This window comes from Alosa pseudoharengus, unplaced genomic scaffold (assembly GCF_046254945.1).
Source record: "Alosa pseudoharengus isolate Yale_2024_CS ecotype anadromous, Long Island Sound unplaced genomic scaffold, YU_APseudo_1.1 YU_APseudo_1.1_scf_8, whole genome shotgun sequence".
NCBI lineage: Eukaryota > Metazoa > Chordata > Actinopteri > Clupeiformes > Clupeidae > Alosa > Alosa pseudoharengus.
The window spans coordinates 9,481,176-9,553,264 of record NW_027468870.1 but is presented as its reverse complement, the minus strand read 5'-3'; the positions used below and the strand labels follow the sequence as shown (position 1 = coordinate 9,553,264).

At 40.8% G+C, this 72,089-nt stretch overlaps 3 protein-coding genes across 6 annotated transcripts; 2 read left to right on the top strand and 1 right to left on the bottom strand.

Moving 5' to 3' along the window:
- Positions 1 to 11,689: 11,689 nt before the first annotated feature.
- Positions 11,690 to 18,560, bottom strand: rasgrp2 (RAS guanyl releasing protein 2 (calcium and DAG-regulated)). Of its 4 annotated transcripts, none has more exons than XM_076273979.1 (17): positions 18,337 to 18,560; positions 17,711 to 17,818; positions 17,500 to 17,602; positions 17,104 to 17,160; positions 16,798 to 16,929; positions 16,358 to 16,508; positions 15,871 to 16,044; positions 15,424 to 15,540; positions 14,868 to 15,149; positions 14,486 to 14,566; positions 13,879 to 13,989; positions 13,601 to 13,716; positions 13,272 to 13,413; positions 12,714 to 12,750; positions 12,439 to 12,597; positions 12,184 to 12,282; positions 11,690 to 12,038 (listed from the first exon to the last, which is right to left on the bottom strand). In XM_076273979.1, the coding sequence occupies exons 2-16, from the start codon at positions 17,793 to 17,795 to the stop codon at positions 12,233 to 12,235; spliced, it is 1,797 nt and encodes a 598-aa protein (XP_076130094.1). In that variant the 5' UTR covers positions 17,796 to 17,818; positions 18,337 to 18,560; the 3' UTR covers positions 11,690 to 12,038; positions 12,184 to 12,232. The 4 variants fall into 4 exon arrangements, with proteins under 4 accessions (XP_076130094.1, XP_076130095.1, XP_076130093.1 ...); XM_076273980.1 differs by having other exon boundaries at positions 11,690 to 12,017; XM_076273978.1 differs by having other exon boundaries at positions 11,690 to 12,282.
- A 3,426-nt stretch (positions 18,561 to 21,986) lies between these two features.
- pygma (phosphorylase, glycogen, muscle A) lies at positions 21,987 to 35,504 on the top strand. The gene is made up of 20 exons (XM_076275357.1): positions 21,987 to 22,302; positions 24,820 to 24,921; positions 25,022 to 25,100; positions 25,240 to 25,343; positions 25,429 to 25,560; positions 25,703 to 25,814; positions 27,144 to 27,226; positions 27,357 to 27,500; positions 27,998 to 28,090; positions 28,263 to 28,409; positions 28,604 to 28,767; positions 29,004 to 29,118; positions 29,201 to 29,302; positions 29,416 to 29,563; positions 29,770 to 29,828; positions 31,996 to 32,137; positions 32,537 to 32,744; positions 34,028 to 34,162; positions 34,536 to 34,602; positions 34,726 to 35,504. Exons 1-20 carry the CDS (start codon positions 22,060 to 22,062, stop codon positions 34,873 to 34,875), a joined length of 2,529 nt encoding a protein of 842 aa, XP_076131472.1. The 5' UTR covers positions 21,987 to 22,059; the 3' UTR covers positions 34,876 to 35,504.
- Positions 35,505 to 40,271: 4,767 nt separating this feature from the next.
- On the top strand, positions 40,272 to 62,618 carry slc22a6l (solute carrier family 22 member 6, like). Its single transcript, XM_076273761.1, has 10 exons — positions 40,272 to 40,324; positions 43,111 to 43,578; positions 44,147 to 44,250; positions 44,497 to 44,651; positions 60,859 to 61,027; positions 61,159 to 61,282; positions 61,469 to 61,584; positions 61,799 to 62,013; positions 62,134 to 62,242; positions 62,411 to 62,618. The coding sequence occupies exons 2-10, from the start codon at positions 43,177 to 43,179 to the stop codon at positions 62,616 to 62,618; spliced, it is 1,602 nt and encodes a 533-aa protein (XP_076129876.1). The 5' UTR covers positions 40,272 to 40,324; positions 43,111 to 43,176.
- The last annotated feature ends 9,471 nt before the right edge of the window (positions 62,619 to 72,089 follow it).

The following is a 72,089-nucleotide window of genomic DNA, read 5'->3' as shown; positions in this document are numbered from 1 at the left end:
CACAAGAAAAAGAAACTTCATATGATATGTCTCTTTACATTTATTTGTTACTGTTTTGTTGTGGATTTTGCTGAGAAACAAATAGTTGCTGAACTTGAATCAAACATTCTTTACAACACAACTGATCAACCATGCTTTCACTTTTGAATGAAGCTCCATTGCAAGAAGTGACCAGACTACTTGCGGAGTGATTTGAAAGATGTGACTCAGAAGCAAAAAACCCGTTGCCATTGACAGCGGTTATTATATGTTTTCAATGGTAATTACATTAATTTATTATACGGCTCTTCACAATGCAAGTAGAATGCTCCATTGACTTGAATGGGATTTCCGAAAGTTCTAGCGGTCATTATTTCTTGGGAAAGGACCTCTGAAAACAAGAATGACCGCTGTCAATGGCAACGGAGTTTGCGCTTGGAACTTCATTCAAAAGTGAAAGCAGACGGTTGATCAGCTGTGTTCTAAAAAATGTTTGATTCAAGTTCAGCGTGTGTTGCGAACTATTTGTTTCTCAGCAAAAGCCACGACGAAACGGTAACAAATAAGTGTAAAGAGACATATCATGGAGTTTATTTTTTCGTTTTGGCAAGTAGCCGTATAATAAGCGGGATAATGTATAGAACGCCGGTCATTATGGGAAAATAAGTCCCTTCAGAGCGAAGCAAGACCCCTCCGCAGGCGCGTCGGGGTCCGGTTCGCCCTGTCGGGACTTATTTTCCCCATAATGACCGGCGTTCTATACATTATCCCTTACATAATTGACCGGTAGAACGTTGGGAAATGCCATTCAAGTCAATGGAGGGTTCTACTAACATTGTGAAGAGCTAAATAATAACAGTGGTTAACACTAAACATATGAGCATGGTTTGTGGGGAAGCCGTGGCCTACTGGTTAGCACTTCGGACTTGTAACCGGAGGGTTGCCGGTTGAAACCCCGACCAGTAGAAAGCGGCTGAAGTGCCCTTGAGCAAGGCATCTAACCCCTCACTGCTCCCCGAGCACCGCTGTTGTAGCAGGCAGCTCACTGCGTCGGGATTAGTGTGTGCTTCACTTGTGTTCACTTGTGTTCACTGTGTGCTGAGTGTGTTTCACTAATTTATTGGGATAAATGCAGAGACCAAATTTCCTTCACGGGATCAAAAAAGTACTTACTTCAGCAGGACAACCTGAACATTGACACTGTCCAATGACCTAACAGGGGCATTTGTATCATAGAGGATGACCTCTATCCTAGTTGTTTGAGCAAGCAATTCTCAGTTTTTCTATCTTTTTTCTGACTTAGCCTGTTATACATGTAAACTAGTCCTTTGTTTGTCTACAAGTATATTACTGGGAGATGTAAAAAATGTATTTTTGTGTCGTGTTTCGTGACCAGTTTCTTCATATTACAGTATAACATAAGACAGAAAAATAGTACATTCTAAATTCTATGCAAATGCTTCTACATGAAAATGTAACAACCCTCTAGGGAGGTGTTGTTGTTTGCAATTGCCTGCACCTGGAGTAGGAGTTGGAGCTATGTAGCCCTGGAGATTACTCTCACTCACACACCTTTAGTCACTCTCACACATCCTCTACTACATGCATCACATTTCAATCACTCTAAAATCCCATTTAGTTTACTGTATCTTTTCATTTATGCATCCACAATCAGACAGTTACCCACATTCTCTAGACATTTCTTTTTATAATTAGTCTTGAAAATGAATACATTTCCATTTTGAAGATTCAATAACATTACATTTGGTCTTGTGCCAGCCTTTAGTGTTCTAAAAATTTTTCAACAGACACCCCCCATTTGGTTACTGACAAGTTTCAAGAGGACCCTCTGTTGAAATGATCACTGTCAGAAATATCAGATAAGGCGATGGTGGTATTGACCAGTGTGTTTCCCAAAACCATAGTTGCTAACTAAGTTAGCAACTCTGTTGGTTGCAATGCAATTTCCCATTGCCAACCAACTAAGTTGCTAACAGGTTAGCAACTATGGTTTTGGGAACACACCCTAGTGCGTGAGTACCAGTCTCTGACCCTCCCCCTATGGAGACTAGGCAGTATTAGCACAAGGTGTCAGACTTTCCAGTTTCCTTCCAACTCTGAATTGTCAAAAGAGCTGGACCCTGCTTGAGGATTTTATTAATTCTGTTGTGTAATAAGTCAGAGAGAAAGAGGTATATACTGTCTGAAGTTCAAGGCTTGTAGGATGTAATTTTTCTCTTATTTGTCTGCTTACTTTAAAATTCTGTATCGGTATCACTTATTGCATGCTATGGCAACATGTAAAATGCTACTTCCCAAGGGGCATCGTAGCCACTGGTTTCAACATGCTCCGTATACTGTACACTGAAGAAGCACCGAGCCTGTTTGACGGAGGAATCTCGAGTAAAGAGGGCTGCTGTTGTGGCAGGTTTTTGAGGGTGAAGACAAACAGGAAGTGAGGCATCCCCTCACTGACATGGACATGGTGGAGACCCAAGCCAGACTCATCCATTATTCAAAGGGGAGGCGACGGCAAGCGGCCTGACCCATTTTGGAATCCATATCCCTTGTCACTTCCAATCACGATCGTGGTCCTCTGTCTCTCGCAGCCTCATGCTACTGCCGGACGAGACGCCGCTACTCACTGAGAGCAGGACTGTAGGTAGTGCCACTGGTGTTGTTACAACAGAAGCAACATAAACAAACAAAGAATTTTCAGATTCTACTTTGAGAAGACCCAGAGAAAGAAAGATATAAATTCCTAACAAGATATGAAACTGAAATATTATGGTTATGGTCGGAATAAGATATTGCTTCTCTGGCTTCCTATATATGCAGCATCAGACATCATAATTTGGTTACCATTGGCAAATCCCCTATTTCAAAGTGCGGTATTAATGCAAATGTGTTCCTGTTAAAATCAAAGTCTTTTTTAAAAATTGACGTAAGTGGAGGAACTATCATAGATGTCATTGCAAGGGCAAGGCTCTCGTGGTTATCTTTCAATTAAAAAAAAACCAAAGCATTGAGGAGAATAGTAGGCTCTTGCTCTGGCTTTGAACTTTGGAACTCAGCTCAGAAAAAAACTCGGCTCGAGCGGATAAATGTACAAGCGTCTCAGGGGACATTTCGCAGCTACTCTTTTCAGTGCTCTCTCTGGTTACTAGGGGGGGAGGGGGGTTGTATAGCCTTAATACATTTCTTTGTTTCTTATGTGCAGTTTCTCGAGAGTCTGGTTCTCTGGCTTCCAACAGCTTGCTGTTAACCATTCCGTATGTGTCTCTCCCACCTCCCTTGTGACCCTTGTGTTATCTGTGAATATGTCCTTGCGCTGAGCCGTGAGCCTTGCGCTCCTTCAGAGCCAGGGAGCGGTCAGGGAGCGTCATTAAAGATTCCTCACACCCTGGACACGACCTTTACCAGACCCTGCCCTCCGGCTGGTGCTACAGGACCTTGTGCTCCGAATCAATCAGATAACCAGACAGAAGCATTCATTCCTATTGCCATCGCCCTTATAAATAATTGCCATCATCATCTCCTACATGATGCACATGATTATACTTGTTTGCACTCTGCACTTTATGTGCACTTTATTATTTATCTTCCCATGTAATCTGTATATTTCTTATACAGTGTATTGTGTACTGTGTAAGTAATATATAGATTGTATATTGTGTCTTTTCTGTAAATAATAAGTGCATTATCCATACATTCTCTGTATTGTTACCAATGACTGGCAACAAATTCATTGTATGTGTTACTTACAGTAAACTACAATTCTGTTTCCAAAGGAAGAGAATCAATTTGCATTTCGTACCCCCTGGCCTGAGCTATACATTGTAACCCCGGCTGCTAAGGGTTTTATTATTTCTATGGCATTGCCTATGTTTTTACCTCAGTGACCACAGGAGTGTTAAACACAATGACATCCATGACTGAGAGGAGGGCTCTGATTGCTTTGCAAATAAGCTGCTGACCCGCTGATAAAAATCACAAATCACTGGCCAAGCAAAATCAATGAACCCAACTGTAAACCCAGGTATACTGTTTCAGCTAAGCAAGAAGTGGAAGTTAATGATGAGCATTAAAGTGTCATTCAAGGTCTTAAGCTGTAAATTAGCTGTTAAACAGATCAATATGCCATGCAGATACCATTGAAGGTCAAGACAGCACCTCTTAACTGAGTTGATATTGAGGTAGCAAGCGAGTGAGAGAGAGAGAGCCTTTCTGTGCTTCATTTGGCTAGTTCAGCTTAGATTTCTGTAAAATACCTTAGTAATGTTATCTTGACATGACATATGTAAATATATTTCATATTCATTAGGCCTATTATATGTACCTTTCATATTATGTTACACCTTCACATCTCACTCTCTCTCCCTCTCTCTCTCTGCATTGCTCTCTCTTTCCTCAATATTACATTACTGTCACATCACAAGGTCAAAGAGAGCACTTTTGTGTGGCAGGCTGTTGGGTTCAGTGGTTGCAGTCAGCACACATTAACCTCAGGGGGCTGGACCAGCGGCAGCCGCAGTGTGTGGTGTTCCCCACACTGACAAACATGCTTCCCCCCAACACGGAGAGAGAGAGAGAGAGACAGGACCTGATCTCATCTCACCCCCCATCCAAACCTCTCTCATCCCTCAGTCTCTCTTTCTCTCTCTCTTTCTTTCTCCTCTGATCTCTACTCATCCCTATACTCACCTGCATTTTCCCATGTGTGACTGACTGCATCAGTGGCTTCTGCCTTCCAGCGCCAGTGGCCTATGTCTCTCTACTCTCCACTCCTCTCTGCATCTCGCAGATAAACTGCAAACACACACACACACACACACACACACACACACACTCTCATTTGCTCACTCGCTCACTCACTCACTCGCTCATTCGCTCGCTCACTCGCTCGCTCACTCGCTCACTCACCTCCCTAGACTCCCCAGCTTCCCACCCAGGCCCAGATGTCAGCAGGGCCTGGTCTGATAATGCCTTTTCACGAAGCCAGAGGCTCCCACACCAAGTAATAATTCAGATAAATCTGAAGTGTTTTTTTGAAGTGCGCATAGGCAGCTTTTATGGGTCTTATCGTCTCTACATAATTACCACTATTAATGAGCTGCCCTATAGAGACAGAACTCCAGCTGATCGCTGTGTGACTGAGCGGTGTGCCTAGGACGTGGTGGGCATGGGAAAAAAGATGTAAAACTCACTCAGACGCGGGCACACAGGTTGGTGAGGGCATTCCATCTACTGTCATCTTGATTAGGAACGGTTTAACCTCATGTAAAACTCACTCAGACGCGGGCACACAGGTTGGTGAGGGCATTCCATCTACTGTCATCTTGATTAGGAACGGTTTAACCTCATGCTCGACAAAACAACTCGTTCTTTACGACTAAAACGAGTCAGATTGTTTTTGTTTGTTTTCCCCTCCCTTTCAAACAGGCCGGGTGGTCTACAAATGATCTCAGCTGTTAGGGCTCATGGAGGCCATCTTTCTTTTATTTCAAGGCTTCATCTTAGAATAGATTATAGGTAGCACCCTTGTATGCAAATTTGTTGTGTGTGTGGGTCTGTGTGTGTGTGTATGTTTAAATATAGCATCACCTCTCTTTGTGCTCTCAGCTGTCAGTCAAGGGGCGCGGGCAGCGACTCATCAGAAGGCGGCAGATCCAGATGCTGCAGCTGGGAAGCGGTGGTGGCATTTGCGCGAGCGAGCCGCGCTGCACTGTTCTCCCAGACAGCAATCAGAGCATGGTATTTTGTCCCAGAATTGAAAGAGACAGAATGTTCTCTCAGGGAAACAAAAAGATGGCCTTGCAAAGATTGCATTAAAAAAGTGGTCTGTAATTTTAAAGCCAAGACAATACCCCTGTTTTTATGTGTTTGTGCATACTGTATGTGTGCATGTTTGTGTGTGTGTGTTTGTGTGTGTGTGTGTGTTTGATTTAGTGTGTGTGGATATTTTTTTTATATTTGTGAGTCAGATAAAACTAGAGTCTAAAGTGAGAGTGAGTATTCAATTGGATCTAAACATACCTTAGACCGATGTATAACTTTGAATGACATGCATTGCAGGAAACTACATATTTCACAGTGATGCAGGTCCAATACGCATACCATTGCTAATGGCCCTGTAAAACGACTTTCCTAAGATCCCTTCAGCCTCATGAGACATCTTTAGCTTATACATTTGTTCAATTGTGTAATGCACACAGTAGCATTGTTATGCTCCCTCTTCCAACTCTCTTATCTTATAGATGCCCTGAAAAAAGAAATTCAAAAGACACAGCATTCAAAACAAATGCATTACTGAACCTACAGCCCACCCAACACACACGCACACACACACACACACACGCACACACACGCACGCACACACACACGCACACACACACGCACACACACACACACACAGTCACACACACACACACACACACACGCACACACACACGCACACACACACACACGCACGCACACACACACACACAGTCACACACATGCACAAACACATTGGAATAGTCTAGAGATTACTTGCCAAACCTCTGTGCTGAAGCAATCACAGCCACATCTCTGTTCTGTAAGAAGCTCATTACTTTCGGCAGTGCTACTTATTTAGACCATTTGGCAGCATCCTTGGTGTCTACTGCACCACTTCACCACACAAAAGGAAGTACAATTCCATTTAAATGACTTAGTCGATGGCAAGACAGAAATGAAACACTGAACACTCTCTTAAAGTGGGGTATGGGATCATGCAATCTTTAGTTACGGCAGTGACAGCACAAATTACCTTTTATCAGCATATGATGTTTATACTGTTCAAGTTGTAATTCATCTGAATACATTTGAGACATGTGAAATACATTTGTGTTTTATGGATGGCATGGTGTGGATGAACATTATGAATGTCTTTCAGCTGGGTTATTCAGTTTTGTTCATCTATGTTATTGTGGACCATTTAGATGCATTTTATGTGTGAATTGATTTGATAGGTACACTTTTCATGCAGTGAGCACAAATTGCTTTCTATAGGGAGTAATAGAAAATTGCTGTTATTACATAACAGATGTAGTAAGATGAGAAAATTAAGTCTTTAACAAAATTTTAGTAATAAGTAATAAGCAGTAAAAGAGTAACATCAAAAGCACAAAGTATGAAAATATAAAAATAAGAGAGTATTCAAACAAATATATAAATTATATATAAATATAATAAATATATAATAATAATAATATAAATATATTGATTAAATAAAATGAGTAAATGAACATAAAACAGATGGAACTGCTTACTCATTATGTAAGTTGATTTGGTAAAAATCTGTTTTGGGGCCAGATTTAAACGCTGGCACTGATGGAACAGATCTAGTAATGTGAGGAGGTCTGTTTCAGAGCTTAGGGGCTCTCACTGCAAGAGATCAGTCACCCCGTAGCTGTTAGGATAAATTCTAGAACAAGCAAAGGACCCAAAATGGAGGAGCAACGGGTCCTAGCTGGAGAGTGGAGGATTAACATATCACTGATCTACTCATATATGGGACCGCGGTGTGCAGCAGCAAGATGAAAGCTACCTCTTCTCCATATAGATCATGGCTGATGATTTTACATACAAGAGAGATGATGACTTTTAAGTTCTAAGGTGATTTAAAATGGCTGCTAAGCTCAAATCTCAACAACCTTATTTCAGAACCAAGGGCTCTACCTTTAAGGACAGTTTACCTTGTATTTGCATCAGTGATCTCGACAGCTGACCCCCTCTTCCACTGCTTAAATGGAATCTTGGTGGAAAGATTTAGAGGACTGCGTTGTCTGCTGTTGTTGAGAGCATTTGGCTGTGATGGTTATGGCTGTTGGCTTGTTGAATAGGCTGCGCTGTCCAGTATGCTGAATGTAAATATGACGTTGAATTGATCTGTTATGTACAATGCAGTGGAAAACTAAATGAACTAACTACCTACCTGACTTTTTAACTAACGAATTAACTGGCTAACTCACCTACTAACTAGCTAGCTAACTGTCTATATGCTCATTTATCTCTCCTGTAGTTACTGTAAATAGAAACTTGGAATCACCATCAAAATACTACCAAACCCCCAAACACCAACCCCACCAGTTTAGTCCCTGTCCTGTTGTCCAGAGAATGGCCTCTGCCCCTGTCATCTCAATCCAGCAGGATCTGCGAGGATGATTACACACTTCAGCCTGGACTCGAAGCCTGCTGCTTTACACTGAATTAGTTTCATTCCCTCTGACGACTTGCTATCATCCCTTTGTGGATTAAATCTTACAAATTATTCATGCTTGCTGAGTCTTTCAGCTAGAACACTGTCAGCGAAGGTCATGTAAACATTGGGAGTTATGTTTGTTGGGTCATGGAGAAGTCAACCTCTGTGCAGGATTTTGCTCATCACTGATAGGGCTGGTACCAGATGAAGAGTTGCCATGTCATCATAATGGATCTGGCATATACGTAGACCCTTTCAACAATAAAAACAAAAACAATGCTTGAACGTTCTATTTGGTTCCCAATCTACTTCCTCTGCATTAAGATAACATATGGAATGTTAAAACGGAAGCCTTGTGGGGCCAACTATGATGCTGATAATGGAACTCTCTTGAAAGGGTCAATAAGATGGAGTGAGGCACTCAGAAAATGGGTCTCCTGATAAACAAATGAAGTAAATTTAATGTTTTAGATTGTCTACCTGAATTAATTTAATTTAAGCTAAGTGAAATAAAACTGAATTTGATTAGGCAGAATAGAGAAGCTTCTCATTCTGACTGCTATTTTTGCCACATGATCCAAATTTTCAAGTTGTCAACTCGATGATGGATGTTTGTGGGGTCTCCTGGTGCAACCTTTTGATATGTACCAAATCAACATCCATTGATGGCTCTGTGGAAACATTTGATGGAAGTTCCACCCTACTTAAAAAAGTCTTATCCATGCTACTGTAGCTTCTGATCAACAAATAGTCTTACTCTTGACTATGGTAGGCGGGAGATATTTTGCATATCAACACTGGAACTAAGTGTATGCTCATTTCAGTTTGCAGGATGTTTTTTCTGACCTTCTTTGTAGTTTCAAGCCTGACTGAAATATTGAGGATCTTCAGGAAGTAGAACTATATGGGCCAATCCAAAGGAAATTGAGGTTCGACAAAGCAGCCAATTAGATGATTTCCTCTTCACAACAGCAGGAGCTTTGCTTCACCTTCCCATTTCCATCTTGCAGTGGTCTATAGGGTAAGGGCAGAGAATGTGTGATATCTATAATTATCAAACTATTTTTATTCACCTTTCATTTTCACATAAGAGGCACCTCTGTTTCATTTGTGAGTAATGTGTAATATTACTTACAGTAATCTGGACCTCAAAAGTTCAGGGGTTTCTTTTCATACTGATTGTTATCCATTTTCAGTGTGAACTGACAAATAAAATCAATAGGCAAAGACAGCACCTTTTTTATAGATGCCACATGCTGTATGCATGCTGGTTTACAATTTTCTGTTGGAGTATTGTCAGGGTGACATTAAAAATGGTGTGTGAGAATCCCTCCCTGGGATTGTGACGATTGGATGACTATAATTACTCACTGTAAGAGGAGTAGTCATATGTTCTCAGTTTTGTGGCTGGCCATTGTTACCACAAGCTAATAATATTAAAGAAATAAGCAAGCAGGAAGGAGAGGCATTAACTAGACTGTTCCTGGTGTGTGCTCAAGCGTAATTCAAAATGTAATGCCCTCCTCTTACGTTTCCTTACATTTGTATGCTTTAAAGGTTCCAGGAAGAATCGGATATAAATAGTTCAATCCTACCTCTGCAGAAATGACATTTTCATATCTAATCAAGAGAATAAATTAATAAATAAATACCAGCGGAGAGACAGAATGAGCCGTATTAAGGGGACAAGAGGATCATGATATTTGAAAGTAATTTAAAACCAAACTTGCCCACAGAGTGCAGCGGATGTGCAGTGTGTGGTGTTCAGTGCTGCTTGGCCTCCCCCAGCACAAAGGGGCTTGCTGCCCTGCCGCCGGCCGCTGGTCGCCCCACAGAATGGCATTAGATATGCTGGAGGCACCGCGGCATGGTGGGCATATTGATCATATGCCAACCCTGACCGAGGCTCAGCCAGGCTGATTGAATATCTTGAATTTATTTCTCTAAACCCCCAATGTCGTCGAGCAGCCTACATGCATTACCAGGCTGCTCTCAGTATCATAACATTAGCTGGCCGTCTGAAAACACCCGTGTCAGGATTTCAGTGTTTCTATCGGTTACTCACTACAAAATGTACCCTGTGTGTGTGTGTGTGTGTGTGTGTGTGTGTGCATGCACGTGTGTGTGTGTGTGTGTGTGTGTGTGTGTGTGTGTGTGTGTGTGTTATGGTTCCCCTTGGGGCCCTCCATGCCATTGGTCATCTACTCTACATGCAAAACAATCTCCATTCAGCACATTATCAAAATGGTCCAATATGTTTCTTTTTTTCTCTTTTCTTTTTTTGCACAAATGGCTTAACAGGCTGCAATTAACAGGCTGATTATTCCAGTTCGCGAGTAGTTGGTCCCCTCCAGCATGCTAATGTCCACACACACACAGAATGTTACAGCTGTCAAATATAGGTGTAGCCTACTGCATGCTTAAAAATGAGAGTCAATATCAATAACCTTCATATTCTTAGAGAATTGTTCAATTGATCCTCTTAGAGACATCCGGATTAAAAGGTAGTTTTTCATTCTAATGTTTGCCTGTTAAAAAATATTGTTAGTTGTTCAAAAACGGTTTAATCAGTGTTATTGTAAGTCATATCACTCTTATTGTATAACACAGTGCAGTCATCATTCTCTGTGTTGTTAAATATGGTAAAAACATTGCCCATACTCACACTATGTAAGAGAATGTGCTCTCAGTGGTCCTTGTGCATGACTGCTCTTGTACATGATTGTCTCTTATTGAAATGACAAAATTATCATTTGATATTACAATCTTGACTTTCTTGTGAATTTAGCCCAGTGCATTACATACTTGAGATTAAAGTTAGATGGACCTCATCATACTCAGTATAGTATACATAGAACTCCCTAGACTCTCAGTAAAGAACTATTCGCACGGTTATAGTTGTTTGGTTACCATCTCATAACCTAAAATGACAAGCTAATAGTGTCAGTGCTTATGAAATACCTTCTAAGTACATTAATCAGGTGAAACACTGCCCTCTAGTGTTATGAGGGCCACAATAACATAAGTATAAGTATATAAGTATATATACTCTTTTGATCCCGTGAGGGAAATTTGGTCTCTGCATTTAACCCAATCCGTGAATTAGTGAAACACACACAGCACACAGTGAACACACAGTGAGGTGAAGCACACACTAATCCCGGCGCAGTGAGCTGCCTGCTACAACAGCGGCGCTCGGGGAGCAGTGAGGGGTTAGGTGCCTTGCTCAAAGGCACTTCAGCCGTGGCCCACTGGTCAGGGCTCGAACCGGCAACCCTCCGGTTACAAGTCCGGAGTGCTAACCAGTGGGCCATGGCTGCCCCTAGTGCTAACCAGTGGGCCACGGCTGCCCCTACATGTAGCAGATCTCATTCAACAATGAAGTCTCACCGAATCTGCAATTTCTACATTGTTTATTCTGTTTATGTGGCACATCATCTTGACTTTTCTGTAATACTTTGGGAAACAGGAGGCAAAACGGGACGCTTTTTTCAGGAATGAGGCACATTTTTTATTAACAAATGACCTTTTCAATGCCATGGTGATAAAACAAAACACACACACACACACACACAAACACACACACACACACACACACAAATGCCACATCCATATAAAGTTCTGATGCTGGCAGGAATTCACTCACATTTATCGTTGCAAACAGGTTTAGCAAAACTCAGTGAGCCAGGGTTTGTGATAAGAAAACCAACAGGGGTTCAAAAAATATCGAAAATATTCCAAGCCTCTCCATGTTGTCTGTCATTTCCTTTGCACACCAGCAGAGACATTTTGCTGAGCTTCCCCTTAACTGCTTCTGGAAGCCAGACAACAAGCCCTGAAGAGTTGAATAATACAAACAATATTGCCTAACCTACAATAACAACAACAATAACAACAACAATAAAAAAAAAGATACAAACTGACTTTTCTCTCTTGGCTGCACAATTAATACATTTTTAAAAAGGAGTCTTGATAATTACACTCATTAATAACCTCCAGTGATGTGATCTTCTCTCGTGTGGTGGCTCATCAAAGGTGGGTGTCAAACACGTCTTCCCCCCGAGATTGCTCTAGAATTACTACAAAGGCAGAGAGGCAGTGCACCCATTTAGATTTAATCTATTCTGTAAATATGCTATTGTATTTTGTACGTGTGTGTGTGAGAGAGAGAGAGAGAGAGATAGAGAGGGAGAGAGGGAGGGAGAAAGAGATAGAGAGGGAGAGTGGGTGTTTACCTGAACCACGCCCAGGTTGCTGAGACGCAAGAGGGGGAGGAAAACTTAAGGAACGTGCTCGTGGACAAGCAAACTCCTCAAAGCTTACAGACATCGTCCGCTTACGACATTCAACAGCCAGACTGTTTTGGCAGGCCTTGTGACAGTTCACACCACAAACTAGAACATGAGAGAGAGAGAGAGAGAAGGAAAAGAGAGTACACCCATCTCAGTACAAACACAGACCCACCCAAAGAGATCAGAGAACAGTTTACAAGAACGTTAGGCACACAAACCTTTACATTTGTATCTTTGTTTGTAAGGTCCCCAGATCTGAAAAAGAAAGCAATGGAGCGTTATCACTGTATTTGTAATGCAATGCATGTGGACACATTACATTTTCATGCCATGGTGTTTCATCACCACAAACGTAAACTTGTTTACCGGCAGTCTCTGGAAAGAACATTTCAAAAAGGGAAACTGAGGTTTTCTACCTGGGAGGGGTCTGACACGAATGCGTAAAGAGGAAGTTGTGGGACTCTCACACCCTGTACTCTCCTAGCCAGTACAGCTAGTGCTGCCACATCTAACACAACCCACAGCACTAAACAGAGACAACAACTACTTATGTCAGCCCCTCTTGCCCGTCTCGGCCTGTCTGCAGCTACTTCACGGTTGTTTGTGTATTCAGTGGTTAAAATCTATGGCACTTACTCAACGGTTGAATGGTTGATTAAATGGTTTGGCTGAGCAGTTGTACATTAACGTTAAGGGCCCTCTTTTTGTAAGGGGGTGAATTAAAAAAGGTGATTAAAGGTGTTTAAACTCATGTGTTTAAATGTGTTTAGACTCACCACGCCTGAACAGTGGTCGCAGCGAGTGGGCTTGATGCTGTGAACCTCCACAAATGTGTGGACGAAGCCCATCTTGCCACTCAGCTGGGAAATGGCTTTGTTAAAGTACTCAATCATCTCCTCTGGGCTAATCATCCCATCTCTGGTAAAGGAGATGACAGATGTCAAATACATGCAAGAGAAATATGTAAAACATCCATGGGGAGGGAGGCAAGGCAGAGAGTGTGTAAAGAAAAGGAAGAGTGAGTGTAGAATAGGAAGTCAGGAAGTGACAGAACAATAGAGCGATCAACAGAATGAAATAGGAAACGTGTGTGCTCAGCTCTCACTCGTTTTTGTCCACATCATCAAACTTGTTGAGGAAGGGAAAGTTGTGTTTGATGCTCTCAAATTCCTGCTGAGAAATATGTCCATCTCCATCTGTGTCAAAGTTCTTGAACACTGACTGCAAAACAAAGACACAGTTTCGATTCATCTCCTTTATACAATAAAATGGCTTTTGCAGTGATTACTGTACATTTAACAGGCTTTTTCATTCTAACTAGTCAATAGATGTTACTGTAACTAGACTTTGAGTTTATAGATGTGTATCTGTATCTGAACATACCTCCACCATCTTCTCTATATGTTTGCCTGTTAGGGCAGGATCAGCTTTTGATTTAACAGTGGACCATTCCTCAATGACAGGGGTCTGGGTCGGCGCACTAGAGACGGACATCTATGCAATTGAAATGACAGCAACAAAGACAGTCATCATCCCATCACTTTCAGAGCACACATACACGGTGCAAAAACATCCAACAAGTGCTGTTTTCACTTGACTCTGGCCCAAGATAAACAAAGAGAGAGAGAGAGAGAGATAGAGGAAAGAGGCAAATGATGACCTTGCTAAATGTTAGCTAAAAATATGTCACAATTTTATCCTGTGATTATAGAGACCATTGTTCCCTGGTAACTAACATATCTTACACAGCCAGCACTCATCCACCAAGCTCTAGCCCCCCATCCTGCTATTTGTACTTCTATTGGCATTTTCCATTAAAAAAAGCTCTCCAGTCCAAACACTTGTAAAAATGATTCTGTTTGCACCGAGTCAGTCCATTCAAGCAAATAACCAATACGATGGTCATCTTGTTAGTGCACCACTCCATTTACCCAGTCGGTTATAATTAACGGATAATGCCCTGCTATACAGTCGGAGTGTTGGTACTTACTGATCGTCCAGCTTTACGAGGCTCTCTCTGCAGCGAAAGCTGATAGATGTCCTCCTCTGTGTGATATTGAGTTAGTGACACCTAGAGCCAAACAAAAATAGAAAACCCAAACATAAGCCCAAACAAGCACATTTATTCTCATTATTCACCACAATTGCTCCTGCGTCAGCCACCCATCGATGTCAAATGAACTGAAAGCACGTCTCGACATTTACGGAGCGCTACTGGAGCTAAGGGCTTGGGCCCGCTCATGGAGTCTCCCAGCAGGACGCACATTAACTGATAAACTGCAGTTCATTCCTTGTGCTGCTAAGCAGCTTTTGGATGAGGGTGTCTGATGTCTGGAGCTCTGTGTGAATTGCCCCGTGTGTGTGTGCCGCACCATGAGCAGGTTGAGGAGGTCCTTCCTCTCCGTGATGCTCGGCGGGGTGGTCTGGATCAGAGCCAGCTCCTGGAGGATGCTGTAGAGCTGCTGGGTCTTGACCAGGTTGACCCGGCTCTTTGCGCGGTCGACCCAGTCCGGCAGGGCCACGTGCACGGCGATCAGGTCCTTCAGGTGGACACCTAGGATGGGGAAACGGAAGCCCTCGCACTCGGAGAAGCGTTGGCGGTAATGGCTGTAGTTCCCACTGGATGTCACCACATCCACTAGACTGTTAAAAACCTGCAACAAATACACAAAGTTAGGCTAAAACATGAAAAACACGCAGGCTACATAAATATAAACACAGATACAGATATGAAGTACACTCATAACACCAATCCTCACAGTGATTGATTTCCCCCAATCTACCCTTGGCAAAGTGTGAAAATGGCTCAAATGGACTGTACTAATTGCCTTGTCTTTTTCCTCCAAGTATAAGAAACTTTTTCCTTGTGTGTGTGTGTGTGGAGCGTTGTGTCCTGCAGGGCTTGTGTGGGCTGGTGTGTGACTGTACCTTGCGGTCCTCACTGCTAATGAGAGCCTGGGTGTCTTTGAGACGAGAGATGGAGCTGTGGCTCAGTCCGCCCACCACCGCCATTAATGTGTTAAAGTTCTGCAGATACAGCAGCTCCTGTGCACACACACACACAGAGACACAGACGCACACCCACACACATATGCATGAACGCGCATGCGCACCCACACACACACATGTGCACCCACACATGCGCATAAACACACACACACACACACACACACACACACACACACACACACACACACACACACAACTTAGAAAAGCTTAATAGAAATGCACAAATTGAATGATACAAGGTCATAATAACCGGCCCATGCTTAAACACACGGTTTAACTACAAGTGCAGCTTGTGTGACGTGGCTCTCCGGCCTGGAGAGAAGAAAAGGTCCTGTCTAATGGCCTGCTCAGTTCCACTCGGCTGACCTTGGCCACTTTGATGAAATGAGAAATAACCGCTGCTCTCTGCGGGGCCGTTGGCTTGCTTAACACCATCAGCTGGATCCACTGGGACACGCTGTTAAAGAGGGTGATGAAGCGCTCCAAGATGGGGTTATCCACTGTGCAGCCGTGCATCACAAAGCTGTGGTAGTCCTGGAACTGACACACAATGCACAGAGGTTATGCAGGCCATTTGTTGCCATCAAGAATTGCATTGCATGGTTACATACAATCGTTGTGTGCACAGGTTGGGTATTGTTTAAATGGCCCTCTCTCTCTTTCTCTCTCTCTCTCTCTCTTCACTCTTTCTTCCTCTTTCAACCACCCACACAAACACACACACACACACACACACACACACACCAGGAATAAGATGGATAACAGTTGCTTCACACACACACACACACACACACAAACAAACAGTCCCATATACACATGCTTGTGGCATCAACATTGTGAAAACTCATCTCACCAGGATCTTACAGAAGGATTTGTACTCCAAATAAGTGAAGTGCTCTGCGAGCTCGGAGGCTTCCAAGTGATCGAACAGAAGGGACGTTTTACTTTTCTTGGAGAGGGTCTGGCTTTGGTCACTCAGCTGCCTCCTCCATGAGTACGAGGGTCTGGAAAACAGATGTCTCATCATTCATCCAATGTGCCACGTCATTTGTTTGTCCTGCGCTGAAATAGCAGCGTGAATCACTCACTTCATTAGAAGTCAAGGACAGATAGTGCACCAACTGTCACACGCTGAAAGATGAATCAACAAAGACAAATCTACCCACAAATGAATATATTTAGCGAGTCTTTGATGACGCAAAATCAAACATAAAAATCTCATGAGGAGAATAAAGGTCGGAGCAGCAGACATTTAAATGGGAAGATGCATATCAGATGTCAAACAAGACTCACACGCTCTCAATGTCAATCAGTTGACTGAGGTGGTCATTTTCATTTGCTGTGAGAAGGTCTCTAAATTCTCTGATCTGATTGGCCAACTCTGGGTTCAAATCAAACTCTGCTGGAAATTCAGATATCCAATATCTGAAAGACAAAAAAACCTTAAACTTAATAAAGAATAAGATCCAGCACACATTGTAATGTCTTACATGACTGTATTACATTACGTTTTTGTTTCCCTAATTTGGACTGAGATGACAGATGAGATGAATGCTAATGTAACATAATTTCCTAATGCATTACATTATCCTTGCTTACTTGATGAGATGGCAGATCTGCAACTGCCGACTGGGGGAGCAATCTGCTTCCTGTGACCTGTTAGGCTGTTAAGTCTTCACTTTAGACAGGCTTGGTACCATAGGTATATATATATCTATGCTTGGTACAATCATTAGGTATTGTGCATGAAGTGTACACCCTACATCAGTGATATAAAGAGGCCCATTAAGCAGTGGGAAGCGTACAGGAGGGCCTGCAGCGAAAGGTGTGGGTTTTTGAACATTTTAACATAAGATTCCATTCCGCAACAATTCAAGGTTCTAAAATTCTATGTTGAATTCAATGAATCCAGATATTCTTTAGAACATTAATTTTCCAACATTCCTGTCATACCAGTGTGACAGTACACCTTTAAGGTTTAATTTCAAAGGATACTTGACCAAGAGGGTTTTAGCCAGGTCTGCGGAGGACAGGTACCAGGAATGCATCATGAGGAACATTCTGGTGAGAGAAACGTCACCTGATGGTCCATCAGCTTCTGTGGGAGATGTAAGCGTGGGAGGGGAGGTGGACAGAGACATTAAATAAGAAGCTATTACAACACAGACTGGCCTACCATCTAGTTACAAGAGCTGTCCGAACTGACCGAAAACTTTGATGGAGGCCTCCACCAGCTCGTCCACGGTTGCAGACTGATCCAGCGTCCCACTCTCCAGCGTCCCACTCTCCATCCTCTGTGGCTGAATGTTTCACACTGCAGACAACACGTGGAAGAGTAAAGAGTCTGAGTAGTCAGCCACGCGGAGCAGATCATGCAAAATGCATCATTTTCCAGAGGTGGGAATGGGGGCAAAGACTCTTGCCTATGGTACATTAGGTTTTCGTTACATTTGCTCTGCAGTGCTTGTCTGTATGCGTTTTCACAGGATGGAGTATGAAACATTTAGAACAAGAGTTAGAGCAGGACATGTGTGGGAAAGACACTGATAGGAATACTTCTGCCATAACAGACTATTCTGGAAAGATTTGGGATATGCTAATCTAACATCACAGCCACAGTCAGAACGTGTGGGTACTTTAAAATCAATCTTGTTAAAGGATTTTCTGTTCACCAAACTGTATTTACCAATTAGGATTCAATGAAAAGAGAATTGTAAATGTGTGAAGTGTAAATAATATAATACGAAATTATAATATTACATTATAATGTCATATTTAGTATAATGTCTAATAAGAGTATATGCATGTGTTTCAAAATCCAAAGCATCTTACCTCCTATGAATAAGTCAACATCTGGAACACTTTACAAGCCCACTTTACAAGAGGTTCAGCATCACAAGGTGGTGCGTCCTGATGAAAACTTTTCCGTCCTTAAAGAAGATATTCTAAAGACGATCAGTATGAGCTTTGTATGTATAATCCTGCCAAACCACTTTGTTTCACCAGAATGCCCTGGCAGCGCCTCGTGAGCACATCTGTCTCACATGATTTCCTCTTCTAAGTAATTTCGACTACTCAGACTTCCTGTTTCTAACGTGCCAAACAATGTGGTGGGGTGCAGTGAGATCATCACATCTCTCCCACTCTCTTTCCCTCTCATAAACACCCACCACCTACATATCTTGAATTTCCCCTTGGGGATCATTAAAGTATCTACAGTATCTATCTATCTATCTATCTATCTATCTGTACAGACAATACACAAACACACACACACACACAAACACACACACACACACACACACACACACACACACACACATACCCAAACACACAGACACACACCACACACATGCATAAGGAAGGGTGTGAACAGAGTGCTTGGGGCTTTTTTGTTTTTCCCAGTAGCACTTTCTGTTGATCTGGGGAAGGCTAAAAGTTCAACCTCAGTGCAACCTTAATGATTGCTGAGTACAGGTTGTACAAATCATCAAACACATGTCATGATTTGTGAACCAAGACAAAATATCTAGCTCCCTCACAGAAAGGTCTCTGTCCACCATGACGATTGCTGTAGTATAGCCGATGCTGTATTTCACATGAAGAGCATTTCTTACGTAGTAGTAAAGTATGAAAAAGGAAAAGAGAACTGCAACAGCTCTGCTGCCTCCAACATGTGATGGTATGATAGTCACCTCATGTTGACAGTCATGATTGTAGAGCTATACTGGAAGTCAAATTAAAGTTCTGCATATTGCCTGTAGTGAAACTGCACAAAGTAAATGGCCTTCAGAAATAAGGCAGATTTTTGGACACTTTTAAAGGTTTTTTAAAAACGAATCACACTTACCATGTCTAATACTTGCATGAATAAATGTGCTGTAAAGAGAGTTTGCCTCCATTTAATTCTGAAATAGCAGAAATGGTCTGTAAATAACTGAAATGATTACTACATATATATGAAAGGTGGCATAATTATATAGGGTCATTTACTGCATTACAAATATGTTGTTGCCCCATATGGAAAAAGTCTGTAAAATTCATATGCTCATTTTAACAGTGCACACAATGACAGTGTGCTATTGTAAGGTGGAGCCTTAGTGTAGCTGGAACAGCTGTAGTAATGTGCTTTGCCTCCATCTAGTGGTCAAATCTTTCTGAAAGCATTGCCATACTTTAAAATATCAAACATGATCAGTAATCATTATTAATAAATCACCACATAAAAGGACACTTAATCTATTTTCAAAGTTAGTGATTTATTTATATATACATACATTAATAAAAAGTCCCCACTCTCCCCTCTGGTGGTTCTTCCTCCAAGCTCGGGTCCTCTACCCTGGGAGCCTCCAGCCTGCCAGCACCTTGAGTTCTGTCTGATGTTGCTGTCACTGGGTATTGCGACATCTATCACCATAGCTTTCTCTTGTCTATCTAGCACTACTATGTCCAGCTGGTTAGGCATTACCAATTTTTCAGTCTGTATCTTGGATACAGGATCTTGGCTTGGTCATTCTCAACCACTTTCAGAGATCCCATTTTGACTTTGGGACTTCCAGCCCATACTCGGCACAGATGTTCCTGTACACTATCCCAGACACTGGGTTATGGTGCATGCTCTGCCTGCTAGCATCCTGCACCCCACTTTTCTGTGCTGGACTGTTTCAGGGGCACCTTTACACAGCCTGCCCCTTGGGTCTTGCCTGGTGTGGTAGACCCTGACCTCTACTAAGCTTAAATTTAGGTTCTTGTGCTGCCATGATCAGTGCTTGTGTTTTCTTTCAGTCTAGCTTTGTTGAGCTACTGGTAGCTCCATTTCGCAGTCTGTAGCCATAACCACTCTTGATGATGATCTGGCTAAGGGTTTCAGGCCTATGGTGACAGAGCATGTCCTTGGCATCTCTATCTATCCAGGGGCGCCGGTGGGGGGGTCTAAGGGCCCAGCACTGACAGGGGGGCCCCAGAGACCCTATATACTATAATACTATATATTACCGGGGGGTCCAGAATTATTGTCTGTCATAGGGTCCACATTTTCTAGCAGCGCCCCTGCATCTATCTATCAAACTATCTATCTATATAGATAAGATGCAGTATATAGATGTAAAATACATAACATATAATCTAAATAGTTTTGCTATTGCCATCTACTGGTCTGGCATGGTATTGCACCTCTGAATACAGTATGCAGGCACTAGGCAGTGAATGAGCCATTCAATCATACATTTAGTCATTTATTGATCTTAAAATTCCAGTCCTGCCGTTGTTGACTTGATTACCAACATCACATAAACTGACGAATCAGAAAACATCAGGTTAGTTTTAACCTATACAACAAATTACATTTAGTGTCACCCTTTTCTTAAGATACAATGCTGAAAATAAAACTAATCAACATGTAAAACTGACTGTTCTGAAACCCAATTTGAAGATGTAGGCTACACCCTTTGTTATTTCTGTATTTCTTTCTGTAGGCCTATCTATCTTTCCCCCAAAATAACAATAGCCTACGAGTTATATATTGTTCCTATATCCATGTCAGCTATCCAGGTCTACATATTTGGTTGAAAATATGCTGTTTGAGTGTCCATGTTCAGTTCTTTACTTGTGACTGATGTGCTGTGCGGCTAGGGTTGATTGCCCTTCACTGACATTCACAGAGCATGCCTCTAAAATATCATGGCCTTTCAGATGGGTCAAGTGTAAAAGGTCCAGCTTCCATAGATGTGTTGGACATATGACCCTGGCTGGCCTATCATATGGATTCTGAGAGCTAAAATCTCATTAACTGTACACTTCCTGTAACATGATTTTTCACATATTCATTGAATATACATATATTTTATGATTTTATTTATTTTAACTGTAGGGGTAGGCTAGAGCACTTACTTCCACCTGTGCCATATTCCAACGGAGGAGGGGAACCAAAACTGAATTAGTGGATAAGACCCGTGTTTCGGATCCACTCCAAAAGGGTTCTTTGTTGGCCCATGCTACACCTTTCCACGTTTCCAACTTTCATGAAAATCGGGGCCGCTACTTTTGCGTAATCCTACATAGGCTACAATCAGACAAACCGGACCCATTGACGGAGGTAGGCTATAGGCTTAATTCAAATGAAAAATCTAACATGAATAAAAGTGAGCAAATTCACATTTTTAAAACCACCTGTCAAAAAATCTATCAAACATGTTATCCTGTCTATCATTGATCATTCTTAAAGAGCAGAAATATTGTTAAATCAAACATTTTCTAAAAATGTTTTTTTTATATTTATTGTGTCGGTTTCATTTGTATGTTAGAGAGAGAAAATGTAGGTTATTTAATTATAACACTTTAGTCCACATTTTTATTGTTGCAATTATTACATCTAGGCTACGATTGGCTGCCTTCTTCTTACCCCGCCTTCTTCTCAATATTAACGAAGTCGGTAGACTATTAAAGTCAACTGTCTTGACAGTGTCGGTTGGGTACCAGCTAGCTTCAGTAGACTACAGTTGAGGTGTCCTGATCTCTGTGTTTGCCTGTGGTCCGTGTTTACATTAGCCTTCCAAGATGTCGAAACCGCTGTCAGATCACGACCGGAAAAAGCAGATTTCGGTGCGTGGCCTCGCTGGAGTTGAGAACGTCACAGACCTCAAAACCAACTTCAACCGCCACCTTCACTTCACGCTGGTCAAAGACAGAATTGTTGCCACAAAGCGGGACTATTATTTTGCTCTCGCCAACACCGTGCGCGATCATCTGGTTGGCAGATGGATCAGAACCCAGCAGCACTATTACGAGAAAGACCCCAAAGTAAGTCATCAATTAAGAAAGAATATTTAATTCATGTCAGAAAAGAAAAGTTTGACTAAGAATTGTAGTGGTGGACAATCTATTACCCCCATTATTGTGGACTTCACAGTGCTCCATGTAGTAAAGTGAAATGTTCATAACGTCAATTTGTATACATATATTCTAGCTCTAGAAATCCAGAAATTGATGTCTGGTAGGCTAACTGCAGATGAAAGCTGACCTCTGAAATGCCACAAGCCTGCCTATGACCCATGCCCTTTTCATATATCCCTCCAGACTTGTGAAGCATGACTTATTTATAAATGCATTGCTTAAAGTGAACACTCCCTAGATATACTTCTTGAGAACAAAGCAACTACTTTTAAACAATCTCAAGATGTTGGTCCCATGACCATTTTCCCCATTTCCTATGATCCAATCCAATGCAGTAGGCCTATACAACCACTGTATCTTAGGGTTTAGTCCCCAGGCAAGACATGATATTCTTTTTACGATGAACCAGGATACAGTTGTTTGAATGAACATTGCATATAGTTGCCCTCAACCATTCAGAAGTCATGTGTCGACTTTATTTGTGGGAATAGCATTTTGAGTCAGTGTGCAACTGTAATCGAGGGGCCTGGAACTATGCCAAAGACCCTCTAGGAAGAAAGGTCATAGGTTATGACCCTCAAAAAAAGGTCATGGTTGAAAACTATACTCATATCAAGGTTGAGCAGTCATTTACCATGAAACATGTCAGGTCATCAGACTTAACTGCAATGTCAGCTGTATTCAGCCATTTGGAACAAGGAACCTGCCTGTATGTTTTTAGCATTTCACCCAAAGATCACATACAGCATGAATGATCAAAATCTGTGGTTAAGCCAAGGCTTTTTCTTTAGCATATCAATTTAATATTTACTTCCTCAAATAGCAAATATTTCCTGTAGATCCTGTAGATGTACATCAGAATCCCTCTGAGCTTTTCATCCTCTTCGACATTGAAAATCCAAGCATGGCTTGTACTAAATAGCTTTGTTGATTTCAATGTGATACAGTTACCAACATAGTAAAGTTTACCAGCTGTGTTAGTTTACTCAGCTGGTTCACTAATATGCTACATAGCAAAGTTTCAAACAGCATTTGGTAAGGCCCTGCAGATGACATGCACAAGATGACAGATAAATAGTTATTGAATGCTTGTCACAGTGTGCTGCCATATATGATATTTATATAATATATGTGCTGCACACAGAGATTTTTTATTTCCTTGCATGAGTAAGCTGTTCTACAATGTCATAACTGATAATTAGCACAATCGCCGTAAGTCATAAAACCATGAAATCTCTCATGGAAAATGTACTTTTTGGCAAAAAATTGGTCTTGAACATTTTAGATTTCATATCTCATATATCATAATTTATCATGTGCATCATTTCATAGTCACTGCAGAGTTCTAATCATCGTCTATGTAACCTTTGTGAGTGAACCCCAGTGGGGTTATTTTTACTCCAGTCAAAATGCCACTGTTATGTAATACCTCTGACCTTCCTCTCTCCCTCTCTCTCTCTGTTCCTGCAGTCTCAAACACCGACGTTGAGAAAACTCGAAATGTCAAAGATTCACGTCTCAGGCTCCCTCTGTCTGAAGAGACTTATAATAGACACCATTGCTAAGCCTAGATATTCCCTTGACAGTCATTGCATGTGGCTGTAGACTGGGAGTTCAGGAGCGTAGTCCTCCCTCCTGAGAGCTGGTGCACTCACCCGAGCCCTCGGGATGAATTCCCTTGAGGCTGATAATGTAACAAGTAGACAGACACAGAGATGGCCTTGTGTTTGAGACGGGGAGCGATATCATTGAAAATGATTGTGGCCTTCTGTCTGTCACAGGGGAGTGTTTTTGTCTCTAATAAAGTAATAAATCAGATGTAGGAGCAGGAAGTGTGAGCTGGCAGGATATTACAGGGTTGCTATCCCATGGCATACAAACAAACTCCTCACAGTCAATTTCTTGTGTCCCTGAGGGACTTTCTCTTTTTCCTTCCACAATAAGAAACATGCTCAGATATGTTTGCAGTACACAGATACTGTGCACCATTGCTATATAATATAAATAGTTAAATCCTATATGCAATTTATCATGTTTTTCAGGAAACTAATGTAGAAATATCCTCCTCAATAGGTAATTGTTTTTATTCTAAAGTTAGCTGCTTTGTAGTTATCACTAAAAAGAACTGGACCAAGACAGGCACGTGCAAACCTATTTACGCTAATACAATAAATAATTTTTAATTTATGTCGTAAACAGAGTTAGTTATCACTAAATGTAATTCATATCTGAGGATATGAAATAAGCTAAAATGTCCACATGGTTCAGTTGAATTACCTAATTAGGAAACTCAATGCCTGACAGTTACTTTTGCATGTTGCACACAGGGGGTGGGGTGGGGGGGGTGGACTGCTGATGTTGTGTGGTAGTGATGGTGTGTGAGGCCTCATGAAATTCTTTCTCCTCTTTCCTCATCCCCATTAGCGTGTCTACTACATCTCCCTGGAGTTTTACATGGGCCGCACACTGCAGAACACCATGGTGAACCTTGCACTGGAGAATGCTTGTGATGAGGCCATGTACCAGGTGAGCATCCCCAACATGTCTCCTGTCGTCAAATGATGTAACAGTGGCCACTGGCCAGGGGGTAGAGGGCTTTCATGAGAACTCTGAAATGGTTTTACAGCTTGGTTTGGAGATGGAGGAGTTGCAGGAATTGGAGGAGGATGCTGGTCTTGGAAACGGTGGCTTGGGTAGACTGGCTGGTAAGTTGAGTTCTTTATGCAAAGCGAAGAGGTGAGAAGTGTAAACTGATAATTGCTGTTTAGTTCATTTTGGTTATTTTACACACAAGAGAGTGAGTGCTTCCACTGATGTGGTTTTTACTGCCTCGTCTGTTTTCAGCTTGCTTCCTTGACTCCATGGCGTCCCTGGGTTTGGCTGCTTATGGCTATGGTATCCGTTATGAGTTTGGAATTTTCAACCAGAAAATTCATAATGGCTGGCAGGTAAGTTGTGACCGACTTTCTACAACGTGCCGTTTTGTACTGCTGGTTTGAACCATGATTGGCTCATCCATCCCATAACTGATAGGTTGAGGAGGCCGATGACTGGCTTCGTTATGGCAACCCTTGGGAGAAAGCTCGTCCAGAATACATGAGGCCAGTGCACTTCTTTGGCAGGACAGAGCACACTCCTGATGGTGTGAAATGGGTCGACACCCAGGTGAAGTCACGAAAGCATGAACATTATTAATAATTATTATTATCATTATGAATGCACATTTACAGAATGACTGTTGAAGGGCATACTGTGGGAGTGTAGTAATAAGAGGATTAAGACCCATGCTCTTCTGCCATACTGACAGGTGGTGTTGGCCTTGCCATACGACACCCCTGTACCAGGATACAGGAACAATATTGTGAACACCATGCGTCTGTGGTCTGCCAAGGCTCCCTGTGATTTCAACCTGAAAGACTGTGAGTTAATATCTATGCAGACATGTTATTTAAACAAACACATGTGTGTTAATCCCAGATTTCTGTGACTGGCATGTATTTTCTGTGTCAGATCAAAGTATGTGTGTGTGTGTGCGTGTGTGTTTGTGTGTGTGCGTGTGTTTGTGTGTGTGTGTGTGTGTGCGCACATGTGAATGTCTCTTATTAATTTTGAATTTAAACTAACTTCATTTTCTTAATATTTGTGCTATGCTGTCCCATAGCTGATCCTAAGGATGCTGATCCATATTCATTTCTGAGCCCAGCATAACCCAGCTTTGTGGGGCATGCGGTTGGCTGCATGTGTAGGCCGGCTGAAAGTGTGGAGTGTGCTGTGTTGTTCTGCTTCAGCGCATGTTGAGAGTACAATAAGGTACCTTGCAATATTCATCTCAGTAGTAAGGCCTCTCAAACGGCCAGTCAGAATAGAGCTGCCTGTCTGACTCTCACAGGTTGGAAACTAATCAAATTGCTAAATGGGCGGCTTACAAACTAGAATTGACTTCAGAGTTGTTGATATACCTCTAAACATTCTAAAATATGTGATTTAAGGCGTTTTGGCTGTTTGGTGAAGAATAAAGAGCTCCCCAGAAAGGCAGTTTGTAATGTTTATGAAGGGGATGATGAGAGAGGCAGAGTCATGACAGCTCTATCTGTCTGGATGTGCTAATATTCCCTTTCTGTCGGCACTCTTAGAGCAGCAGTTCAAGTGCTATCCTTAACAAAGTGAAATCACACCTTAGTCCTGATGAGGCTACTAACCTAGGTTAATTAGATTAATAATTCATAATTTAATTAATTAACCACACCAGTCATGTTAAGTGAACATGAATGGTATGCTTATGGATAACAATGTCAGGCATTATTAAAATTTGTGTTTTTATATTACTGTTATTGTATTATTATTATTATCATTATTATTATTATACATTGGATTGGATTGGACTCGGCATATAGTTAATTTCACTGCTTCTTACTGAGATTACTGCATAGCTCTTTCAATTGCATATTTCAGGGTCCATAAAATGAATCACACATTATGCAAACATTTTAAGCTCGGATAGGCCACACATCACCTGACCCGTGTTGTGTAATGTTAAGTAAGCTTGGTTGTTGATCATCCACTGTGGGAAATCCCTTACATATATCTCAATGATTCTGTCCTAACCTGTCCTGTGTATATCTGAAATGTTTAGTGCATGAAAAGGGGGCTTGCAAAGAATCCATACAGTATATATACTATATATATATATATATGGTCCATTGTGCTGTAAACTGACATGTGATATTGTTTGCTTTTTTATTGAATAGTCAATGTTGGTGGTTACATTCAGGCTGTGTTGGACAGAAATGTGGCAGAGAATATCTCCCGTGTCCTGTACCCAAATGACAACGTAAGACTTGTCATGCTTGCACACACACACTCTCTCTATCTCTCTCTCTCCTGTTTTGATATAAATCATACACAGACAAGATGTCGTAGTAGCATTTTAAATAATGTAACACATGTCTGTCCTGTTCCAGTTCTTTGAAGGGAAGGAGCTGCGTCTGAAGCAGGAGTACTTTGTGGTGTCTGCCACCCTGCAGGACATTATTCGCCGTTTCAAGGCCTCCAAGTTTGGCTCTAGGGATATTGTGCGCACTGACTTCGCTGAGCTGCCTAAAAAGGTAAGATTACTCACTCACCATTTGCCTGAAGAAGACCCAGCAGGGTCGAAACGTTGCCTTTGTACATTAAATATGGGAGTCTAAAGCAGTGTTGCGGACATTATATATTTTTTTCACAAGATTACTCATTGACCGTAGTAGTAGCAACTTTCTCTGCCCTGATGTCTTTGAAATAGATGACAATCACAGCTATTGTTATGTTTGTCTGTGTGTCTGTGTGTGTGTGTGTGATATACATGTGCATACATGCATTTATATCCTTTGTTACCATGTAGAACCATTGTTCTGTCATGCGTTCCGTCATTCATGTAAACAAAGTTACATAATAAATTATGTGGATGGATGGCTGACCAATGAGCTTCATTAGTTGGCTCCCACTCATCAGCCTAAGAGACAGTAGCGAGCTGTGCATATTTGTTAAAGTCGACTGAGCACCAAACTCTGCTCTGAGTCTGCGCTGCACTCTCTCATGCTCTCCTGTGCCTCTCCATGTGCAGGTGGCCATCCAGCTGAATGATACTCACCCAGCCCTCGCCATCCCCGAGCTGATAAGGGTGTTGGTGGATGAGGAGAAGTTGCCCTGGGAGAAGGTGAGAACTGCTTAAGACTTGTAGCACAGTGTTAGACCTGTTTTATGATGAGACCTTTTGGAGGTACCTCCAGCTGTAGTATTATTTTGCCATGCAGAAAGCGATTTCGATTCAATCCTTGATGTTAAATTTGGTTCTGTGTGTGTGTGTGTGTGTATGTTTATTTGGTCAGGCCTGGGATATCTGTGTGAAAACATGTGCCTACACTAATCATACAGTCCTGCCCGAGGCCCTGGAGCGCTGGCCCATTGATCTGTTCCAAAACCTGCTGCCTCGCCACCTTGAGATCGTCTATGAGATCAACAGGCGCCATATGGAGGTGAGTCTGTGTTACTGCACACAGCCAAAACAAAGAGGAGAACATGGTGTAGTGTAAGACTTCACATATAATTTACAGTAGTTTCTTATATATGGCCTATAAGTCCAGAATGTGAAATAGGCCCATATTTCTAGAGCTTTAAGAGCAGTCAACAGCAGTTGAAATGATTCCAACATTTCCATTGTACTCTTCAGCGCGTTGCAGCCAAGTTCCCTGGCGACGTTGAGCGCCTGAGGCGTATGTCTCTGATTGAGGAAGGAGGTCAGAAGAGAGTAAATATGGCTCACTTGTGCATCGTCGGGTCCCATGCAGTCAATGGAGTGGCCCGCATTCACTCTGACATCATCAAAGCATCTGTGTATGTGCAAACAGACACACACACACACACACACACACACAAACGCACACACACACACACACACACACACACACACACACACACACACACACACACACACCATTACACCCATTATATCATTACACACACACAAACGATTAAAAGTACCAAGTTCAGCACCCAACCCTAGTCATGAGGACACTGATGACGGTGGAGAAAAGTCTTTAATGTTGGTAATGTTGGTACCATCTGCTCAGGTTTAAGGACTTCTATGAGATGGATCCCCAAAAGTTCCAGAACAAGACCAATGGCATCACTCCCCGCCGCTGGCTGGTCATGTGTAACCCTTCTCTTGCGGAAATCATTGCAGAGGTGAGGGTCTCATTTTTAAAATAATGTTTATTTGTTGGAGGAAATGCTGTATAGTAATATTTGTTTGGTTTGTGAACGTCAGAAAATTGGAGAAGAATACATCCGTGATCTTGGCCAGTTGAGAAAACTTGAGAAATTTATCAATGATGAGGCATTCATCCGTGACATTGCCAAAGTCAAACAGGTAAAGGTCCTCAGGAATTCTCATGTTCTCAGGTGAGTTTGGACGTAATTACCAGTCAGTAAGTTCTAGTAAATAGATTAATAAAGCACCACACCTCTTTGTCACCCTCGTAGGAGAACAAAATGAAGTTTGCCGCACACCTCGAGGAGCACTACAAGGTGAAGATCAACCCTAACTCCATGTTTGACATCCAAGTCAAGAGAATCCACGAGTACAAGAGACAGCTGTTGAACTGCCTGCACATCATTACCTTCTACAACCGTGAGCAATCCACTCATCTTCATCTAGCCAAGCATTGAGCGTTTAGTCTGATGCTAATGATTAATGAACAGCCTTGATTATTGATTGATTATTACTGATCTCTAATGATTAATGAACAGCCTTGATTATTGATTGATTACTACTGATTTCTAATGATTAATGAACAGCCTTGAGTATTGATTGATTATTACTGATATCCTCCAAAGGTATCAAGAAAGAGCCCAATAAGCAATGGACACCCAGAACTATCATGATCGGCGGAAAGGTGCTCTACCTAACTTTTGCTTGTTTCACAGGAGTAGACTGACAAAATAGATAGTCGTGAAATGGAATGAATTGAAACATTCACGTGAAAAATAATTTTGAAAAGACACTTTGCCTTTAGCTCTCAGCATATTGTAATTTTTGTGTGACATTGCAGTTGAATTTTAGTAATTTACCAGCCTTTTGCTAGATTTATTTTCTTGAACTTCAGTTGTATAAAAAAGTATAACAAATAATACTTATTGTGTGATGAAAACAACTGCCACCATAATTAAACAAAAAAATAGATGGAGAAAGTCTCTCAATAGTTTAGGTAGAAAAACTCCTGTTTTGTCTTGTTTTTGTTAAGCACATTTTGACATATTAGTGAGATATAAGTTTTTTATATTAGTTACATTTAACAAAACATACAACACACTCCTCATTTATTGGCACCCCTGGTAAACTTGAGTGAAAAGAATTAGCAAAAGAATGAACTGTTGACAATTTTCCTTGGAAAAATCCAACCTTGAAGGGAAGCAACTTTGTTGTGAGAAACAAAGATATCTAATAAAGAAATACATACATATGTATGACATATGCCATCGCGAGAGTATTCAATTGTCAGTTAACGCAAACCGTTTGTGTTACTTAGTAACGAGATAGAACTTATTATGGTCTGAGCGCTACGATACACTTGCCGCTTGCCTCTGGCCAATGTGATCCCCACCTAAAGCAGGGGGTTTGAGGCCATTCCTCTGTACAAAATCTCTCCAGATCGTTCCTAGGTCCTCACTTGTGCATTTTTCTCTTTGGCACTGTTTTTCTATGGAGTTCAGAGAGACTGAAATGGCCATGGCAGAAACTTCATTTTGTAAACCATGTTTGTGTTGATTTGGACATGTGTTTCACCCACTTATATTTTTCTTTATCTTGGAGTTGAGGTTCCAATGACCTTTGGAATAACAGCCCCACAATATCACAGACCCTCCACCATCTCATTAGGCTGTATATAGTCATTTTCATTTCATCTGACTGTAGAACACAATTCAGGCAATGTCCCTGTAGCATTCAAGATTCAATAACTCCAATAATTTACATGTGTAATTACAGTTTTTCTCAGTCGCTTTGGTACTATTCTCACATCACTATTAACATTTGCACAGCAGTTAGTGCATTTCTCAAAACAATTAGTGCAAACGGCAAAACCTGGTGGATGACCTGCAAAAGCACGTCACTTGCTCAAAATGGATAGTCCATTCCACAAAAGCAGGTATTCATGTCAATGAAACTGTCAGTGTCATCAAAATGAGAAGTCTTGACACCATCGTCTATGAACAAGATAGTCAAATGGCTTTGTCATGTTTTCATTATGACAGTTCTCTCAGTGTTTTCCAATGCAAAAAAAGGTCAGAACTCGGTGACACTACCTGAATATGCTCAAGACAGAACTATACAGTACTTGTACAGCCATTTGAAAACTACAGTAAAGTTACACATTACACACAGTGAGTACAAGACACTGAATACGTACATTTTTACTGTATGCTCTTTGCAATTCTACAGCATTGTGACAGAATTTGATAACTAGTTCACCAATTTTGTATGTAATGACTCAAGCAATGAAATGAAGACTTTTAGTTTTATTGGGAACGACTATTCAGTATCCATAAGTATAGTTCATTTTGACTGACATGACATAAGCAAATGATAATGTTAAAAAACAGCAGAGAATTGTATGAAAGCAACTGATACATGTCCAAAAGCATTTGCAATTTGTTCAGAGGAAGGAGAAATTGCTACTATGATGTGCACAAATGACTAAATGTTGTGGAGGTTGAACTAATAGTTATGAGAATTTTCATTCTGATCTGAAAAAAGCACCAAAGCGACTGAGAAAACCTGTAAATGACAGAAAACGCTTTTTCCTGGCATGCCTTGTAAATAATCTATTAGCACAGAGGTCACATTTGCACTGAGCATGGAGGTCATTTCTTCTCATTGTGGGATTAAGATAAATACCACACGGTTATATTTTATACCAGCTTTTTTAGCCAACTTTATTAGGGGTGGCAATAAATATTTCGTTTTTTATTTATCCTTTATTTTACCTTGTGAGTCCCGTTGAGATCTTACATCTCTTTTTCATCTCTTTGTCTAACAAGTTCTATTTTCTTTGCTTGTGTCAGGCTGCACCTGGCTACCACACCGCTAAGATGATCATCCGTCTCATCACTGCCATTGGTGAGATAGTCAATCATGACCCTGTTGTGGGCGACCGCCTGAAGGTCATCTTCCTGGAGAACTACAGAGTCACTCTTGCTGAGAAAGGTACATGGCTCTGTTATTTTTTTTGTTTGTTTTAAATTGTGCTATATAAATAAACTTGACTATGACTATGACTATGTTATTTATTGTCAAGGTGGTTATGTTTTCACCCTTATGTGTTATGGTCATGTTATGGTTATGGTCATGGTATTTGCCGCTTTTCTCCAAAGCAACTTACAGTATATGAACACTACATAGTTAAAAATAATAGTTTCAAATATTGCCCGTTTGTTTGTTTGTTTGTTTGTTTGTTTGTTTGTTTGTTTGTTTGTTAGCATGGGCCAAGAAAGAACCCATGAAGTTCTATGGAGCGGATCTGACTCACAGAGTACCTGCATGAATAACGTTGTGAGTGAAAGAGCAAACCTTTTAAAAGTGTTCACTGTTCTCCTTTCCATCCAGCCGTTCCTGCCGCCGACCTCTCAGAGCAGATCTCCACTGCGGGCACAGAGGCATCTGGCACCGGCAACATGAAGTTCATGCTGAACGGTGCCCTCACCATTGGCACTATGGATGGCGCCAACGTAGAGATGGCAGAGGAGGCTGGCATGGACAACATCTTCATCTTTGGCATGAGAGTTGACGAAGTGGAAGCGATGGACAAGACGGGGTGAGTTGGAAATACAGACGCCCATATGCTACAGAGAACGCAGTACGCCTGCGTGTTACTCACTAGAACATTCCATCTGTTAAATATACATTATTACACGGCTCTTCATAATGCTGAAGATTGCTCCGTTCACTTGAATGGGCCTTCCCAACGTTCGGTGGTCTGATATTTCTCGATAACAGACCGTTGCTAAGTATAACAGACCACTGTCATGCGCGCCGGGGTCCGGTTCACCCTGTCTGAACCTATTTCCCGATAATGACCGGCGTTCTATACATTATCCCTTATGTATGCAACGACTCGCTACTTCTGAGGTTATTTTTAACAAGCAAATAGCGTTGCTATGTTCTTTAAATCAATTTTCATGACATATGATCTGGGTGAGACAACCCCACAAAAATGTATATAAAAAAAGGTATACAGATTGACATCATCACCAACTATTTCAGCTAAAGTCACGAATTAGCACCCTTTCATCAGTGCCTTCTATGCTGTTGGTGGTCGTGCCTTTTCAGTAGTTAGATTTCTAAAGCCTGTAGATTTCAAAACTAGATGTACCGCAAAGCGGCTCAAAATATGATCACCGCTCAGTCTGTTTCATCCTTGTGGGGCAGAACTCGGTGACACTACCTGAACATGCTCAAGACAGCACTATACAGTACTTGTACAGCCATTTGAAAACTACAGTAAAGTTACACATTGCTGTAGTTAGGGGAGTAATTGAGTACAAGACACTGAATACGTACATTTTTACTGTATGCTCTTTGCAATTCTACAACATTGTGACAGAATTTGATAACTAGTTCAACAATTTTGTTTGTAATGACTCAAGCAATGAAATGAAGACTATTAGTTTTATAGGGAACGACTATTCAGTATCCATAAGTATAGTTCATTTTGACTGACATGACATAAGCAAATGATAATGTTAAAAAACAGCAGAGAATTGTATGAAAGCAACTGATACATGTCCAAAAGCATTTGCAATTTGTTCAGAGGAAGGAGAAATTGCTACTATGATGTGCACAAATGACTAAATGTTGTGGAGGTTGAACTAATAGTTATGAGAATTTTCATTCTGATCTGAAAAAAGCACCAAAGCGATTGAGAAAAACTGTAAGTGAGTGTTCCTCAAGCTCCCACAGCAGTAGTGTTGCACTTTGCTGCCATCTGGTGGTCACATTTCGTATTGCTTTGAATCAGCAATAACACTGAAGGTACAGTAGATGGGCTTTCATGAAGAAATTGACTAGCTGCTAAAGTGTCATTATTGTTCCATACAGTTACAATGCCTATGACTACTACAACCGCCTTCCAGAACTGAAACAAGCCATTGACCAGATCGCCGGTGGTTTCTTCAGCCCCAAGGAGCCTGATCTCTTCAAGGACATTGTCAACCTACTGATGCACAATGACAGGTACTGAGCCAAACAAACTGGACACATTGTAACCTACTCAGAATCTGTGGGTATGATTTAAACACACACACACACACATACAAATGCACACATGTTCAACCCACTGCCCTAGCCCTGTACACACATCTGATTATGCTTATGGATGATTTATTTTGCATCCAGTTAAATTAATTAATCCAATGATCCAGTAGATAGTCAGAAACATTTTTACACATTGTAACCTAACTCACAATCCTGGGGTCTGATTTTAATTTTAATTTTTATTTTTAATTTTTACACACACAAGATTACCGTAATAGATGATTCCCTTTGCTAATTGTATCCAGTTAGATTACCCAGTATCTGATCAGTCCCATGTTTATTTGATGCACAGATTCAAGGTGTTTGCTGACTATGAAGACTACATCAAATGCCAGGAAAAAGTCAGTGCTCTCTACAAGGTTAGTGTGAGATTGTATTTCTCTCTCTCTCTCTCTCTCTCTCTCTCTCTCTCTCTCTCTCTCTCTCTTTATATATTTTAATTTCTCATGTTTTTTTGCTGTCCCTACCATGACTCTCTGCAGAACTCCAAGGAATGGACCAAGAAGGCGATCTATAACATCGCTGGCAGTGGCAAGTTCTCCAGTGACCGCACCATTGCCCAGTATGCCCGTGAGATCTGGGGCATGGAGCCCACGTTGGAAAAGATCGCGGCTCCAGATGACCCTAAGTAAATGCCTTGCTCTCAAGAGTCTCATGTCAAGCACAGCACGTTGGAATTGTGAGGAGATTTAAATTGAACATCTGAGAGAAAAACGGTGTTAATGAAGTTTATGGAGGAAGTGTCTTAAGTTCTAAATGAAAGCCTACACTGCTGTGTCCTCTGCTATTGTCAAGTATACAGCCACGCACTTACGCTTTAGACTCACCCTCAGCCCAGACATGCTAGAAGCTATACTGTATGTCCAATAGTAACAGAGCCACCAAGAAAAATGGATACATTTCACCATCTTTCCAGTTTATGACGAACAATAAATAACATCACAAAAGCAAGACAGTCTGGTGTTACTCATGATATTAGATCCTTAATGAAGTCACATAGTCAGGTGGGTAGACCACTGTCTTGTATGTACCCTTTTGAAGAGTGTGTCTTACTCTGATCAGTTTACCCCATATGAACGAGATGTTTTTGTATGAATGTATTGTAATCTGTTTTTTTGGAAGCTTGGGAACCTTGTTTGAACACAGGCATTACTCTCACCAGGGTCAGAAACACCTAAAAACTTATGCCCAACTGAAGTGTTGTTTATTTTTCAAGAAACTTGTATTAAACTACTGTAAACAAATAAAATAATAAACAAAGGTATTGTGATGTCCATTGCAATGCTATTGAAAGCCATGCAAAATCATATGAACCTAATTTAAATGGTAGGCAAAGTGGAAAGTCTAAAGTATAACTAAAGCTCATTTAATAACTAGGCAAAAAGCAATTGGCTAATAATAATAATACGTTTATTTTATATAGCGCCTTTCTCAAACCCAAGGTCTGTGCATCACTAACGGAGGAAGGGTCAGAAGCGGGCAATGTTGCGGAGGTGAAAGAAGGCAGTCTTAGTGCTAATTTAACCCCCCTATGCACACACTCATGGCTAATTTAACACACTATGCACACACTCATTTCCATACACAAAAGTTGCAAGAGTGGGGATGGAGACAAATTGACAAGCGTGATTTATTTTTGCGGAGAGAATGTACAGGACTGAGCGGCGGTCATGTTTTGTACCGTTTTGCGGTACATCTAGCTTTTGCCAGAGGTTGTATATGGTCTGCACAATAGATAGACTTATAGGTAAACAATGGTGAAAATCTTGTAGTCAAAATCTCTACTTCAACCTCGATTCGAACCTCTTGGACAAAGTGACAAGTAACTGTCATATGCTGCACACCGTATCATCAGCGTCAACATCGCCACAGAGCTGAGAGCATACAAGAGTGAATAGAGGGTTACCAACTATAGAGGATACAACTGTTTCATCTGTACATCTGATTTAGACGTGTTTAAAAGTTCATTCAAAGCAGTCATTGATTTACAAGGTCAGCCTGTGTGAACCAATGGATTAACGTTATAACCCAGGAATAAAAAAACAGATAATTCACAGATAAAACGTATGAAATGTAGTCCATCATAAAGTCTCTGTTATTTGCAGGTGTGCCGGTCCACGAGCTACTATACATCATTAACTACCTTAGTCCTGACTACTGAAGTATGAAAACGATCATGGTTCAGTATAAGTATATATACTCTTTTGATCCCGTGAGGGAAATTTGGTCTCTGCATTTATCCCAATCCGTGAATTAGTGAAACACACTCAGCACACAGTGAACACACAGTGAGGTGAACCACACACTAATCCCGGCGCAGTGAGCTGCCTGCAACAGCAGCGGCGCTCGGGGAGCAGTGAGGGGTTAGGTGCCTTGCTCAAGGGCACTTCAGCCGCGCCTACTGGTCGGGGTTCAAACCGGCAACCCTCCGGTGTACAAGCACTAACCAGTAGGCCACAGCTGCCCCAAAACTTCAAACTTACAAAGTACTGTTAGTATGACGGTTTTGGAGAAACAGTCATAATTTTGATGTTGGTTAGCTGAACAATGCATCGTACCATGTTAGTAAAAAGCTAACCTCCGTAGTTTTCACAGGTAACACACCACAGGTCAGTCTGGCAAGGAGGCCATTGACACCCATTTCCAGTTTTCCAAAAACCTAGAAACCAATCACAATGGCAGATTCAGCATGGACTGATGGTGACAGCATTAAACAGATATGAATGTGTATTTTCCTTGGAATTGAGTAAGCAACTGTATTCAAAACCTTTGTTTACAAGAAATATTTGATTTCTGCACTTTGAAACAATTTGGTAAGAGTTTAATGCAACAATTTAAGTTTAATTTCACTGCTGGTGAATGAAGGCTTTCCAGACCGACCCTCAATCTTAATTGACATTAACCAGGCTAATTTGTTTCCATCCAACGAACAACACGTCTACTCAAATATCCTGACACGTGAACCACAATCATACACACATTAACCTGAACAGACCCTGTGAGATAAGCGTTCAGTCCACTATCTGCATTACAGTACTATGGTTGTAAAACATTGAGGATAGCCTTTTTAAATGGGTCACCTGTCTCTTGTGCTGGTTAGAGAGCACAGTCGGTCTGTTCTGGATCCTTGCCCCTTGTGCGTGACAAATGCAAAATCCCCCCCCGAGTGTCTGCAAGGCTGTGAGGCTGTCTCCAGGGCTGGGCACGGCGCAGACAGCCCGAGTGCCATGCTTTGCCACCTGGCTGCAGGCCATCACCTTTGACTAATTAAACCGGTTTGTGGAGAGCAAGAGAGAAAGAGAGAGTTCTCTGGGTTCTTCTGAGTGAGTCCACTGAGTCTTCTGTACTGGCATCTCATGCTGTTCCCCTGGTCAAACAGAACAAATTCCTCAGAGCCAACTGTGAGGGGAAATAACCCCGCTTGGCTAAATCACTCTTTATTATGCCTGTGCTTTTACTGTGCCTCTTAACATAGATGTGTATTGTGTAACCATTTCTGTATATTAACTAGGGTCCTTTTGCATGTCATGTCCCAGCAAGGCCGCAGCTATAGAGTCAACATTGAGGGGAACCAAATATATCCAACCCATCCATATACCACGCACTGACTGCATGAAAACATTTACTGCATGGGAGGGACATGTATAATGGGGATGACCTGTAAATGTGTTTGTGTGTGTGTGTGTGTGTGTGTGTGTATTAAGACAGAAACTATGAGGGGCTGTTTGGGACATTATTCAGAACTAGCTTGCATATACACATGTAAAACCAAACTCATTCACACACTACAGTGAAAACCTCACTCACATACCAATGAAAAGCTTTCACACAAACAACTGAAAACAACTGAAATGATACGATTACATACACAACTGAAAACCTCTCATAAACACTGGTGAAACCTTTTACATACACTATTGAAATGCTCTCACACACACACTAGTAAAATGCACGTATATACACCATTGAAAAACATCCTCTCACACACACATAATGTATATGCAAGCTAGTTCTGAATAATGTCCCAGACGAGCCTTCATAAGAAACAATGTCTCATTCAATGTCTTATCTCATTTAAGTCACTGCAAAAACCAAAAGCTTACCTCAATAGTTTTAGTTTTAGGACTAACAGTTTTTTCTTAAAAGCTGTTCAAAAATCTGCTGACTAGCTCACAAGATAAGATAGAGGCTCTGTTGCTATGGTTGTCAATTCTTGCACAGGCAGTGATTGATCACAGTGATTGGCTGATGAGTGACTGGTCTGTGCCCATGAGAAGGCATGCACCAAATAAATACCACAAATGATGAGAGATAAACACATAAACAAAGAAGGCAGACTACAAACAGATGCACTGTCTGTTGACAGAGTAGAGACTAGGCTATGTTTGCTCTGTTTTTAGATTGCATCTGTATGATGACACGTTAGCATTGACAGGAAGGAAGTCATTTACAACAAAATGTTGTATATATAGTTAACATTTAATGTGTGTGTGGATGCTTTGTTTAATTTTGACCGAAACATCTTATTCCAGAGAGAAAGAAAGGGACAGCCTAAAGGAGAGCCTATGGTAAATAATCTTTAAATGTGAAGGGTCACCTGCAGTGCATTTATAAAGACTTGGGAAATATACTTGGGAAGACCCCAAAACTCTCTTCTTTTCTTGACCTCTAATGAAGTCCCTTCTCTCTGTTGTCTCCCTCTTGCATTATAAAACGATATGTTTCTTTCTTCGCTGTTGAATATTTAAATGATAAGTATATGCATTATTTGATAACAAGGCTATTTTAGGCCATATTCATGATGAAGGTAATCAATCCAATATTGTATATAGTGGTATTGAGGGGTCCCCCTATGATATGTCCCCCTCAAAGTATATTATGATTACTGCCTTGTGTCCCAGTAGTTTCAATTCACTGTGTAGTTTTCAAGCTTTTCATGGCAGGCTTCTACCATTAAGAAAAGAGACAATGAGAAAAATAAATGCACTTTGGTAACTACTGATCTAAACCATTGCATCTGATTTGATATCATTTTCACAACTCTTCTCAGGAATCCAGAGTGAGCTTGATGCTTACTGAGGCTGGTGTATATACACAGCTGTTGAGAGAGAGAGAAAGGTCATCAGGACTGACATTTGAAACAAATGAAAGAAGGGACCACGTGGGGATGTCTTGTAGAGAAATATGTCTAAAACAGCTAATTTGAACTCCAAAGGTGGTTGTTGGGATTGATTCTGCCTGGTGAAGTCATGTTAACCTGCTAATCAAGATGGAATTTTTCTATCAATAAGTCTCTAAATGTTATAGGAGGCCTTTTAAGTTTAGTTCATGTCAATTTTCCTGAAGAACTCAGGTTTGCACTTTGAAACAGTACGAGGCAAAGATAGTGGGCTCTTGCAATGCTATACTTGTGGTTACTATTCTACCGAGTTTTATGATATTTTGACAGTCATTGTTTGCCTTGATCTCGCAAAAATAAAGTAGGCCATGACAAAGCAACAGCGTTAAGTAATAAAATAAACACATTTACGATTTCAACTCCCTCATTCTAAATAAACCCACTCTTTTCACCCGCCTACATTACCTCCCACAAGAGTGATACAAATCACTGAAGCATTTGCCTACTGTAGACCAAGAAACTAGGGTCTCAGAGTGCATATCCATGTTGTGTGTGATGGACAGAAGCATGGTTATGATTTGACTTTCTTTACAGTTAAAAGTCTTCTCTTCAATCAGAGGGGTTGCTGCGTTGAACTCAATTAAATCCATCCTTCAGAAGAACTGCATTCCCTTAGCAAAGCCAGCGGAATGTAAAAGCTGATTACCAAACACTTCATAAGCTCTCAGTAGGCTACCTCACGGTTTTACAATAGTTTTGACATCACATTTTGTATTATTACGTTCTCTTCGCATTTCTGGCGTCAAGCAACCAGGCTACAGAGGCTATAGGGGCAATCTATGTGCATGAAAGAGACAAGTTCACGTCTGAGATATGTATTTGATATTTACGTGACCTGTTCTTGATATGGAACTTCTGTTGAAGTACATCCCAGCAACATTTGTTTAAAGAAATCTCCAAAGGTAAGATTTGTCTTATAAATAATATTTTACCCGGACAGTCCAGTTCTCTGGTTTTGATTGCAATTTGTCCAATTTTTGCCACGCTCTCTGACATTGTGAGGGGAATCCTAAGTAGCCTAATAGCAGGCATGTCATGCGTTAAAATAATCTGATTAATATAGCCTTTGTGTGTTATTGTACGTAAAGGTTTGAGAGTTCAAGTAGGCTATTTCCAGAGGCAGTACCGCCGCTACCACCACGCGCATCAGGCACTGTGCGTACGGCACCAAGAGACAGAGGGGACACCAAAATGTAGCCAATAAATAGCTTTAGCCTACTGTAGACTGATTTTTAAATCTTCTTAGAGAATGTTTACAATGACAATATGCACCAACAGCATGTTACATAACACTTTTCGGGTTCTCTCTCAATCTCTATTAAGATCTAACTTGAAAGTGCTACTCCATTAATTGGGAACGAGTCTGAGCACACATGATAGAGTCGCATCATGGCATGTTCTGGCTGGCTTGTCATTTTTGATAATTGATAGCTACTTTTTAATATAAGAAAATAAATCATGAAGGCAACAAAGACGACGCTGGAGAAGATTGCGGAGTTATCCGGTTCCCTCTAGCCAAAAGGAAGGCAAACTATACGGCCCACAGACCGAATCCGGCCCGCCACGCACTTTAAACTGGCCCGCCGAGCTTATCATAGGCTGCTCGCAATTATTTTCCTGCGATAGACGACGCTTTGGTTAGCTTTACTGTAAACTGCTTTTCACTCTTCCTAGAGAATGTTACAATGTCAATGTTAAAGCATGTTAGGCTACATAAGGATAATACTTTACTCTCGGCAGATCTGACTTGAAAGTTGCTCCATTTAATTGGGAGTGCGTCTGAGAGGGATAGAGAGAGTGAACGGTTTTGACTGGCTTGTAATGGTTGATAATTGATATCTACTTTTTAATATAAGAAACTTTTAAAAGGAAATCATGAAGACAATAAAGACGAGGCTGGAGGAGATTGCGCAGTTATCCTGTTCCCTTTAACCTACTGACCCGTTATAAACTGTGAGAGCCAGGGCATTTTGACATTTTGGCTGTACTCACTGTGATTTGGAAAATGGATAAACATATAATGTGGTCTTTGCCTTTGTGTAATGGGACAGGTGAGTCTTGAAGTCTTCAATAATTCGTTTCCCTTAAACTAAGAATTTTACATGAAACACAGTATATGCCGATTGAAACACATTCCACCCAGATAGGTGGCTATCAGGCTCATATATCACTTTTAATTGCAAACAGAAAATGTCTAGCTAGCTAGTCTACCACATAATCTTCAGTGTCTCGCCGGCGGGTAAAATAAATCTTTTACATATTGCTATGTAGCATAGTAATGTTTTACACCATTTTAAAGCTTTGACTCTTGGGAATCCAAAATGCATGACTATTTATATTTTTCTGTAAAATAACCACATGCATTTGTTCAACTTTATGAAGCAGAATTACGCATGAGGCTATTTGGAATGCACACATTTTGTTTGCGCAGGAGAGAGATAAGACAGCGCACGTGATTTGGGGGGTGGGGGGTTCGTTATCTGGTCCCTGCGCTACTTCCCGGACCAGTTATCTACTGGACTAATAGCTCTGATACAGTATATAACACTAGTAATTCATACAGAAGGTCTGCTCTACACTGTATTTTAAATTGTATTTTTCATTTCTGTAAATCACTTCGGATACAAAAGTCTGCTAAATAAATACATGTAAATGTGCAAATATGTTCAAAAGTATTGAACCAGTTGTCTTTACAATCTGTCAAGCATAATTCTTCCTTTTCTTTTACACTTCTTTGGACAGATCTGCTATACTGTATAACATGCATATGGATGAATGACATGGTCTGACAACAAACTGCAAAACAGTACTGTAAAAGTATACAGTAAATTTTGAATTCTGTCTAATGTCTTACAATCTCCCACATTGTGTTAGCCTGGCGAGCCAGACTTAAAATGTAGGGTCTGGGCACTCACCGTTCGCAGTGCTCAGTCCGAGGGGCGGGATAATCAGTTGTATTTCAAATTCCCTCTGCACGCAATAGGACGCAATAGGATATTTGTTTTCAAGTAGCAGGGAATTCAAGCCAAACCGTTGCAACTCTGCCATCAATCATTATGTTAAGCCCACCAAACGACTCTATACACGATTTCAATGCCTGATTAAGTTTCGATTTCTGGAGCTCACAAGCCAACGGGGAGTTGCTAGACTAGCCCTGGCAGCTGCCGCTAGGGGCGCGTCTAGATTTCTAGGCTAACATTGTGTAAGCAGCATTGTTGATAATGTTATTTTCAACATGGATATAGGCACTTTGATGATCTTGGTCATAAAAACTGTGTGGTGTAGTTTCCTCAAATTGTTTATAGAAATGCACTTACTGTTGTGCTTAATAATGACCTTAATGCACCAAAGCGACTGAGGAAAAACTTAACTTCATTGGCCAGCTCAGTTTCAACTCAATTTCATTGACCATTCACCAGCTCAACTTCATTTTTATTTCCTTTGATGTCCTTATACATTATTTGTAATATGTAGCAGGGACGTACATACCGCACAGTTCATTAGAACTGCATGAGCTTGAAAGGGACAAATTATCCTGACAGAGAAGAAGCATAGGAAGAAACATGTGACAAAGGATTGTGTTTATGTTTTCTCCGTTCTTGCTGCTTTGCTGTGTGCTGTCAGACTAAAGAAATTATCCTGACAGAGAAGAAATACAGGAAGAAACATTGTGTTTATGTTTTCTCAGTTCTTGCTGCTTTGCTGTGTGCTGTCGGACTAAAGAAGTGACTGAGGCCAGACACTCCGCCCAAGCATGGCGTTTGGAGAACTCCTAGAGCAGGTGGGCAGCACCGGCCGCTTCCAGGTGATGCACGTTAGCCTCCTCTGCATGCCCGTGCTGATGATGGCCAGCCACAACCTGCTGCAGAACTTTGTGGCCTCCGTGCCGTTACACCACTGCACCGCGCAGGCCAACCTGTCGCTTCGCACGCTCACCAGGGAAGAGGTGCTGCGTGTCACCGTTCCCCTGGACGATAAGGGCAAGCCAGCACGATGCCAGCGCTTTGCCACCCCGCAGTGGGACCTCTTGAACGCGACGGATGAGGAGGCTGAGGAGGAAGACGCCTATGCAGACACTCCTGACGTGGAGGTGCAGGGATGCCAGGATGGATGGGAATATGACTTTACAGAGAGAAGCTCTACAATTATTTCAGAGGTAACATTATGGTCACAGTGATATATTCATTAACGTGTTTAAGTTTAAAGGAACCGTATGTAAGAAATGTATTTCAATTAATCATAAAATGGCCCTGATAAGTCACTAGACATTAAGAAATCATGTGCATTTCAAATACTTATATCACTGACAACAGTAGTCTGGCTAGGATATTGTCATTTAAAAAGTGAAGTTGCAGCCCTCAATTGATGCTGATGTTGTGTTTTGTCATGTCATGTTGCGTTTTGGCCTGATGCGCCACCCTCCACCTATCTAGTAATCACAAAGTCAGTAGTGTTTCCGCATCCGTGTTGGCAACCTCGAGTCAGGGGGGAGGGGGGGGGGGGATACACCGCTCTACAGTAATTTGAAAGTGATTGCAGTACCAGTTTTGGCCACGATCTTACATATGGTTCCTTTAATAAAAGTTTGTTGAACACTTTCAGCTTTTTCCATGCAGTAATTCTGAGTATTGCTTTAGATCTTAATTTTTGAGTATGGAAGAACTTAAGTTACTTGCTTACTAACCTTGATGTGGCTTGTAAACTTCGCTTGTCTTTGTCTGCAGTGGAATCTGGTTTGTGACCTGCGCTCATTAAAACAGATGGGACAGACCATTTACATGGGAGGGGTGCTCATCGGTGCTCTTATATTTGGGGGACTCTCAGACAAGTATAACAATTTATCATCAAAATTTCATTGCATTTTCAGATAATAATTGTTTGAAAAAACATGGCATCATTTAAATGATTTTAAATAATCAATTTAATTATTTATAAAATGAACTGTGCAAAAGTGCATCAGGTTATATCTGATAGCCTAAATAATTTAACACAAAACTAATTTTATTCTCCCCATGACAGTACAAAGCATAGGATATTGTTTATGCTTCTTCTACATTTTTATTTTGGACTACAGATTTGGAAGGCGTTACTTGCTGCTATTCTCCTATCTCATGATGGCAGTGTCAGGTACATGTACTGCCTTTGCTACCTCCTTCTCCCTCTTCTGCCTCTTCCGTTTTGGCTGCGGAATGGCCCTCTCTGGACTGGTGCTCAACACCCTTTCTCTGAGTAAGTTTGGAGTGTGTCAGGTTTCAGCAATGGGATAATAGACAGAGGTTGATAAACTCTTGTATTGAAATGATGACAGGATACAGCCATTGGTGTGCAACCTTCAAAACCTAGCCACATATTTTGCAGAAAAACTGCTGAGCTCCATAAAGTGCCTAATGGGGTGATCCATTTGACTCGTCTGAGTTGGAAAGTGTGAAATTTCCTAGTTGTCTCGCGTCATTTCACTGAGACACGCCCCCTTTTGGTCGGAATATCAGCTTTCCGACTCGGTGCTCTTGATAGTGCACCGAGCTGAACGTACCAGTTTAAAACAAAGATGGCTGCGCCCTTAATTGCTGAAGTTGAGATTTATTTTCTTTGAATTTGTACTACGTTGGTCGATTTAATGTTGATTTTAAATGCTCTTACACACTTGATTACATTACTGCTTTAATCCGGTCACCAATTTATGCATTGCCTGGTCTTACTGTGCGTGCAATACAATTTAACATTTTGTTTTCGAGCTGGTATGCTAAAGAGGCTAATGTAGCTAACAATAACAATAGCTACTGCCCCCCTCGTGGCTCGAGAAAAACGCACAGCACTTTTTGAAATTAAAATTGTAAGTGTGATGAAGCTGGAATATGAATGCAAGTGTAAATCATCCCGTAGCTTGTTTAGATGAGCCACAAGCTTGCTCTCGTGTTCTAGGCAAGCGCCCAACACTACTGAGACACAGCTGCTGCCCTGGTGGCGTCCATGTTCTTTCCCACAAAGACAAACTCGAACGCTAAAGTACTACAAGTCAGGCACTTACGTCACGTTCGCACGTACAACTCAGGTAGTTAGAGCCAAATGGATTGTGGCAGCCGTGGCCTACTGGTTAGCGCTTCGGACTTGTAACCGGAGGGTTGCCGGTTCGAACCCCGACCAATAGGCACGGCTGAAGTGCCCTTGAGCAAAGCACTTAACCCCTCACTGCTCCCCGAGCGCCGCTGTTGTTGCAGGCAGCTTACTGCGCTGGGATTAGTGTGTGCTTCACCTCACTGTGTGTTTCACTAATTCACGGATTGGGATAAATGCAGAGACCAAATTTCCCTCACGGGATCAAAAGAGTATATATACTATACTATAGAGGCATGGCCCTTTCCTTTTGTATCGTAAATTCCCCGCCCGAGTTGGTGTAAAATTACCCAGCTTTCTTGAGGCATTTCACCCAGGCACGCCCCCTTTACCTCGGAGTTCTTGAGGGTACCCCGTGGTGGCCGTACGACCTTACGACAAACATGGCTGCGCCCATAGTTGACATGAGATGACATGTATTTTCTTTGCAATTGTACTGTGTTGGTCATTTTAATGTTGATGCAATGCTCTTACACACTAGATTACATTGCTGCTTCAATCCAGTCACCAATTCATGCATTGCACGGTCTTGCTGTGCATGCAATACAATGTAACGATTTGTTTTCCAGCTAAAGAGGCTACATGTAGCACAAAACAATAACAATGACTAACCTGCTAATGCCCGTCATAGCTCGAGAGAAACACGACAGCACTTGTTGAAATTGAAATAGGTAAAATTGAATTACTAAAAAAAGTTTTTATTATTAATTCACATTGACCATACCCAACAAGGGAGAATGAGGGACGTGTTCTCGTGTTATAGACCAATGTCCACGAGACAGCTGCTGCCCTGGTGGCATCCATGTTCTTCCCAAAAAGACAACAAATCCCAGCGTTTGCGCTAGCAACTCATTTGTACATGTCATACGGGTGGGCGTTAGAGTTTATGCAAAATGACCAGTGTTGGGAGTAATGCGTTACAAAAGTAATGTAATTACTGTAATATATTGCTGTTTGCGGTAACGCGGTAATGTAAGGCATTACAAAACAAAATTGGGTAATATTTTACTCGGTACAAACTTCAGTAACGCGCGTTACAATGCATTTTAACCAAAAATTAAGCAGTGTTTTGTTTTGATACATATTCGCAAACACCACCGTGAGAACAACAGAGGAGAAAAAATCCGCGCAAAATAGTAAAACGTTATCTCCTGATACTTGTTGAAGATGACTGTGGCTGCAGCGGACTCTATTTGCGGGATGGACATAAGCCTACGCTCAGAGACAAGGATATGAAGAACATAATAGTTAGTGCACTTTGTGCGAAACCGAAAGATCTCACTATGCCTCGCGAAATAGCACAAGTCACACAACACCAAGTTTGATACTTTTTGGGTTCTCTCAATCTCCACCACGTAGTGCTAGAATGGAATTGGTGGGTCAGATAGCTAGGTGGATACCAGGCTCATAATTCACTTTTATTTGCAAAACGAAATGTGAAGCAACATGTTATTGCATAATTTCCAAAGCAATGAAGGCTGCTTAAAACAACTTAACATTGTGCATATTATTGTTAATATTGAGCTATCAATGTAACTCAACAAACAAGGCTTGTAAACAAGAGCTAGCAAAAAGGCATTATGAGAACGTAAAGATTAGGGCTGTCAAAATAACTGATTAATTTCGATTAATTAATTTGAGAAAAAATAACTGATTAAAAAAATTAGTGCAGATTAATCAATTCCGTATGACCTTTGACCCCGAGCCGTTCTAGTCAGTAAAAATTAGGCTGTAAAATGAAGGAGAGAGAAGAAAAACGTGCTGCTTGGATCATTGATTGGAACATTTACTTTTAAAAAACGGCCTGATGGTGTTGATAAAAAATAAAGTGTTGAAAATAAAGTCCTCTGCAATGTCTGCAGCAAGGAATTTGCATATCACCGGAGTTCATCAACTCTATAGTCGCACATCAATGCAACGAAATAAGTATTGACATTGAGGGGAGTGCTAATTTATTTTCATTGTGTCTCCAAGGTAATATCTGTGCCCTGAAATGCCTTGTATGTGAAAAAAAAAACTTCTTCCCGAAGCACTTTATTTTGAATTTATTTCCTCAGCATATTAGGTCATATCATAGATTATTATGGCAATTATTTGAACAGTGAAAATAATAATAAAAGAGTTTTTGAACTTTAATGTCACTAATGCTGATTATTCAATGATTCATTTGAATTTAAATATTTAAAATACTTTCACAGCAAAAATTATATATGCGATTAATTTAGATTAATTAATCACAGAGTATGTAATTAATTAGATTAATTGTTTTAATCGATTGACAGCCCTAGTAAAGATCAATGCTCTTAAAGTGACAGTGCACCATTTATAAGAAAACAGCATGAATGTTTAAAAACACACAGTAATGGTCTGTAAAAAAACTCGATAGGTTTTCGAGTTATCATTTAAATGTCACTCACTCAAAACCACTCACTTAGGGCACCAAAATGGTCAGTAGGCCACCATCTTGACATGTCTTTATTAAAGGAACCGTATGTAAGAAATGTATTTCAATTAATCATAAATGGCCCTGATATGTCACTAGACATTAAGAAATCATGTTATTTCAAATACTTATATCACTGACAACAGTAGTCTGGCCAAGATATTGTCATTTAAAAAGTGGAGTTGAAGCCCTCAACTGATATTGATGTTGTCATGTTGTGTTTTGGCCTGATGCGCCACCCTCCACCTATCTACTAATCACAAAGTCAGTAGTGTTTCGGCATCCGTGTTGCCAGCTCTGCCAGTCAGAGGGGAGGGGGATACAGTACATCGCTCTACAGTAGTTTGAAAGGGATTGCAGTACCAGTTTTGGCCACAATCTTACATACAGTTTCTTTAAGCTTTGATTTACAATATAGTAGGCTCTCTATTGATTTTAATGAGCAGGCCTAGGCCTTAGAGTTACAGTATTTATATCACAATTTACCAGACTTTGACCTTTTGTCGGTTTTTAACAAAATTCTGACTATGATTGAGCGTAATAAACTGCATTTCGAATGGCAAATCCATATTTCCAGATATTTTGGTGAAAGTAACTTAAAAGTAATGCAATAGTAGTGTAATGCCTTACAATTCAGAGACAGTAATATTATAATGTAACAAATTACTTTGAAATGACAGTAATAAGTAATGCATAATACATTTCAATTTTGAAGTAACTTGCCCAACACTGAAAATGACACCCATTTGAATGAGGATAAAAGTGACGACAAGCCCATAACTTGGCAACTCTGTTCACAAACTTCCCCCAGTTTCACACCAGTTATTCCCACATGAGATGACATTTTCACTGGGAATTTTTTCCCCCATGCACATGCAAAAAATATTGCTAAGATAACCGCATCCAAAGTTGGCATGGTTTTCCTGTCACGATATGCCAGAAGAGGAGAAAATCACCTTTTTAAGTAAATTGTCACATGCGATAGTGTGAGGACACAGCTATTAGTAGCCTTACGGTAGCGTGACTTTGAAGCGGATGACTGACTATGTCCAGTTTCATCAACCAAGTGAGTGTCTTTTTCTGCCCCCTAGTTAATACCTGGGACGGTCATAAGGTGTCACTATAGAATATAATTGATGTATTTTGGGGGAAGTAAGGGGAGAAGAAGTTCTGTGTAGTGATGGCAGTCTGACACTGAAGCTTCGATACGTGCTTCAAACCAGTAACTACAATTCCATTTGAACCACTGCTCCGAAGGTTGCTTTGCTACGGAAAAATCACGTGACGTATGACGTCCGAAGCAGAAACTGCTTCATTCTCTGAAAGAATCACCTGAGTGGTTCGCAGCGCCACCGCCTCGTGAACCAAACGTGCTGCCACTGCAACTTGCACGGCCTCGTTTCTAGTCTGAATTGTAGCGCGCTCAAAGCATAAACACTTTAGGCTAATGCAAAACATTTTGTTTGGTTCATAGCCTCTACTGTGACAAGCATAGTTTGTTCATATCGATTTATTTTTATTACAATGTAAGAGATACGTGGGAAAACTTTATTCTGATGGCTCCTGATCAATCTTTATTTGTATTAATAATGATATCCCATTCTTATTCATGTGCACTACGTATGTGTGGGGGTGGGGTGCTTAGGTGCGGGCACTACATTTATTAGAGGGGATGCATCCCCTCTATTGAAATCCGGAGACTTCTTCTTATTACAGTGCATACACTGTACTGTTCTTCCAAGGCAACATCAACAACTTATTATTATTATTCCGCTTACCACTTTTTCCGTACGCTATTTCTCTTGAACAGTTTAACTTAGAAACTTCATTCAAACTTTGTAACGTAGGTATTCAAACGGACCAAGCTGCTATGTCTTTTCAACTTTGAAACTTTTTAAACTATTAAAGAAAAACTTTTTAAAAATCCCCATAGACTTAACATTGCCGATTGTGACATCATAATACGGCCATTAAGCAATTAGAATCCTATGGCAGGTGTTCAGGCCACCTGCAGCCTCAGGCTTTAAGCATACAATCTGGGTCAATTAAGACTACACATCCTATTCAACTGTTTCCTCTGCCCAAAACTGTTTCAAAATAAAAGTCCTCACTACAATAATCCACTGTTAAACAATGTAACCCATTAAACTACTGAACTTTTTACATTTTCCATAGACAACTTTTAAACGGTCTACTTTTAAACTATCATTAAACTATCTATCTATTAAACTAGCTGTCTATCAACAAATTTTAAACTATCTACATTCAACTTTTAAAAAGTCTACTTTTAAACTAACTATGATTAAACTATCTATTAAACTAGCTGTCTATCAACAACTTTTAACTTGTCATCAACTATGTCAACACTTGTCATCAACTATGACTCCTACCCACTGTAGCTAGTTAGCATGTTAGCATAGTTAGCATTTTTAATAAAACTGCTAAAAATGATTAGCTAGGTTAGCTAAGTCACATGGCTAACATAGTTAGCATGTTGATTAGCATAGTTAACATTGTTAGCATGTTAGTTAGCATAGTTAGCATAACTGCAAAAATGATTAGCTAGGTTAGCTAAGTCACATGGTTAACATAGTTAGCATGTTAGCATGCTAGTTAGCATAGTTAGCATAACTACTAAAAATGATAAGATAGGTTAGCTAAGCCACATGGTTAACATAGTTAACATGTTAGCATTGCTAACATAGTTAGCATGTTTAGCAAAACTACTAGAAAACGTTAGTTAAGTTAGCTAAGTAGCATGGTTAGCATTACTAACATAGTTAGCATGTTTATCAAAACTGCTAGAAAACGTTAGCTAAGTAGCATGGTTAGCATAGTTAAAAATCTTAGCATAACTGCTAGCAAACATCAGAGCCATTCCAACTTTCAGTAATTGTCAAATATCTACCTATACACAGCCATTAAACTATTTGAATATCAACATTCATTAAACTTCTAGTCTGTCAACAACTTTTAAACTATTTACCTTCAACTTTTAAATGGTCTACTTTTAAACTATCATTAAACTATCAATTAAACTAGCTGTCTATCAACAACTTTTAAACTATCTACTGTCTATCAACAACTTTTAAACAATCTACATTCAGCCTTTAAACAGTCTACTTTTAAACTATCAACTTTTATTAAGCTATGCAACCACCATGTCTATCCTAGCATCACCGTAGTAACCATCTCTGTATTTATCTGTTTTAACTATACATGATATTTTACATCACAACTTAAGCATTTTCATGCACTGGTAATTCCTTGGAATTGCATTTCTAGTTATTATTATTTTTCTTTTTACCTTTTTGTGCGCGCTATTCAGCCCAAACCGCTTAACGTACAAATTTGGTTGAAGCACCGTTCCGTAGATCTTCCAAGGCTTTACCGTCCTATCCGTTTTTCATTTTTGAGAAGTTTATACTTTTTGAGATATTTGTAATTAAAAGTGTATTTTCCCCCCATAGACTTGAATGGGGGCTGTGATGTCATAATAGAGCCAGCTGCGCTCGTTAAGTAGTTCTCAGAGCAGTTCCCAGGCTAATCAGAACACTGGCACAGGTGTCACCGGTGAGGAATTCAACTGTCTCAGCTTCTAAGCATACAATCTAGCTCTACCTGAACTACCGTAAAACTCCAAATAATAGCCCGGGCTTTTATTTTCCCAAATCGCCAAACTGCACAGGCTAGTATTAGAGACAGGCGTCTATATGAGACAGGCCTTTAATTCCCTTTACACAAAACTTTTCCTCTGCAAAGATGGAAAATATTATCGAATTAATTATTTCATCTTATGTCTACCTATATGACTAGGCTATCTGATGACAATTACGGATCATCATTCATTTAGTGTTGAGATGTTGTTCATTGTGAGATACAGTAAGATCCAAATAGCGGGATAGCCAGAACAGATGAAACACGTTTTAATTAAACGTAATCTACAAAGAGATCGTATCACACTGAAAGCTCATATTTTGTCACTAGCAAATAGCCTATATCGGTCCTTTGTCAAATACAGTTGCATTATCAGCCCTGACCAAAACTGTTCAGGAATTATTTATGCAAAAGTGGAACGTGCTTAATGTTTCATTCTCCCTCCTTTTCGGCACGAATGAAACAGCATGAGAGAGCATGAACCATATTGTTTCTCCCGTTTTGTATTTGCCAAATTTGACAACAGTCTACATTCAAATCATAGCCTACTTCCAGGCTCGCGGGAACATATTTTTGACCAGGGGTGCTGAATAACAAAATAATCATGGATGTCCGACGATTTCTCCCCCAGCATATGATTCGAATTTAGACAGCTAAATACGCCATTTCACCGCTGTGTATGAGTAGGTCTAAGAGTGAGAAGTTTTATAATGCCCTGGGCAGCCACATTCCACTGCAACTATGCGCAGCACTTGCCACTCCGACTCATCAATAAAAACTGCGCGCACACAGCAGTCCCATAGAAGCGCACTTGACTTTACATCATTAACCTATTTCAGTAGGTTATATAGCCAGAGAATGTCCGTAGACGGACTCTGATATAGCCTAGTCTAAGGTAAATTCCTTTTCTGACTTCTTTCTCTTTATCGCCATGGCATTTAGAATAAAGAATAAGGTTCGCGAACCGTTCTGGTTTTGTTGCCAGCATAAAAACAAGCTTACCATCGGCCTATCCGCAAATTTTAAACACAAGGGATGAATTGAACGATATAGGCATAGTTCATATTGGGAAAAAAAGTTATACAATTTGGAACTCTAGCTTTTCCCCACCGCAGTCTTTTAATGCCATCTAATCATAACGTGCGCAGTCTGTGCCATACTTAAGCCCAAATCACCCAAGATTCGCAACGAGATGAGCAGCAACTTCATGCAACATTCTAAAACCTTGCAACTGTGACCAGACATGTGAATGCTTTGCGACGGCTTGTAACGACGTGCAACATCTAATTCACACTGCTGTAACCTCCTTTCTGTAACGGTTTCGTGTCATTGCAAATCTTTAAACAGACGATCTGACGGGTTTTAGAAGATTAAATACAACCCGAAATTAAAAAACAGACCAGGCCTCTACTGGAGACCGGCCTTTAACCCAAACCTGTAGCCACGCCAGGCGTTTAAAAGAGACAGGCATCTCTTAGGGACTCGGCGATTATTTGAAGTTTTACGGTACACATCCTGTTAAAGTGTTCCCTGTGTGTCAAAATAAAAGTCCCAGCCATATCTCATGCATTCAGCATTATATCTCCAGAACGGCTTGACGTACATGCTTCAAATTTGGTACGAGTGTTTTTATGGACTCAAAGATGAAGTGAGTTGAAGTTGGAGGTTGAAGGTCAAATGTCACCTTGAGTATGATATCTCAAGAATGCCATGTCACACAAGATTCAAATTTGGTTATTCCAAAAGCACCTTTGCAGGTATCACAATTACCCTACCAACCAGCTCAACAGCCCCACCAACACCCTAACCAGCAGACTGCATCCCCTCGTGTAATTCCTCGGAATTGCATTTCTATTTTCACTAGTAAAGCTTCCTTTCCACTATCTAGCCCGGATAATTTAGATGCAGTTTTGGAGAGGTCGCTGTTACTGAAGCTTTGAGTAATGAACCCATTTTTGAATCAATTGTTCAAAGTGGTTCAGTGCTTGACCAAAGCTTCATTTGCCCATCACTAGTTCTGCGTACACAGATTGTGTAGGCTATAGGCCCATGTATAGGCCTACTTTTAAAATGCGCTACGTCAATGGAAAACTTCTCCTGGTCCGTAAAATGACGCCAGGATATTTCTAAAAGTTTGTGATTTTGACCGTTTGTGCCCTGAAAGGCAAGTCTTTCACATTCATATTCGGTTACATCTGCCAAGAACGATAGAGAGCTGACACATTGAGTAACCTAATAGTAGCCTAATGAGTAAATTTTAGCTCTACCGTATAGCGGTGTGGACAAATGGAATGTGTAATCTTCGCCTAAATAAAGTCAGGGTTTAACAGTCAAAACGTATAATGTAGTAGACTGTATACTGTAAAATTATGTGAAAACGTGAAATTCGTCATTTTAACCCGTACGTTTGTTTATCGTGGATTTTCTCAAAATAGCACTGTGCGCAAAACAACTGGTTTCACCTTGCAGGGTCACATATTATGCTGCAAGATGGGGTTTTGTCCACTACATTTAAGTTCCCTGTTATAGACTAACTTGCCATATTAAAAATTCCCAGTTTATTCCCGTTAATTCCCGTTTATTCCCATATATTCCCGTGAATTCCCATGAAAAAATTCCAACTTTGAAAATTCACGGAATTTTGCAACCCTACGTGCAATGCATTAATTGGTGACCGGATTGAAGCAACAATGTAATCTAGTGTGTAAGAGCATTACATCGACATTAAAATGACCAACACAGTACAAATACAAAGAAAATACATGTTATCGCATCTCATCTAAGGTCGTACGGCCACCTCAGGGTACCCTAGAGCTCCGAGTTAAAGGGGGCGTGCCTCCATGAAATGCCGCAAGAAAGCTGGGTAATTTACACTTTCCAACTCGGCGGGGGACTTACAAGACAAATGGATAGACCCATTATGCTGATTCCAGCTTCATCACACTTACAATTTTAATTTCAAAAAGTGCGGTGTGTTTTTCTCGAGCCACGAGGGGGGCAGTAGCTATTGTTATTGTTAGCTACATTAGCCTCTTTAGCAAACTAGCTCGAAAACAAAAAACATTACATTGTATTGCACGCATAGCAATACTGAGCAATGCATAAATTGGTGACCGGATTAAAGCACTATTGTAATCAAGTGTGTAAGAGCATTTAAACACCACTAACCACTCAGTGAGTTGCGCAGTTTTGAAAACAAACATTATATTAAGGGTTGTTTTAAGGACATGTATGTGCATGCCTGTAGGCAGCCATTCTGAAGCAGTAAAGGCGATTCAAAACGAGTCAGAAAAGTCGAGACAGGACCAATCGTCAAAATTTCAGTGTCCACCACTCTAGTTCATCCAAAACAAACCAGAAAAGGGACTCAAAGTGCTAAATACCGGAATTTTCCTTTAAAGGGACACCAGGCAAGCCTGATGCTTTTTCTCTACGAAACTCCCCCTCGCTCGGTCTGAAGCTCTTTTCCTTTTCTTTGCATCTTCCGTCAAGGATTTTCGCTGCTCGTTACCCTGCCTCTTTGCTGTGGATGCAGGATGTAAACTGATCCTGCTTCGGCGGGTACGATACACTGAACTTGCAAGCGGGATATTCTTCCTACAGGCAGTAGGGGCGGGCGAGAGAGTCTTCATTCGCCCTGTAATAAGTCATTTAACCATATACCGACTTACGAAGATGAGTAATTAACACGAAAACGTTGCCTGGTGTCCCTTTAAATCGACCAACGTAGTACAAATACAAAGAAAATACATCTCAACTTCAGCAATTATGGGTGCAGCCATCTTTGTTTTCAACTCGCACGTTCAGCTCGGTGCACTATCAAGAGCCCCGAGTCGGACAGCTGATATTCCGACCTAAAGGGGGGCGTTTCGGTGAAATGATGCAAGACAACTGGGAAATTTCACACTTTCCAACTCGGACGAGTCAACTGGATCACCCCATTATGTCACATCCAGTTCACTGCAGTTGACTGCATTTCACTTGAAACAAGTCGCAAGCACTAGATTGTTAGAAATCATTTGTTGTCAGCAACTGTTACAAGATGTAGCAATACCAGTTTGTAGCAATGTAATATGCAGTATTTTACAAACAAACATTGTAGCAGCATACTGTAGGGACAGATAGAGGTTGGACACTATAGCTTTTACGACTGTTTTAAAGGGGAGCGATTTGTAGGGTTGTTACCGAACGTTCTGTAGGCCAAAATCAAAACACTGGTGAGACAACTGGGAAATTTCACACTTTCCCAGTGTTGTGCCAGTTCACAGCTTATCTGAACTAGTTCAAGTTCAGTTCATACATGCTCAAAGTGAACAGTTCACGTTCAAAGTTCACAATTTTAATTCTGAACTAGTTCAAAGTTCAGTTCATTTTACTTTTTTGGTGAGATATTCAAATAAATACTTTTTCTCACACTACGAGCTAGAAATCACTAGGCCTATACGTTCTTTGAAGCTGCTCATTGTAGACATTTGCTCATGACACTGCAATTGTGGGTTTCTTACCAGGTGATGAAATGAAACTTGCAGCAGTACAGACAAGGTAGACCAGTCTCCGTGCCATCACTTCCACTAGCCATTTTTTTTAAATTGCAGCGCTTTCTCTCACTCTCGTCATTGGTCTGTCTCTCTCTCTCTCTCGCTCCTCCAGCCCTCCGCGCTCTCGTCGTTGCCTGCTAAGCGGCGTTGCTATGCCTACCCCGCTCTGCTGAAATTCATCACGGGTAACGTTGTGCGGAAGCCCGTATGCTATTCAGCTATTCTCAGCCGGACACTACGTTGCCCGCAATGCATTGCGCACACAATGTCAAAACCATTTCTGTCTGGTGATACATGATTTAAGCGGCACCAGAGAGAATACAGGAGGGAGGAACTTTATCTCGTTGCGTTTCAAAAGAAAAAACAGATGTCACTCAGTTTTCAATGGAAAACAAATTCCAACGTTCATTTACAGTGATGTCTGCCGTTCATGGCACATAATGTGAACTAATTCACGTTCAAGTTCTTTATTAAAAAATGTGTTGCGTTCAGTTCAACGTTCACTAAAAAATGAGCGTGTTCAATGAACACAACACTGCACTTTCCAACTCGGACGAGTCAACTGGATCACCCCATTATGTCACATCCAGTTCACTGCAGTTGACTGCATTTCACTTGAAACAAGTCACAAGCACTAGATTGTTAGCAATCATTTGTTGTTAGCAACTGTTACAAGATGTAGCAATACCAGTTTGTAGAAATGTAATATGCAGTATTTTACAAACAAACATTGTAGCAGCATAGGGACAGATAGAGGTTGGACACTATTGCTTTTACAACTGTTTTAAAGGAGCGATTTGTAGGATTGTTACCGAACGTTCTGTAGGCCAAAATCAAAACACTGGTGAACGTTCTCAAGACTACCAGGCGCGAGCCTCTTCTGGGTTGCCAGATGTAATGAAGACTTAGCTAACGTTAGTTGACCTGCACCTGTTTTAACGATTCTCCAACCATGACCCAGCTACACATTACGGACACAGTGAAAACAAAAAATATCATATTTAGCTGAAGTTAGCGATGCAGATGAAGTTTAGCCTAGGCTACCTGTCGTGGAGAAATATGGGCAGCTCTGTGTCAGACTTGATATTCTTTGTTTGATGAAGACGTCGCCATCTCAGGAAGCTCCTCCGATGTCCACTTAATTTGTTTCTTGTTTTAATTTTGGAAATTTGCCTGGCTCTCGTAGGCTAGCCTACTCCTTCATGACTACAACTGACAGCTGTTGACAGTTGCCCTTTGCTAATTTGGCAACCAAATAGGAGGACACGCCAACCCATTATTATAATACGCTATTCTAGAATTAATCGTTCAAAACATAAACGAAAATTCCGCCCCGTAACTCTTTTTTTTTTCACGGGTTTTACGGGTTATATGTTGTCAAATAAGCCATTACTTCAATTCATCGTGTTTCCATATGATGACATATGGTGATCATTTTTGGAATGGTTGCAATTTATTTTCCATTATTTCCTACATAGTGGTCCTTTAATGAAACATAAATAGGACAAAACTGCTAATAAACAATACATTTCTATGGCTATCATTTACTATTAATGGCTGCAGCTATCTTGGGAATTCTACTGTTGCGGGGTACTTGGGGTTAGGGCAAACTGACTTCAGGGATGTTCCAATAGCAACTTACAGTATTGTAACTGGGAAAGATGACAGGGAATTAGACTTACGAATACAACTGGAACGCAACATAACTCTACTGTCCAAGCAGTCAGCTGTATTTGAAGTTTGTTTCTAAAACGCTATATCCTCAATTTTAATGAATTTTCATAAATCATTTTTTTAAATGTTGTTTTCCCAAGTAATTTCAGTGGAACTGTCATTGGGTTATTGTTATTTGATTTGTGTTTGTAACCAAACTCTTCATTTGTGCATAAACCACTGCTCAGTAATCTAGTTGGTGGCAATGTAGCATTACAGCGTATCCTTTTTGTTGCATTACATTGGTTTCATATATTGTTTGAGACAAGAGATGTAGTTAACTGAGCGGTTCCACACAAAATATTACTTCTGCAGTTTGTTATTAAACAATATTTTCTTGATGTGCAAAATTATCTTTTATATTGACTCATATATTGTGTAATTGTGTAGACTGGGAGTAACCATATGAACTTTCGGCACATTTAGGATTTGCTCTGCAGGTCCATTGAAGCCCAGTTCCAATGCCCTAAAACACGGCCACGCGAATACAATCACTAATCTGGCATGAACGTGCATTTCTTTGGAATTGAGTAAACAACTGCATTTAAAACCTTGGTTTTTACTACACAATTTGGTACGAGTTTAATGCACCAATTTAAGTTTAATTTCACTGCTAGTTACGCCCCTGCTGGAAGTCTAAGTCAATTAACCTTTTCCAGACCCACTCTATTAAGAAGGGTATGGTGTCAACGAGGCTAGTAATTAGTCCAGTAGTAATAGGGTTACACCCGGAACAAATTAGTAACAAGCTGAATTTTTCAGGATATGTTCAGAATACCTTTAGGAATGACATACTAAAAGTCCTGTGAATCCCCCTTGTGCTCTCTGAGATATTCAAGATGGCGTCCAAAATGGCCGCCATTTGGAGATTTTTCCGTATCTCAGGCTTAAAACCTGATACAAATGTAATTAAAAGGTCAAAATATATGTTTTTAGGGTAAGTAAGTCAAGTTCATCATTAGTTTCTTGAATGGAGACATTTCATAACAATAAATCACTTCAGTCATCATCCTCATCATCAGAAATTGGTGTTGATTCTTCAGTTTCTCCCTCATCATCTAGTAAAGCTGGCATTGGTGCTGCATTATATGAAGTCAGCATTATATATAATATTATGTGCTATTACATGATAAAGGTTATAGAGGGAAAATTGCTGTCTGATTGTTGTCTAACTATGCGTTCAGACCAAGAGCTACCAAAGTTGCAAAATCACTTTTGTCACTGGTAAAATGCAGCTGCTAAATAATAAATATTTGAAATATTGAAATATTAAAATACGATAATAAATATCGTTTTTGTCGCTCACGACATGAGAGATTTGAACCTTCTAAGTTCACATATTTTTCATAGACACTAAGATGGTTTATAAACATGATCAAATGTATACAGAAATGCCTGTAGCCTAAATATGCTTTAAAACTTGCTATCATAGTTATTCCTCTTTTGCCAAACTCTCTAAATTAACAAGGAATTCTTATTTTAAGTTAGCTTACGTCAACTGTTTTTTTGGGTCACTGTACCATTTTAGCCCACCTTGGAAAAAGGCATTTTTTGAACATATTTCACCCAACCAAATCCTTATTTTTTTTGTAAAATGAATAAGAAAACATATAGTTTGTATACTCAACATGTTTAATCCTTAAGCAGTGTATCTGTAGCAGGGTTAATGTTGTTTCCATGAATTTCCCCACATGAGTTCTTTTTGAAGTTTTTGTATTTTCTTTATTTTCCCACGGGAATCTAAGGGTAAGGGGGTGTGGTGTAGGTGTGACGTGGGGCTATGCTCCCCGAAAATTAACTTTTAACTAAGTGTCCCACTACCCCAGGCGGGCTTGTTAGATTTCACGCAACAGGAGCACCTGAAAGTGATAGCCTGTGTACGAAATTAAACAAATTCAGTAAGAGCCAGTTCGAACGTCACGTTGCATTATTTCAACTTTTCTTTTAAAAACACAACGCAGAGGATATTTATAGAGAGCAAAATACTCCCGTTACATATCGACTATTGACGATGGTTTGCTCACTGCATTAACTAGCATAACTCATCTTTCTACATAAAGCCAAATGGTAAAAAATGACAATGAACTACCTGTTTGTACACACAAAACAATAAACAATAATCTCCAAATTCACATAATATGAATCTACATACTAAGTCAGTGGCTGAAAATAATTGAAAAGAGGCTCTATCTGAGGGGTTCGAAAACACCAAAGTTTTGAAGCAACTTTATCTGAGCCTCCTTGAGACTGCACAGATGTAAGCGAGCCTTATTCACTATTGACAAATGTGATTGGTGCCAAATAAAAACTAACATATAATAAAGACATTGTGTGATTAGACAAAATAATGAATAGCATCAGACAGGCCCCTCTTTTTCTAAAAAATGACTTCAAAGTTACAAATGGGCTTAAATGGTGCCTGGGCTTAATGGGTACACTATGTGAATTTCGTGTCACATTAATGACCTTGTAATATTGGTTAACTTTAATTTTAGCAGTGTCAATGGTGAATTTGGATTCCTTGTATGGGAAAACTTATATTTAAACATTTTTATTGCATTTGTATTATGTTTCAAGTCTGAAATATGGAAAAATCTCCAAATAGCGGCAATTTTGAACGCCATCTTGAATATCTCAGAAAGCACAAGGGGGATTCACGGGGACTTTTAGTATGTTATTCCTAAGGGTATTCTGAACATATCCTGAAAAATTCAGCTTGTTACTAATTTGTTCCGGGTTTGACTCAATTTTGAGCTAATGCTCTTGGACTAAATTGTGCATATGATCATATGCAGTTCAAACGGGACCAAAACATTATTTGAATTTGTCTATTGACAGCTGGTCATATTTTTTCCGAAGTAAGGTCCCATGAACCGGGAGCAAAAGGGCAGAACTTAAGCACCCTATTAAAATCACTCATGTTCAAACCCAACTGTTTTTCCCTGTCTGTCATCTGTCAATTTCCATCAAGTTGTGGAGTGGATCCCCACACGAGTGCGGACAGTCGTAGGCACAGGGACCGGTTACAGTTACACCATCGGGCAGCTGGTGCTGGCACTACTGGCATATTATATCCGTGACTGGCGCTGGCTCACTTTGGCTGTGTCGATACCGTTTTACTTCTTCTTCATTTACTCCTGGTAAGACAGGGTCAAATCCATACCCATTTTTTCTGATATCTGAGACGTTTGGAATGTCTGTGCAAAGTTTGCATAGGCCAAAAAACAAATGGTCTGAAGAATGAGGAAGATTTGGTTTTTCTTTTCGGTAGGTGGTTTTTGGAATCTGCCAGGTGGCTGGTTTTAAATGGGAAGTCCGAACAAGCAGTCAAAAACCTCCAAGCTGTTGGTCGAATCAATGGCCGCCGTGCAGAGGGAGAAAAAATTACTCTCGAGGTACTGTACATCAGCGCCACTGCCACAGGTCTTTGATGCTACAGTGCATTTGTGTATTTATTGCAAATTGTTCTATAGGCCTGATGCAGACTTGAATCCATGTTTTTAAGCCTCATACATTTATATCCAACAGAAATACTGCAGTCATGAAAAGAGCCCTACTAAAGGTTATGCATGTGTCACCAGGTCCTCCAAGAGTCCATGAAGAAAGAGATGTCATGTGTTGGAGGATCATATTCGGCTCTGGACTTGGTCCGCACCCCTGTGATGAGAACCATTACTATCTGCCTCAGTGCAGTCTGGTTTGTGCATAGTCACTGCTTACAATGCTTAGAGCACATGGTTAAAATGTATCTTTAAACAAAGTCTTTAAACCCCTTATAATAATACACTTGGTCATATGTTGTCTTTGTCAAAATATATATTTAATTCATTATTTAACAAAATACAGCTCCTAGGACTTTATAGCCTAACTGCTCAGGACTGCAATGACAAAAATGACCCCCATCTTCAAAGGTTCTCCACAAGCTTTGGCTACTATGGACTTTCCATGGACCTGCAGAAATTTGGAGTGGACATTTACCTGATTCAGGTCATCTTTGGAGCTGTGGACATCCCTGCAAAAGTAATCGTCACGGTGGCCATGAGTGTGGTTGGTCGCCGGCTCTCCCAGTGTGGAGCACTTATCTTGGCTGGCATTGCCATTCTTGCCAACCTGCTGGTGCCCTATGGTACAACTTCCCTTGTTTACATTGACCAGTATAAATACCCAATGCTTGGTGATGGAATTAGTACTGGAGTGTGTTTAATGTAGCCTATGTTATTCAATACTTTTCATTCCGGGTGCACAGAGAAACAGACGATGCGCACTACTCTGGCTGTGTTGGGGAAAGGCTGTCTGGCAGCCTCATTCAACTGCTGCTATCTCTACTCTCCAGAGCTGTACCCTACAGTCATTAGGTAGAGCTCTTACACACAATGTTCCTTTGTGACTGTAATCACAACATGTGCATCTATTAACATCAATGTCCATTTACTGAATGTCATCAACTTCATTTGATGTATTACTATTTCAAATTGTGATAGTCATATTTAGAATTACATTTTGTTTCATTCCTTCATTCACAGGCAGAATGGCATGGGCTTTGTTTCCATGACAGCACGATTAGGAGCTATGGTGGCCCCTATGGTCCAGTTATTAGGGGAAATTGTTCCTTGGCTACCCGGACTAATTTATGGGGGAGTTCCTATCCTAAGTGGCTTTTTTGCCATCTTTCTGCCTGAAACTTTGGCCTCCCCTTTACTAGATACAATTCAAGATGTAGAAGAAAGGTGAGAGGACTGCATTACATTTTACTGATAGTTAGTTAGATAGATAGATAGATAGACAAATAGATAGATCTCTCCATGGGAAATGTGGCTATTTTGGAATTAATGTTTTGAGCATAGTTTTATTTCTGTTGCAATCTCCTCATATGTTAGGCTACATTAAGATTATTGCAACATGTCCTTTTATTGAAATTTTATAACTAATTCTTTTTTTCAGGGGTTACAGGCGGAAAAACACCAAAGACTCTACTAAGAAGGAGGAGCCACCCACAGAAAACAATGCAACCACACCTCTGAAGGATGCTGCCTAAACTTTTGTACCTTTCAAACCTGCTGTCAGGTGAAAACCTCTATCTCCAAACCTTGTATTTTTTAAATAATCCAACATTGCATCCTCAAATAAAAAAAAAAATATTTTTTTTTTGGAGATACAAGGTTTCCACCCGACAGCAGCGATGGTGTTTATGCTACCATCAGTTTCACTGCAATGTGGAATCTGTGTAAGAAAGCAATTATGAAATGTTGATATATTGTTATTCCATATAATATAATTGTCATTTGTATTTAGGCTATGCACAATTGTACTGAATGTTTTATTCAAAAGATGTATATACTGAATGATTTATACCTCACTGACGAGTTATTATTATGTTAAATCCTTTTTGTTGATCAATTCACTTTTCATATACCGTAAAACACCAAATAATAGCCCGGGCTTTTATTTTCCCAAATCGCCAAACTGCACCGGCTAGTATTAGAGACAGGCGTCTATATGAGACAGGCCTTTAATTCCCTTAGTAAGATCCAAATAGCGGGGATAGCCAGAACAGATTAAACACTTTTTAATCAAACGTAATTTACAAAGAGATCGTATCACACTGAAAGCATATATTTTGTCACTAGCAACCTAGCCTATATCGTCCTTTGTCAAATGCAGTTGCATTATCAGCCCTGACCAAAACCGTTCAGTAATTATTTATGCAAAAATGGAACGTGCGTAATGTTGCATTCTACCTTCTTTTTCAGCACGAATGAAACAGCATGAGAGAACATGAACCATATGCTTTATCCCGTATTTTATTCAGCTTACATTTCAAATCATAGCCTACTTCTTTCTCTTTATCGCCATGGCAGTACGCATTTAGAATAAAGAATAACATTCGCGAACCCTTTTGTTTTGTTGCCAGCATAAAAACAAGCTTACCATAGGCCTATCCGCAAATTTTAAACACAAGGGATGAATTGAGCGATGACGAAGTCGGACATAATAGGCATAGCTCATATTGAAAAAAGTTATAGAATTTGGAACTCTAGCTTTTCCCCACCGCAGTCTTTTCATGCCATCTAATCATAACGTTAGAGTGCGCAGTCTGCACCATACTCAAGTCCAAATCACACCAAAGATTCGCAACGAGATGAGCTGCAACATTCTATTAACCAGCAACTTGATGCAACATTATAAAACCTTGCAAATGTGACTAGACATGGTGAATGCTTTGCGATGGCTTGCAGCATCTATTTCACACCCAATAAGACGTTCTAAATGGAACGCGATTATAATTAAGACAAGAATATCTCCAGTAGATGTAAACGCATTGACAGTGAGATGCCGCCGCACACGCATTGACAGTGAGATGCCGCCGCTGTTTGTAAGATCAAAATAAGACGTTCTAAATGGAACACGATGTAATTAAGCTGTTCGGTTCTTTTCCATGCGTCTTGGAGAGGTATGTGTGCTGACTGGGAACTCCTTTCTGCAACGGGCTTTAAACAGACGATCTGACGGGTTTTAATACAACCCGGAACTAAAAAACGGCGTCTATTGGAGACCGGCCTTTAACCCAAACATGTAGCCACACCAGGCGTTTAAAAGAGACAGGCGTCCATTTGGGACTCGGCTATTATTTGAAGTTTTACGGTACTTAATTTGTCACATTAATCAAATTATTCTCTCTCTCACACACACACTATTTCAAGGCATAAACCTAACCAAGAAATGCTAAATATTTTGTGTAGCATATAATGATTAATAATATATAATAGGATATGCAAATAAAAATAAATTCTTCAAAAATGGAGCATGACAACGGAAAAGTGTCTCTTAGCTATTTTGAATGTAGATGACTTAGGCCTCACATTAAACACAAAATAATAATAATAATAAAAAAACATTCCTCTGATTTAATGTTGTTAGTGTCTTGTGTGTCCAGTGGATCTAAAACATCACACTTACTATTATCCCCAAAACAGGGCTAATGCATACTGTATAAATAAACAAGCAATCAAACAGTAAAAAGAGATGCTACTGTAAAAATATGAGACCCTAGTTGACACTGGTTGAAAAAATCTCAATGGCGATGCAGCGTTTGTTTGCACCTCCAACAGCATGGCGTACCTCTTTACCGCCCAGAAACGTCCTCAACGCCCACAAATGCCTATATATTTGTGTGAAAGAATAGTTGCTTTTCCAGACCGCCCAAGGAGCAGCCACACTCTTTGTACAGTGGGCCCGGGGAGTGTGAGTGACTGAGGCAGCCAACAAGTTGGCAGCTCAACCATGATTATCTCTTACCTCGATTACTGTAACGCCCTCATCAAAGTCCTTTTAGGCGAGTCCCTCCACTTGGCGGCCAAAGATACAGTCAGCAGAAAGATTCGGAAAGGTTACTGCTCCCAACGTTGGGGAAAGCATAGTAAGATCATACAATGGGAATCAATGGGCGATCTCACTAGCAGTTATACCAGAGACTTTCTAATGTGGAGACACAGCACTCAAAAAATACTCCATAGAAATGCATGGGGCTAGTTTGTCACGCCAATATGGCCGTTGTCTACACATATCCCACCCCTTCCTCGGCAAAACGCTGACATGTGAATACGTTGAGCCAATCATGTGGTGTGATGTGAATACATTGAGCCAATCATATGGTGTGTTGTGAAGACATCGTGCCAATCATGTGTCGTGATCTCGCCGCTGGAGCAAGATTGGTGTCGTGAAGCCTTGCGCACGCGCAGTTCGACCCAAAGACTGTGCCCGATGAGTGCCCATAAAACGTTGGTATATGGCCGCCGAGTGGAGGGACTTGCCTAAAAGGACTTTGGTTATACACACATTCATTTTAAATTCAGATGGGGTTCTGCTTGTTTCTGAACACAATGGTTTGAAGGAATTGCGTTTACTTAACTGTCCAGTGTATGCTAACAACCTAATTCACCCTCGATTTCCCAATGTTGAAGACAAATTACTCTGGAAGCTAATGGTGCATTCATGGCACCTGGGAATGAAAAGGACCGCCCCTGTGATTACTTTGTTTTTCCCACAGCAAGTGTTCATGTGCTTTGCCGTCGGAATGTGTGACAAACACAGATGCCACAACAAAGGTTAAATCGTATGCTCACTAATCCTAAATAAATAACCTTATTTGCTTAAAATATAGTGTAAGACGCTTGTGAAAGAAAGATATGCAGCTTTCAAGTGACAAAAATGGCAAATTCCCAAGTTCACATTAAAACTGTTGGACATGAAAGGCCACATGGACTACAAACACACTACAATGTGACGACAAAAGTGATGACGAGCCCCTAACTGGGCAACTCTGTTAGCAAAATCTAGCCCCAGTTTCCGACCTCTGACTCACACATTACGTGACGTGAATCATGCGGAATGATGATTAAATGATCTTTTCACTGGGAAAAAGGTTTTTCTGATGTCCATGAACGCTAGGTAATATTCGATGGTAGCTTCATTAGATTGCTAACTGGCTAACTTTATATCGTATATCGTAGTGTAACATAACCAACTGGTACACATTACTTGTTAAAACTATTCCCATGTTTTCCACCTCCTTCCTCGGTCTTGCCTCCTCTGATTGCAATAGACCTCTGAACTTCACCTACAAAAAAGCTGCCCTCTTTGAGATCTGGTATCTTGTGATTTTCTATGTGAAAATAACATGGGTTTTTTTTATTATCACATTATCGCTGTTAAACTCTCGTGGGGATGAAGACTCAACATGCTCAACACACTTTTGTCCTCTGCCTTTGAATGGCTCCTGTGATCTTCAGTATGCTAAGACTGCAAACTTAAGCCCTCCTTACACTGACAGACTTTGGAAAGATTTGCAAAGATTTGGAAAATATTTTTGAAAGACTACAGTCTCAGACCCTCTCACATCTAAAGACAAGTAGTAGAGTTTTAAGTCACAGACTATGATTTTGCAATGACTAGGGATCTTGCAGGGTCACTATTTACAAGACCGCAACTAGATTCCTTTAAATTATTAACCATCGTGCAATAGATAAACAGGTACTGAAATGATAGCCTACTAAACTCAAAGTTGTATTTTCGTGTTTCTGCAGCATTGTTTCATGCGTGACATCCCTAACCGGTATAGAGTTGTTCTGGCACGCGCCGCGATTCCAGTACAACTCCCATGATTTCTGTCCGACTTTGGAAATTAAGTCGCCGACTGTGAAAACAGACCAAAATCGTACAATGTAAGGCCGCCATTAGATTTTTGCTACCCCAGCGCTAACTTGGAATGCAACTTGCCATAGGTAGTTAGCTTCAATTAACACCCGGATCTCCTTATATGGGCAAAGATGGCAGCTTTGGTTATTTTTTGTAGGCGAACTTCAGAGGTTCCTCATTTTGTAAATTGTTTTGGACAAAAGTGTCTAAATGTACAGTACAGATCCAATGGGACATGTAATGGGTCACAATTGTTATTGTCACACTAATCAGCAAACACCTGCCACTTCAAAGAGTAGGGGTATTCCATCAACCTCGCTAATGAAGGCGGCGCTTAACAGAAATAGCCTGGCTTGAACTAGCGTAGACTTTCACTTGGGGCTGAAGCCGTTCCATTAACTCAAGTCAGCGGCATCTTGGCCTCGTTTATTCAAACGAGGTTTAGTTCAGCTTCATCTCTGCTCGTGCACGAGGTAGAAAAGTAGACCAAAACAGTAGATTGACGAAAAGACGATATGTCGTAAAATTAAGACAATACTAGACGATTTCTGTTCGATAGGCAAGCGCCATCTACAGGATTTTCATCAAAAGTCATCAAATTTAACATCAAGAGAAAAAAATAGATTGCCTACAGAAATTGGAGAATAATGAAAGCATACATTTAAAACAACAATGCTAATGGTTTGAAATCAATTGTGAGTTTGATTGGCTTCACTCTTTTTTTTTTTGGCCTTTTTATGCCTTTAATGATAGTGACAGTGGAGAGTGACAGGAAGCAAATGGGAGAGAGAGCAGGGGTGGGATCCGGAAAGGACTACGGGGCGGGAATCGAACCCGGGTCGCCGGCATACAGTGAAGGTGCCCAGCCATTTGCGCCACAGCTGGGGCCGACTGGCTTCACTCTTGAACACATAGACTATACAGTCTATGCTTGAACAAAACGAGTGAATTAATATATAAACTCAAAAAACAACTTTGGCATATATTCAAAACTATCTATAGCCTACGTTCTTATATTAAAAGAGTTCACTCCAAATTATTGTCTAGGTGTAGGTGGTCATAAAATAAATTAGTATCAACATAGCCTATTGTCTCCCATAAGTCCCAAAGTGTTTGAAATAAAATTATCTGAAATGCAATGGCTTTCAATTCAATGTATGCCTAGTATTTAATCTGTGTAGCACACAGTTGATTTGACATTCATGAACAATCGTCGACACATGAAGCAGTTTTAATTATTAGCTGCCAAGGCTACAGAATAATTATCCTTTGACTTGCATCAGATATAATATAGCCCACTGCAGGGCTCCAGACTAACTTTTTGCACTGGTTGCACTGGTGCGCCTAACTTTTTTTCTTAGGTGCACCAGCACAAAAGTTAGGTGCACCCAAATTTTCAACCACATTGCATTTAACACCGCAGCAGGTTCACTTTTTTTCCTTAATTACTGTCCTATATAGGTTGTCCTATGACTTATGATTTACAATTCTACAAGAAAAGTAACTTAATGAAGTGTTGGTGCTTTAAGTGCTTCCATCAGCTGAAATTTAAACTTAAAACATCTCAAGATGAATTAAATAAAAATAACAGTGAGTAAATTAACAGTGCACGTCATTTAAGGGCTTCAAACTGCACATCTCATGGCTCAATGTCTTACATACTATCCTTCATGATCTTTAGGCCTTGGCTAAACCAGCTCTCCATGCTAGCATCTTCCATAGAAATGTATTTGAGCACAATTTAAAGAGATGTTCCAAGTAGCCTGGGGGATTTTTATGTGATTTTGCAATGATGATTGCAATAATCATTTGACAGCCCCACAATGCAATTCACTTTTTAATTTTAGTATTTTTACATTTTCAATAAGAACATCACTATGGTTAATGCAGTAACGAAATGGTACAGTAGGCCTATTATTATAGGCTATTGCAATGACTTGCCATGCTCGATCTAAATGTGTCCATTCAATTCACCGTACACAATGACCACAGTTATACATGCAGGGAATATTCAGGCTTTAAATGTAGCAGCGATATTCGGTTTGCGCCAAATACCGGATTAAATTGATTGATGCCATCAGAATGAGTTTACACAACTCGCGCGCAAAACGAATATTGCTGTTGAAAACCGGGTTACTCCCTGCATGTAACTGCGGTCAATGACGCACTCCTTTTCGGCGATATCTGTATCTCTGTCGTTCGGGAAGGCCTTGTATGCATTGTTCGCAATTTTAAGACGTCTTTTCATCTGCAATGACTCCTATAAATTTGGCGCAAGTGGCATTCCTGTACATCGGGATTACGTTCAAACTATTTTTCTAGTGAATAATTATTTCGGACTGAACTTGGTGAAGGGAAGTTTCACTAGGCCTATAGTAGGCAACGATAAACTTGATCATCATCTCGGGCTCGTCTTATCGGTTTGCTGCTGCCAGCCGCCGAAAGGCAGTGGGGAGAGGGGACATTTATATCGGCCTATGTGACCACACTGTAATGCAACTACATCCACTCTGTTTATCTGACGGGTCTCTGACCTCTCTCTCGCTCTCTCTGCAGCACACGCATTTTCAAATTTACACACAGGCACTGGGCCACGGCCAATCAGAGGGGAGGTCCCGCCCTTCACTATCTGTGATTTGTTTAAACCACGATATTGGCCAAATATGTGTCTGTTATTGAACCAAAGGTAGAGTTTGAATACGCACACTTTTTCCTCTCTCGAATAGCTGGTCGCACTGGTGCGACCTCCGATTTTTTTTAGTCGCACTTTTGAAAAATTAGGTCGCATATGCGACCAAATTGGTCGCACTCTGGAGCCCTGCACCTGCAAAGCTGTCACTGAACAGCCTACCAAATGTGCATGACCCTTTATCAGCAGTATATGTCTTTCATCAAAGATTATATCTAAAAATGCCATTATCAAGGTGATAAACAATGTAGCCTTAATACTTGGGAAGCAAACCTGCGAACACACAAGAAAGTAATTCCTTTCCTATGCCGTCTCGCTGCACGTTACACCACCACCGAACTTAAGTGACGTAGAGTAGCACGATTCCTAGAACCACACGCATGTGAAGTTAAAACATTTTTAATTGTATAATCTTCATACATTCTTTGGAGCTAGAGAATGTGTAAATCCATGCTGTGTGCACTGTCGGAAAAAAAAACATTTCTATAGGCCTACTTCTATTTTTGAAGTTGTAGGGTACAGGTAACGAGAGCACAGGTTGACGGAACCATCTTTTTGGACTGATTTTTTTTTTGCAACACAGCTTAATTTAGCTTGAAAGTTAACCTGCTACGGAGCAGGTTAGTTCTGTGGCATAAATTCCCATGGTTACTGTAGAAAAGGCTATGGACTTTTAGTTTGATAAGTAGTTTTCCCTGGTTAGTTAATGCATTTCCTGAGTTTAGCTTAATGACTCTTATTTTGACATCGCTAGTTTCAGGATATGACATCACGCTTTCCTCCATCTTTGTGTAGTTCAGATGCCATGATTCAGTTATACCTGACTTCAGAAAGTTTTCGCCTTTCATCTGAATTAATCCTTGTGTTTGTGTGCATAAATGACCAACGTAAGTGACCGAATATTGCAGTTTAGATAAAGTTAAGTTAGTATTGATGCATATTTGGTATATTTGTGAGTAATCCTGTAGTTATTTGGTAGATTGTGTCGAACCTGCCTAGATCACATGCTGCCAATGCAAATCCAGGTCATCTACCTCAGTTATGTGTATTAATGATTGGAATAGTGCTTAGTGTGGTGTGAAGAGATTAGTAACGCCACAGACAGCATCTGATTTATTGTATTTAGGATCACGCGAACACATAAACGCAGATCCAAACCTATGTATTGTAAATACTGAAGTTCAATAGAAGAAGTCAACTTTGCTCAAACCGCCTTGCGTCATCCTTTCCAACCAAACCCCCCATTCAACATCTTCAGGCCTTAAGTAGTGCTCTGGCCGGCACTCATTGATTGTGTTCAATGAAAACTGAACGGTGCAACCTAATAGTCTAATATACAGTCCAACCACCTGCTATCTCCCCTACATTAATGGTCCTTCGAGCCGGATGTACATTGTACTCAATCAAGATGGATATGAAAGATGTTGAATTCCCCTGTGCACGCCCCCGACACCAGACACGCCCTCCTCTCCGTTATGAAGATTATGAAGTAGACTACAGGGGGCTTGGTGCTCATTGGCATGAAGAGGAAAATGCACGTAGTCACAGTACTCCTCGTCATCTCCTGAGTCACTCACCTGTTAAGAGCACAGCCTATGACGCAGAGCTAGAAGACATCCAGCATGAGAGGCGTGTGTTAGAGCACATGTTGGAGCAGTCACTGCAGTCCCAGCAGCGCATGTCAGCAGGCCTGGCAGTCCGTGCAGACATGCTACAGCTGGTGAATACTGCACGCAGTCTACAACAACCGCACGAGGCACATGGCTATCACCCTACCACAGTGGATGATGATGGAGGATGGCCACCACCACCACTGTGGTTAAGCAACACCGGAGATGTGCCACCTGCGAGTGAGCAGCCCACGGTCGACCGCCTCGACCGATTGATGAGTGAACTGCAGCTATTAAGAAATGAGACACTAGCAGCCAAGCCGAATGTGGCGCCAGTAGCCCAGCCGTTGTCAGCACCACCAACTAGCCAACCTTTCGGGCCCACCTACCCCAGTAATAGCCACGGCCCTACAGTTACCCAACGACAGCGCCCTGCATGGTGTAGTTTGCCCCCACCCCCACCGCAGCTCACCTCCACACCATATGGTGTGCCTCTGAACCCCACTGCACTCCGCCCTCCGCCAGTGCAACGTCCACCACCTCCTCAGGGTCTGCCATATGCAACCAGGCAGGCGCCAACCTACTCCAGGCCATCATACCACACCTCCATCACAGAATCAGCATATCGTGGCCCCCGTGCTACCATACCCAACTTCTCTCATCGAGACCCTGGTGAGTTTACTCACCTCAAGATTGCCCTAGAGAACC

Bases quoted from the DNA above. Each gene is read 5' to 3' on its own strand.
- rasgrp2 (XM_076273978.1), bottom strand. From the start codon at position 17,795: ATGGAGAGTGGGACGCTGGAGAGTGGGACGCTGGATCAGTCTGCAACC. The intron at 15,150-15,423 runs GTACAGTCACAC...TATTTGTTGCAG, and splicing joins TTAGCAGTGAGGACCGCAAG to GTTTTTAACAGTCTAGTGGA. The intron at 13,414-13,600 runs GTGAGAGCTGAG...CTCCTTTACCAG, and splicing joins GATGATGTGGACAAAAACGA to AGATGGGATGATTAGCCCAG.
- pygma (XM_076275357.1), top strand. From the start codon at position 22,060: ATGTCGAAACCGCTGTCAGATCACGACCGGAAAAAGCAGATTTCGGTG. The intron at 27,227-27,356 runs GTAAGACTTGTC...GTCCTGTTCCAG, and splicing joins TCCTGTACCCAAATGACAAC to TTCTTTGAAGGGAAGGAGCT. The intron at 34,163-34,535 runs GTACTGAGCCAA...TTTGATGCACAG, and splicing joins CTACTGATGCACAATGACAG to ATTCAAGGTGTTTGCTGACT.
- slc22a6l (XM_076273761.1), top strand. From the start codon at position 43,177: ATGGCGTTTGGAGAACTCCTAGAGCAGGTGGGCAGCACCGGCCGCTTC. The intron at 61,283-61,468 runs GTACTGTACATC...ATGTGTCACCAG, and splicing joins GAGAAAAAATTACTCTCGAG to GTCCTCCAAGAGTCCATGAA. The intron at 61,585-61,798 runs GTTTGTGCATAG...CCATCTTCAAAG, and splicing joins ATCTGCCTCAGTGCAGTCTG to GTTCTCCACAAGCTTTGGCT.